At 38.5% G+C, this 61,393-nt stretch overlaps 1 protein-coding gene across 2 annotated transcripts; it reads left to right on the top strand.

Annotated features, from left to right (window-relative positions):
* Positions 1-9,608: 9,608 nt before the first annotated feature.
* Positions 9,609-34,270, top strand: Usp18 (ubiquitin specific peptidase 18). Of its 2 annotated transcripts, none has more exons than XM_047550302.1 (11): positions 9,609-9,740; positions 17,430-17,698; positions 18,780-18,876; positions 19,912-20,057; positions 24,946-25,025; positions 25,281-25,427; positions 25,916-26,011; positions 26,565-26,732; positions 31,653-31,784; positions 32,330-32,379; positions 33,774-34,270. In XM_047550302.1, exons 2-11 carry the CDS (start codon positions 17,536-17,538, stop codon positions 33,817-33,819), a joined length of 1,125 nt encoding a protein of 374 aa, XP_047406258.1. In that variant the 5' UTR covers positions 9,609-9,740; positions 17,430-17,535; the 3' UTR covers positions 33,820-34,270. The 2 variants fall into 2 exon arrangements, with proteins under 2 accessions (XP_047406258.1, XP_047406259.1); XM_047550303.1 differs by having other exon boundaries at positions 9,630-9,760.
* Positions 34,271-61,393: the final 27,123 nt, after the last annotated feature.

The raw sequence follows: 61,393 nt of genomic DNA, 5'->3' as shown, positions 1-61,393 counted from the left end.
TCCTGCTAAGGATTGCTTTAGCTATTGTGGGTTTCTTATTCTTCCAGATGAATTTCATTATCTCTTACTCTATTTCTGTAAGGTACATCATTGGGATTTTAATTGGAATTGCATTGAATCTGTATAGCCCTTTTGGTAGTATGGCCATTTTGACAATATTAGTTCTTCCTATCCAAGAACATGGGAGATCTTTCCATCTTCTAAGGTTTTCTTTAATTTCTTTCTTTAGTGTTCTGTATTCTCATTGTAGAGGTCTTTCACCTCTTTTGTTAGATTGATTCCCAAGTATTTTATTTTTTTTGAGGCTATTGTGAATGGGGTAGTTTTCCTAATTTCTCTTTCTGAAGATTCATCACTTATGTATAAAAATGCATTTGATTTATGGGCATTGATCTTATATCCTGCTACTTTACTGAATTCAATTATGAGTTCTAAAAGTTTTCTGGTGGAATTTCCTGGTTCCTCTAAATATATAATCATGTCATCAGCAAATCAGGATAGTTTGAGTTCTTCTTTTCCTATTTGTATCCCTTTAATTTATTTGGTCTGACTAATTGCTCTGGCTAGAGTTTCAAAGACAATGTTGAATAGAAAGTGGTGATGCAGCCACATCAATGTTCATAGCTGCTCAATTCACAAAAGCCAGATTGTGGAACCAACCTAGATGCCCTTCAATTGATGAATGGATAAAGAAACTGTGGTAAATATATATATATATATATATATATATATAGAATGGAATATTACTCAACCATAAAGAATAATAAAATTATGGCATTTACAGGCAAATGGATAAAATTGGAGAATATCATGCTAAGAGAGATAAGCCAATCTCAAAAAACCCAAGGAGGAATGATCTCACTGATAAGCGGATGATGACACATAATGGGGGGTGGGAGTGGGTAAGAATGGAGGAAGGAGGGACTGTTTAGAGGGAAAAGAGGCATGGGAGGAGTCGGGGGTAGGAAAAAATAACAATGAATCAAACACTATTACCCTATGTAAATGTATGATTATACAAATGGTATGCCTCTCATTCATGTACAAACAGAGAAACAAGATGTATCCCGTTTGTTTACAATAAAAATAAATTAAAAAAAAAGATTGATGAGGGTGAGAGAGTGGGTGGACTAAAAGGGATATTATTATTGAACGAATTAAATTTTGTAGTGCTTCAGCTATTCTTCTCTTATGCCACAGAATCCTCAAGGATAAAGATGAGCCCTCACTTATCCACTTTTTTTTTTCATGAATATGCAGTATGGATTCCTTAGGAAAACTTGTATACATCATGTTTGGAAATTAGAAACTAAAGTTAAAATGTAAGACTACCTGTTAGGCTATCGTCAGTCACAACATAGTCTTTCTAAGCAGGTTCCATTATCTTGCAGTGGGAGGAAATAAAAATACATAAAATGGTTACTTAAAAATGTCAATGAAAAATAATTAGTAAAATATTAGTAAGTAGAATCCATACCACATGAAAAATACAGTATGGCCAAGAGGGATTTATTACAGGAATTCAACCAGGATTCACTATTAGAAATTCCATCTATCTTAAAGTCATTATGCCAGTCAGGGAAACAGTAGAGACATCGCAGTAAGGTGAGGAATAAGTCAAGAGCGATGGTTGTCTTGAATCTCAACTACCATTTAAATTGTACTTGAAGCCCTGCGAGATGGAGCATGACTGTAATCCCAGTGGCTCAGGAGGCTGAGGCAGGAGGATCACAAGTTCAAAGCCGGGCTCAGCAAAAGTGAGGTGCTAAGCAAGTCAGTGAGACCTTGTATGTAAATAAAATAAAATGGCCGGGGATGTATCTCAGTGGTCTAGTGTCCCTGAGTCAATCCCCGGTACCCAACCCCCGCCAAATTGTACTTGAAGTATTAGCTAATGCAATTACATAAGGAAAAACTGTCAGAAGAATAAAAATTAAAAATGAAAATGAAAATTTCTGTCTTCTCTCTTTGTAGGTGATATGGCAGACCATATGGAAAATTCTATGGAATCAATGATAAGACTCAGACAAAAATTTGTAATTGTGTAAAGACAATAACCAGTAAATAGAATAGAATAGTAGAAGCTGGGTGTGGTGGTGCATATCTATAATCCCAGTGACTCCAGAGGCTGAGGCAGAAGGATCACAAGTTCAATGCTAAGTTCAGCAATTTAACGAGGTCTTAAGCATTAACAATAGCAAAATAAATTTTTTAAAATTGTATACTTAGAAATAACAACTTAGGAATGTTAGAAGACCTTACGAGAAAAACTCAGACACAAAAGCAGATGAGTACATTTAAAGCTATTTCTTATTATTAGATAGTGTCTCTCAATGAAGTACACATTATTCTAAGTTACTTAATACATATAACACAACCCCAAACCCAGTAAAACCCACAACTTTTTTGAAAAAGGAAATTTTTTTTTTGTTGTGAAATACTTATAGACCCATAAGAAGTTGCAAAGGTAGTAGAGATTGAGAGAATCCTTTACCTATTTCATCCAGTGCTTCCATTTTATGTAATATTAAAACCAAGAAAACTACGGTGACATAATGTGTGGGTGCCTCTATAACATTTTATTACATGTGTAGTTTGTGTAACCAGTGCACCAATCAGGATAAGATCTATCACCACAAAGATCTCCTTCACACTACCCTTTATACTCAGACCTACTGCTGATTTTATCAGATTAAAAAAAAACAAACCAATGCTCCTCAAACTAGTCCATGAAACAGAAAGGAAGGGAACCCTTCCACACTCATTCTACCAAGGCAGCATTACTCTGATACCAAAATCAGTTAAGAACACAGACAATAACAATGAAAAGAAGAATATAGACCAATATCCTTGATGGACATACCTACAAAAATCCCCAATAAGGGCTGGGGATATAGCTCAGTTCATAGAGTGCTTGCCTCGCAAGCACAAGGCCATGGGTTCAATCCCTAGCACTGAAAAAAAAAATCCAGTAAATACTTGCAAATGAAATTAGATAGCGTGTTTAAAAGATAATACACCATGGTCAAGTTGATTTCATTCCAGGGATACAAGGATGATTCCAGATATGCAAATCATAAACATAATAAGAGCACACAAACAGAATGAAAGCATACAAACAGAATGAAAGGTAGAACTCATAATTATCTCAATAGAAGCAGAAAAGTCCTTTGACTAAGTTCAACATCCATTATGATAAATATCCTGAAAAAGTAGATACAGAAAAGACATATCTCAACCTAAAAAAGGCTATATATGACAAACCCTACCCAACATCATGCTGAATTCCCATCAGGAATGGGGCAAGGGTGTCCACTCTTATCACTCTTATTCAATATAGTACTTAATTATAGCAAGAGTCATCAGGAAATAGAAAGAAAAAGATGCAAATAGAAAAGAAGAAAGTCATATTATCCCTGATTGTATAATATGTACTCAGAAAACCCTAATGACTTCACCAAAAGACTTTTAGAACTGATAAACAAATTCAACAAAGTAGCAGGATACAAAATCAACATATGAAAACAAGTAGCATTTCTATACACCAATAATAAACCCACAGAAAAAGAAATCAGGAAAACAATCCCATTCATACACCCCTGCCCCCAAATATCTAGGAATAAATTTAACCAAGGAAGTGGAAGACCTCTAAAATGAACATTACAAGACACTGAAGAAAGAAATTGAAGAGAACACTAGGAAATTGAAAGATCACCTGTGTTCATGGATTGGGAGAATTAATTAATATTAATAATATTAATATTAATATCTAGATTCAATGTAATCCCCATCAATATACCAATGACATTCTTCACAGAAGTAGAGAAAACGATCCTAAGATTTATGGAAGTACAAAAGATCCTAAATAGCTAACGTGATTTGAGCAATTACTCAAAAAGAATAATACAGAAAGCATCACAATACCTGACTTCAAAAGACATTACACAGACATGATCACTAATACAGAACAATACTGGCATAAAAATAGACATATAGACAAATGGACTACAATGGATGTCCCAGAAATGAACCCAAGCCTCCATAGTTATCTGATTTTCTACAAAGGTATTCAAAACATGCATTGGAGAAAAGACAGTGTCTTCAACAAAAGATGCTGAAAAAACTGGGAATCCACATGTACAAGATTGAAACTAAAACCCTATCTCTCATCTTGTACAATAATCAACTAAAAATGCATGAAAGAACTTAGAGAGATCTAAAACTTTTTTAAAAATATATTTTTAGTCAATGCACCTTAATTTAATTTATTTATTTATACATAGTGCTGAGAATGGAACCCAGGGCCTCACACATGCCAGACAAGCGTTCTACCACTGAGCCACAAGACCACAGTCCCAGCCTCAAGACCTGAAACTTTGAAATGGCTAGAGAGAAATATAGGGGAAACACCAAAAAGTGAAGAGACAATCTACAGGATTAGAGAAAATCTTTGCCAACTATCGATCTGACAGAGGATTAATATCCACAATGTATAAAGAACTCAAAAAAGTTAACAGCAAAGAACAAGCAATCCAATCAATAGATGGCCAAATGATCTGAACAAATATTTCTGAAAGAAGTACAAATGGCCAGTAAAAATATTTTTAAAATGCTCAACATTTTATTCATCAGGGAAATGCAAATCAAGTTCACTGAGAAGGGCTGGGGTTATAGCTCAGTGATTGAGTGCTTGTAGCACATGTGAGGCTCTGGGTTTGATCCTCAGCACCATAAAAATAAATAAATAAAATAAAGGTATTGTGTCCATTTACAACTAAAGAATATATTTTTTAAAAAAGAGGTTCATTCTTTAAAACAAAGTTCACTGAGATGTCATCTCAACCCAGTGTCAAATAAATAAATAAACAAAATAACAAATACTAGAGGAGATGTAAGATAAAAATGAACCTTATACACTGTTGGTGTACATTATACATCCACTGTGAATAGCGTTTCCTCAAAAAATTAAAAATAGATCTACTATACAATCCAGCTATATCACTCCTGGGTATATACCTTAAGGAAAAGAAAACATATACAAAAGAGATACCTGCACAAAAGAGATACCTATATTTTATCGCGCTCCCTCTGGCCGCAGAGAGAGACACGACAAATGTCTGAAGCTTTGGAAGTTTATTATGCACAGTCCCTCTCCTACACTTCTCTTACTCCCAGCTTCCGTGCACTCCCAGCTTCTCTTCTCTCAGCTTCTTCTTACTCCCAGCTTCCGCGCACTTCCAGCTTCTCTTCTCTCGGCTTCTTCTTACTCCCAGCTTCCGCGCACTCCCAGCTTCCAGCTCAGCTTCAGCCTTCGCCCCTCTACTCTCCCACCCACCAGGCTTATATACACTTCAACCAATCAGGGGAGAGTACACGAGGTAAACGCGGACAGCTGCAAGCATAGGATAGGTACACGAGGGGGGCATGCTCTAATCACATCGTTAACTAGCCAATCATTGGAATTCTCTGGTTGTTTACTGTATAGCTGGCTGCTTTTGGCTCAGCGTCAGGCGCCATCTTGACCATGCCCAAGGCTGGGGGTCCCGGAAACCCCGACAATATTTGTTATGGCATTAGTCACAATAGCCAAGATATGGAATTGGCCTAGATACCCATCAACAGATGAATGGATAAAAAATTTATGGTATATTTGCATAATGGAGTTTTATTCAACCATAAAGAAGAATGAAGTCATGTCATTAGCAGAAAAATGGATGTTATTATGTTATGTAAAATTAGCCAGAAATAGAAAGATAAATATTGTTTTCTCTCATATATGGAAATTGAAAAAATGATGAAAGGAAAATAGAAGGATCCTGGGGACTGGTGGGGAGAGAGAGGGAGAGGAAGAGAGAGTAGTAGAGTGGGTGGATACAAAGTATGATATAGTCATATATGGAAATGTCACAGTGGAACCCATTAATTTGTACAGTTAATATGGTTGAATAATTATAATAAAGAATAAATTATATATAATAAGTTATCATCACCATTTGTAAGAAATTGAAATCATGTGGTTCCAAATGTGATGCACAGAGAGAGACACAACATCATCTAGATAGTACTGTTGTTATGAATCCAAAATTATAGGTGATCTGATCGAATTGAGGAAATGGAGGCCATCTGAGTCTGGAAGTTGGAGGCTGCCTCTGGGAGAATGGAATGTCAATGTCTCCAGAGCCCTTTGATCACCAAGTTTCTCTGCCTTCTTCCAAAAAGGCTGCAGGTAGGGAATTGCTAATTAATGCCCCCTGGGCCCCCTACCTGCCTGAATCACTCCATTTGGCCCTTTCCCCTGCTTCTCACCTTTTTGCCATCTTTCTGGCACCTCCTTGTCCTAGTCTCATAGGCAGGAAGGAGAGAGATAAGTGGGGAGAGAGAACAAAGAAAACTTGAATGTATAAGAGGGGCAGAATGCTCTCACTTCTTGGGATACCAGAATGCCAACCATGGCCCCCTTCTCCCTCCTGAGAGAAGTCTGTGTTACTACCTTTAAATAAAACCTGCTTTAGATGCTTGCCTCAGCGTGCTTCTCTGATGTTCAAACTTCAACATCTGAGGAAGCAGAACTCCTCACCAATAACTGGTTGTATCAGTTAGGAGTGTGTAACCTGAATCAAATCATGAGGAAACAAGCCGAACCCAAATTAGGGTTCACTTTAGGAGACAACAAGGCTATATTCCTTACAAATGCCAACGTCAAAGAAATAAAAGATCAAGAATTTGTTCCAGATGGAAGGAGACAAAAGTAACATTGAAATTAAATGAATAACCTCAATGATCTACCAGAATGACTAAAATAGTAACAGTGACACCACCAAATGCTGGGGAGGATGTAGACAACTGGGTCACATATATATTGCTGGGTTTATATAAAATGGTATAGTCACACTGGAAAAAAATTTGGCACTTAAAAAAATTAAATATACAACTACATACCACCCAGCAATTCCAGGTAGGTATCTATCCCAAAATGATAAAAACTGTCCGGTAGAAAAATTACAAAAATTTAAACAGTAGTTTTATTTATAATGGACAAAACCCAGAAATAGTTCAGACCTTCTTCTTCAACAGATGAATAGTTAATAAACAATGGTACATTTATCCTAGGAATACTACTCAATAATAAAAAGGAACAAACTGTTGATAAGTATTGATAAATCTCCAGAGGATTATGCTGAGTGATTAAAAAAAAAAAGATAACCCTCAAAGATTATATACAGTGGGACTTAATTTAGATAGAAACCACACAACAAAAAGTGCTGGAAAACAAAAGGTGCTGGAAAAACTGGGAATCCACTGGGAATTCATGCATTTGAAACCACAAAATCATAGAAAGGAAGATCTGAGGAGTGGTTGTTGGGGGTTAAATAGAGAAGGGGGAAGGACATAGGTAGGAAGGACATAGGGGGAAGGACAGCCGTAAGGAGTACCAGGAAGGATTCTTGCATTGAAAGGAATGCTCTGTATTTTGACTGTGTTAATGTTAATATCATGGCTATGATGTGTACTTTAGTTTTATAAGATGTTACTACTGGGAAAACAAGGCAAGGAATTTTTACAACTACATATGAATCTACATTGATTTCAAAAATAAAACATCTAAATGAATAAGATTATGGATTGTATCCTGTATTGGAAAAAAGAAGTAGCTGTAAAGGATAGTATTGGTATAATTTGTGAAATTTAAATATTGACTGAATATTTTAGAATATTGTATTGTACCAGCATCAGATTTCCTGAATTTGAGGATAATTGCATCAGGGTTATGCAAACAAACGAATAAAACAAACCCCCCAAACAAAAGAAACTTTGATTCTAGGAGATGTACATTGATGTATTTAGGACTGAAGAATCTTGATTTCTGCACTTTGCTCTCAAGTACTCTAGCAAAAAGAAAAAAGTGCTATACAGATGTGTGGGTGTATGCATGTGAAGAAAAATAAACAAAAAAACCTGTGCCAAAATGTTAGTAATGAGTGAAAAGTATATGAGGTTATCGTAATCTTTTTCATAGTTTTCCCTATGTGTGAAATTGATTTTCCTAAATAAAGAATGTAATGGTATTTTAAAAAAGGTCCTCCATTAAGGCAACAAAGTGACAGAGGAAAGAATTACTGGAGAAGGTGACAGATGTTGTCATAGTCTGTTTTAGTTGTCCCCTGAAACCTATGCTGGGAAAGTGAAACTTAAGAAATTTATTCTCTCCTATAATTTTGGAATTAAAAATAGAGCCTCGGGCTGGGGAGATAGCTCAGTTGGTAGAGTGCTTGCCTTGTAAGCCCAAAGCCCTGGGTTCGATCCCCAGCACCACAAAAAAAAAAAAAAAAAAAATAGAGCCTCAACAGCCTGTTGCAGATAAAATTAAGTTTTTAGCTCTTAATGGAGATCCTGAAATTTAGCAGGGATCCAGTCAACGTTAGATGTAAAAGACAGATGGTAACCAATGTTAACTCTAAATTTAGAGAGCAGAAAGGTTTACTTTCTTTTCCTCTTATGAAGCCAGAATTGAGGACATGCAGTTAATGTAGAATAAGAAATCTGGTCCAATTGAGGAATGAAGGCCATCTGAGTCTGGGAAGTTGGAGACCGCCCCTGGGAGATTGGAATGTCAGTGTATCGGTACCTTTTTGATCACCAAGGTTACCTGCCTAACCACCCCTCCCAGAAAAGTTGCCGGGCACTAGGAATTGCCAATTAATGTCCCCTAAGCCCTTACCTGCCTGAATCACTTTAGCCCCTGCCCATCTGCTTCTCACCTTTTTTGCCTCCTCACTGGCAACTCCTGGGCCTAGTCACATAGGCAGTAAGGAAAAAGATAACAGACCAGAACAAAGAAGACCCTAATGTATAAAAGATGTAGGGTGAGCTCACTTCTTGGGACTCTAGAACATCAGCCATGGCCCCCTTCTCCCTCCCAGAAGTCTGTATTATTACCTTTGAATAAAACCTCCTAAATATGCTTGCCTTGGCGTGCTTCTCTAATGTTCAAACTTCAACATTTGAGGAAGCAGAACTCACCGGTAAAGAGCCGTATCACTTAGGTTCAACCATTTAATGCAAATCCTCTGCTGCTGGCTCCCAAGAGTCACGTTAACAGTAGAGTGATGACTATAGGTGTCATATTTCATAGAATCTACAAGCCATCGATGTTAAGACACACAATTTAAGAAATTATAGGAAAACAGAAAGGAAAACAGAAAGGGGGGAAATCCCCGTTGTTACATATACCATAAAATGCCAAATGGTTGTGATGTGCTCCCTAATTGATCTTGAAAATGTCAAACATCAGCGTGTATTCGTGGACCCAAGGACAAATGGTAGAGATTGAGAACATAGCATTTATAAATGCTGAAATACACCGCGCTGATGAGCTGGCTATAACAGGATTACTCCTTGGCCAGGTTGCCAAGTTTCCCAGGTAACCAGGATCCGCCCTCCGCCTGCGCCCAGGCAGTCGCTGAGTTTCATTTTCGGTTCAGTGGAAAACGAAAGCCTAAGAACTGGGCCGGGGCGGGGGGGGGGGGGGGGGGGGGGGGGGGGGGGGGGGGGGGGTGGCAGCGGCCGCTTGGAAACGCTGCGCCCAGGCGAGCGACTGCTAGAAGACAGGCTGACGCTGCGTGCATCGACGAGTGGACCTGGGAAGCTCTGCTCTCCTTGCAGCGTTGGCGCGCAAAGCTCTTCTGAGACCCGGACTTGGAATTTATCAGTGGAAGCTCCAGGCTTGCTAGGCACCTGAGGCAAGTTTGAGGCTAATTTTGTAAGTTTTCTTTCCAGGAAAGATATCCAACGGAACTCTGCTTATATGTCTCCTAGATAATTAATTTCATTTGGGCTCTGCAAGTGATAATGGATGTATTCACGACGTGCATGTATTGGGCCAATAATCCTCCCCAACTGATATATTTGTTTGAACTTTTGGCTTGACTTCTTGTTTAATTAAAAAAAGAAATGACAAAAGCGTTGCAAGCTTGTTAAAAAAAACTTCAAGTAACGCAGAAAATGTGTAAAGTAGAAACCAGGGTTTCTCAATCTTGAACCTAGTGTGTCATTTTTGTGTATATTTTATCAGTCTTTAGAATTGTTTTGTAAGTTGCTTTTTCCACTTAGTATATTATGGACATCTTTTTCTTAAAAGTCAGGCCAATGGCATATATTTTTAAACTGAAGCACTGTATGGGAAGTACATGATTTAAACAACGCATGGACATTTAGGTTGTTTCCAGTTTTTACTTATTTAGATGAGGCAGCACTGAATATAATTTTATGTGCACATTCTTGCAAATATGTGAATATATTTGTGGGAAATTCCTAGAAGTAGAATCGCTGGGTCAGTGGGTTTATATATATTGAAAAATATGATTGTCAAAACTGTACATAAGGGTCTTTTAGACTTAAGTCATTCTCCTTCTCCCCTTTTTATTTTCCTGGATAAAAGCTAAATTTAGACCTTCACACATAAAACTCTATTCTAAATACCTCTGAAAATTTGAGTTTTAAGTGTTGGGAAATTAATGCACAAGCTTTATTTTCACACTTAGCAATCGTGAAGTAGTTATACTTTGAAATCATCCAAAAACAAGGCAAATATTTAGAAACATTTTGTGTGATGTTTTCTTTTGGGCATTATATTGTGCAAAGTGAAGTAGAGAGTTAAATCTGTACATCCAGGTTGTCTGATAAGTTCACAGGAACAAAAGGGAGAAGAAAGAACACAGATATACAGCCCCATCTTGATTTATGAAGCATTAGCAAAGAACTGAACAAACTTTTGTTTTTCCTTTCTTATCACTGAAAATGTGTTGTGAATTTGGCACTTTTACACAGCGTTGGCTTACAAAGAGGGAAAATGTTTAATGGGGACATAGCCCAAAAGAAGGTAAGTCCTAATCATTTCATATTCTTTTGGGGAGAATAGCGCCAGGGTTCACAGTTATTTTGGGTTTTATCTGGAATACTTTAGTCTATGTCTAGCATATTGCCATTTCTCATGAAATGCAAACATGAACAACTCATTAAAAATGGATTCTAAGCTGGTTGGGGTGGCATCTGCCTATTGTCTCAGCTTTGGAGGTTGAGGCAGGAAAATTGCTTGCCTCCAGGAGTTTGGAACCAGCTTGGGCAGCAATAGTGAGACCCTGTCTCAAAAAAAAAAAAAAAAAAAGTCTCAATTTGTTGTTGCCCTTGGTTTTGAATGACAGTGAAGGTGCTTAAATTGTGTTGCTGACTCGCTAATTTTGTTTTAAGGCATTTAAAGTTGGGGGCAGTTGTGTAAAATTTTGCATGCTCCCCCAGCTTGGTAGTACATGAAGTTAGAGAACCAGGCAAACCAGGTTTCCTTCTATCATGCCCTTGGCTCTTTTGCTATCTCTCTGAAGACCCTGATTGTTGTTTCTGTGGCTACTATGGGGGTAAGCTTATACAAATTATTTCCATATTTCCTCCTCATTTTAAGAGTAACAATTTCAGGAAGAGTAGAGGGAATTTGGTTCAGTACTTTGGAGCTCCCACAACTATTTTTTTTTTTTTTTTGGTTAGAGGTTGCGTTTGGAGATTCAGTTTCCTTGAAATACATTCATTTTTTTTTCTCTGGTGGATGTCTGTTGCACCTGCATAGTTCTTGTGAACATCCTCTCTACCCACTCTGCCTTTCCCCATTTTCCTTAGATCTTTAAGTTTCACTTTCCTCCCCCTTGTTGCCCTACCTACTCATCTACCCTGTGATTAGTCCCAAAACGTTGCTGTACTTTTGTGTTTTCCCTTTGATTCTCCATTGCAGGATTCTGTCACTGAAAAATACAGGCTGGTCCTTTTCTAGACGATTTTATTAGATTTCTGTCAAAGATGATCCCAAGTACCTATTTCTAGCTGATGAAATTGTCTGCTCTCACCATTTCTCTTTTCAGCTTAACTCTAATAGGCCAAGCTTCATAAGGAACTACTGTTTATAACTATCTTTTAAAATAGTTAGCAAGGTGTGGTGGGACATGTTTGTACTCTTAGCGACTCTCAAGGCTGAGACAGGAGGATCACAAATTTGAGTTGAGCCTCTGCATCTTAGTAAGACCCTATCTTTTTTTCTTTTTTGGTACTGGGGATTTAACCCAGGGGTGCTTTACCACTGAACTGCATCCCCAGTATTTTTGTTTTTGTTTTTGTTTTTTAAATTTTGAGATAGGGTCTTGCTAAGTTGCTGAGACTGGCTTCGAACTAATGATCTTCCTTCCTCAGTGTCCTAAGTCACTGGGATTACAGGGGTGCGCCACCACACCTGGTTCCTTTTCATTTTTTAGAATTTTAAGATAGGGTCTTATAAAACAGGGATGGTGGCAAACGCCTGTAATCCCAGCACCTTGGGAGGCTGAGGCAGGAGGATCCCAAGTTTGAGGCCAACCTCAGCAACTTAGTGAGACCCCTAAGCAACTTAGTGAGACCCTGTCTCAAAATTAAAAATAAAAAAAACCAAGGATGTGGCTTTCAGAGGTTAAGGGTTCCTGGGTTCAATCCCCAGTACAAATTATTTAAAAAAAAAAAAAAAAAAAAGGAAAAAAAAAGGAAGGAAGAAAGAAAAGGGCTGGGGATGTAGTTCAGTGGTAGAGTTCTACTGGTTCAATCCCCAGTACTGCCAAAAAAAAAAATTGATACATTATTTGCACATACTTATATAGTACCCTGTGGCAAATACTTGTATATAATATATAGTGATCAGATCAGGGTAACTGGAATATCTACCACCTCAAACATTACTTCATTATACTAGTAACATTTAAAATCCTCTTTACTGGCTATTTTGAAATGTGCAATCAATTTATTTCCATCGTAGTTACCTTACTGTGCTAGTCCTTCTGTCTAACTGAATCCTTAATTATCCTCTCTCCATTCTCCTTTCTCATCCAACTCTTCCCAGCTTCTTGTAACTGCTATTCTGCTCTCACCTTCTGAGATCAACTTTTTTAGCTTTCACGTACAAGTGAGACATACAGTATTTGTGTTTCTGTGCCTGTCAGAAAGTCACTTGACATAATATTTTCTAGACTCATGTTGCCACAAGTAATGGGAATTGATTTTATCACTGAATAATGTTTTGTTGTATGTATATACCACATTGTCTTTATCTGTTCATCTGTTGATGGACACGGAGGTTGATTCCATCTTTGCTGTTGTGAAAAATGCTGCCATAAACACTGGCATACAGATACCTGTTTCACATTCTGGTTTCCTTTCCTTTGGAAATATACATAATAGTGGAATGACTGGATCCTCTAGTAGATCTGTTTTTAGTTTTGAGACTGCTCCTCCTTTAGTTGGTGTCTTGATTGGGACACAAAAAATCTTGGTCTTTAGTGTAGTGCTGTTGCGGGGTTGTGGAACCTTTAAAAGGTGGGCCTATTGGTAACTTTTTTTCTGGGGAGTGTGCCCTTGAAGGTGATTGTGGGACAGTTAGGTCTGATTCATTCTTCTTTTTTTATTATTTTAATTTATTTTTATTGTAAACAAATGGGATACATCTTGTTTCTGTTTGTACATGGAGTAACAGCATACCATTTGCATAATCATACATTTACATATGGTAATGATGTTTGATTCATTCTGTTATTTTTTCCTTCCCCCTACCCCTCCCACCCCTCTTTTCCCTCTACACAGTCCCTCCTTCCTCCATTCTTGCCCCCCTCCCACCCCCCCATTATGTGTCATCATCTGCTTATCAGCAAGATCATTCATCCTTTGGTTTTTTGAGATTGGCTTATCTCACTTAGCATGATATTCTCCAAATTCATCCATTTGCCTGCAAATGCCATAATTTTATTATTCTTTATAGCTGAGTAATATTTCATTGTATATATACCACAGTTTCTTTATCCATTCATCAATTGAAGGGCATCTAGGTTGGTTCCACAATCTGGCTATTGTGAATTGAGCAGCTATGAACATTGATGTGGCTGTATCTCTGTAGTATGCTGATTTTAAGTCCTTTGGGTATAGGCCAAGGAGTGGGATAGCTGGGTCAAATGGTGGTTCCATTCCAAGTTTTTTAAGGAATCTCCACACTGCTTTCCAAAGTGACTGCACTAATTTGCAGCCCCACCAGCAATGTATGAGTGTACTTTTTTCCCCACATCCTCTCCAACACCTATTGTTGCTTGTATTCTTGATAATCGCCATTCTAATTGGGGTGAGATGGAATCTTAGTGTAGTTTTAATTTGCATTTCTCTTATTACTAAAGATGGTGATCATTTTTTCATATATCTGTTGATTGCTTGTAGATCTTCTTCTGTGAAGTTTCTGTTCATATCCTTAGCCCATTTGTTGATTAGGTTATTTGCATTCTTGGTGTAGAGTTTTTTGAGTTCTTTATATATTCTGGAAATTAGTGATCTATCTGAAGTGTGAGTGGCAAAGATTTTCTCCCACTCTGTAGGCTCTCGGTTCACATTGGTATCCACTGTGTCAGTTCTGCCTTGCCTGTTGGCATTGTGCTCTGTGTGCAGGAAGCATGATTTATTCCCTTACTCCTTAGACCATTAGCCTTAACTCCAAGTTCCAATTAATTAACTAATGATATAATAAATACTTAGGAAACTCCTTCAATACCAAACTAAAATATTACAAGCAATGGCATGCTCTCTACTGTTTCATTCTCCTGCATTCCCCTTGTGGTTTTCATGATCTATTTAAAAAGTTTTATACGTATATATTGATGTATAAGCAATATAATGTTCCATTGAGCTTGAGTTTGAATTTAGAAAAAGAATTCACATTATATATGTTATCTTCTGAGAATTGCTTTTTCATATATATATATATATATATATATATATTTTTAGTTGTAGGTGGACACAATATCTTTATTTTTATGTGGTGCTAAGGATGGAACCCAGGGTCTTACGCATGCTAGGTGGGCACTCTACCACTGAGTCACAACCTCAGCCCCTGAGAATTACTTTTCTGAGTTAACATTACATTTCTAAAATTCAGCATCTTGAGATGTGCACCATGGTTATTCATATTCCATGATGAATGAGTGTATAATATCCATACATTTTGTCATACAAGCAAGCAATCCTGCTATGAATATTGTCATTGATGTCTCTGGGGACACATGTAAGAATTTTTCTTGCAGTCTGGGAGTGTTGCTCAGTGGCAGAGTATTTGCTTATTATGTCAAGGCCCTTGGTTTAATCCCCAGCACTTGAAAAAACAAACAAAACAAACAAAAACAAAAACACTTGGGATTTTGAGATTGAGACTGAGTGGATGTTTAACTTTAAATGATGATACCAAGTTGTTTTCCACTTGATTTTACCATTTTATGTCCCTCTCGTAGTTGTACATAAAAATCCTTTTTATCCATGTCCCCTACAACACTTGATCAGAATTTTTCTGTATATATGTATTTTTAATTGACACATAAAATTATATATATTCATAGATTACAATATGACATTTCAATACTTGTTTATAATGTATAATGATCAGATTCTATTAGAATTCCTTTTTGTTACCAATTGAATAGTGTAAATTGGTGTCTCATTATGGTCTTGATTTGAGTTCCCATGACTTAGTTAACCAGTTACTTTTTTATAAAATTTATATTCTGGAACACATAATTCGTTCATGTCAAGTTTGGATTTATTTATGCAAACCTGCTTATTGTCCTTTGCTTATATCCACAGCCTCTTCCCCAAACTCTGACCTTTTGTGTATCCCTGCTGTGCTTCAAGATATCAAGATATCCCTTATTTCAAACCATACCTTTTCTTCTTTAAGAAGCTTAGTTCCAGACTCATCTTTTTCATGAAATCTGCCCTTGTCAATGTCAACAGCCTTAGGTTACTTATGACTATAAGCTGGTACATGTAACTACATGTATTAATAATCTTAAAGTCAAATATTAAAGAGACTGAAAAAAAAAAAGAATCTTAAATCTTGTTTTTTTTTTTTTTTGCATTGGGTATTGAATCCAGGACTCTTAACCAGTGAGTCAGATCCCCATCCCTTTTTATTTTTTATTTTGAGTTAGGGTCTTGCTAAGTTGCTGAGGATGACCTCAACTTGCAATCCTTCTGGTTTAGCATCCTGAGTTGCTGGGATTACAGGTGTGCACCACCACACCTGTCAGAACCTTTTACACTTTTACCTGGTAATTTATTTCTAAGAATCTCTCCTGAAGGTAGCTAAAGGGTCCTAGATAAAAAAAAAAAAAACGATTTAGTGCCTAACAGTTAGGTGGGCTATAGGACTGCAGATTTATTTGCACAGGGAAAGGAGAACGAACCATTGAGGAAATCTTGTATATATGCCCTTGGGTGAACAGCAGGGGACATAGAGAATACAATATGGTTATACTGTCCAGCTTAGACCTGTGGACAAGACTAAGATTATACTGGAGGAGAGAGAAGCTGCAGGCACAAGTTGAAGCCCTTTCAGAAGGAACATGATGAAATCAAAGGCACTAGGCAGTGAGAAGAGCTGGCTTTTTCCCACTTTACATCATGCCCCCACATGGAGATGTGAGGGTATCTCCCTAGGTTGACTGCTGTGTGGCATTGACATGCTGCTACCCAGTGGACACTTGAGGGAAGTGCAAAGTGTCATGGTATCCATGGTTGTCAATTTGTTGTAAAACACATACCAACCCTCCTGGATTTGCAAGACATCCTGAATTTACAGGTGTCAACTCTGTGTTGTCAAGAGGAAGAAATAGAGGAATTTGTAGTTTATAGGTCCTCATCCATAGCTATGGTTTTGTTGTATACTCGAACCTTTGGTTTGCATGGAGAGGTGCTCGTGTGTTCTGTCAAGAACCAACACTCCTCTGGGTCTGGAGAACGTGTCTGCTGAAGGGGTAGTCTGAGTGGTGAACCACCACATCCACAAGTGGGAGATAGCTGTTCCTCACATTAGGATACAATTAACTATTTACTTGAATAGCTCTGTGCACAAAGTGCACTGGAGCATGGGCAACACCCAGACCTTCCTGAGGACCCAGCACAGGTTTCCCAGAGGATAGAACATTTTATTGGAACTTGGATGTCTGTAGGAGTATCCCAGTAAATCAGAGGTGTGGATAGCAAGGAATTTGCTGTGAGAAGCCTTAAGTGGAAGTGACAGTGGGGATGGGTGAGGAGCAAAGAGACACTCAGCTTCTCATCTGGTCCCCTTGGTGAATGTCACATCACTTACCAAAAGAGAATGGGGGCGGGGATTCTTCAGTGATAGGGTATGGCAGTGTACTCTGGGGAAGAACAAATGGAAATGAGGGTCAGGTGTATGTAGCCTAGTTGGTATTTCCAGCCTGAGCTTTATGAGTCAATCTCCCTAAGTGGTTATCTCTTCTCTAAGACTTGGCTCTTTGAAATCAGAACTGATTGCATTAATATGCTTTTCTCCTGTCTTCTCTTTATCTACCTGTTGTGTGTTTTCACAGAGGCTCCATTGCACTTGGCCCATGTGAGCTCCTCCTGGAAGTTAAGTGGTGGAGTCCTGAACATCAGCCAGGCAGCCGTGGCCTGGGGATTCTCGAGCGACCATTAATGGGCAAGGTGTTTGGGTTCCTGAGGGAAACTTGCCAGTCAATCCTGGCTGAGTCTCAGCAGTGCCCAGGAGAACCCACCGTGAAGAAGGAAAAGAACAACAACATGAAGAGGGAGAGAGAGCATCTAAGAGAACGTTTCAGTGCTTGGGACAACCCTCATGGTCATTAGATCCTCCTGTTTTTCTCTTTTTGACTTCGTAGAAATGCTTCACTTATTCACTAGGCTCTGAAGCACCAGAGCTTTTTGGTTCATGGGTCCAGATCACTTATGCCTCAGTTTCTGCATCTGTGGAATGGAGATAATGATAGTACTGAGCACAGAGGGTTGTTGGGGGATTAAGTGAGAGAATCTGTGGAAACTGCTTTCAACCGCTGCTTGTGATACAGCACACAGAATTAGTTTCTGTCTTTTTTGTTACCCTTTATAAGTCTGTGTAGAGTCAAAATGCTCCTGCTGATTTGGGAACAGAAATCTGTGATTACCTGTTACCCCTGGATTTTGATGTTTTTAATGCCCTGCCTCTTATACACCAGTGCTCTTTCACCAGGAATTCTGAGATTAGTGGTACTGCTTCCCTTTTAAATTGCTCACCTGTTGGGTCTGATGAGTCTGGTTGGGCTGGGAACATGGAGGTTGGTTGCTAGTGGAATAGAGAAATGTTTTATCTTTTGGTTTTCTCATAGTTTAGAAATTTCTTCTGGATTTTAGCCTTTGGAGGTAAATTTAGCGTGGGTGGATCTTCCCCAAAGTTATCTTCTGATTTTCTCCATTCTTGTGGTGGGGACTGGGCAGGGACCTCTCCACTGGAGTCTGACATTGACTATCTGGGCATTACTATTATCCCTGAGCCCCGTGGGCAACAATTCTGACTCAGCTGTAGAGACCAGTTTGGGAGGAACCCATGATACCCCAGTTGTGCTTTTAGTAAGTTTCTTTCCCTTTGTTTTTCCAACAACTGCTTGTGCAGAACTGCTTGTATCATTTGTCAATGAATGGTATACTATTTTGGGTGACATCTTTTTTCTAGTGGACTGTTGAAATTTGTCCTGTTATTTAACTTTTCAAATGTTCATGCTTGATATCTCCACTCAAATGTGTTTGTAAGTTCCCTAGTGAATTCTTTGTACCTCAAGTATTTCACAGGGTTTTGTGTCCTCAGTAGATGCTGGAAAAACATTTGAGTTTTGTTAAATTCTTTAACCGTGGTTTACTCTCAGTATTCTTTTCTTTTCCTTTTATAGGTCTGGTTGGTTTACACAACATTGGACAGACCTGTTGCCTTAATACCCTGATTCAGTTATTCATAATGAACGTGGATTTTACAAAGATATTGAAGAGGTAAGACTATTATTCAGGCTAATTGACATGTATACTATTTTATGTTCTTAAATACTCTGTTATTCACTGTGACTTGGACTTTAGATATCTTCTTTCAAAAGTTGTTAGAAAAAATATATGTTTTCTGCATATTCTGGACTATGCATTAGAATTGCCTAAGAAGTTTTAAAAGTACATAAAGGCTATATCCTACCTCCATTTACTCAGTTTCAGTTGGTTGGGGTTGGGGCCCAGATATTGGTACTTTTTTAAAAATATTTTTTTTTTGTTTTAGATGGACATAATACCTTTATATTATTTATTTATTTATTGTAGTGCTGAGGATGGAACCCAGGGTCTCACACATGCTAGGCAAGTGCTCTACTACTGAGCCACAACCCTAGCCAAACATTGGTGCTTTTTAAGACTCCTTCCTCAGGAGATTTTCAAGTGCAGACAGGATTGGCCAGTCATTGATTTGATTTAAAGAGATTTGAAACTAGACCAACATCAGAGAAACTGTTGGAGGAGCCACGTATGTGCATAGCTAGCACACTCACTCCTTTTTGTCGTGTGCTCTCTTCTTTTCCCTTCATGGACACGAATATTGAGAGATGCCTATCACTTAGAGAATCATTGTCAAAATACATGTCATCCCTTCATGTTGCCCTTTCTTCCCAGGTGTTAACTTAGTATTTGCCTTTTTTGTTTGAAGTGCTTCAGACTGGACATTTCACTGCTTGCCTCTCATGTGGACCCAGAACCTGGCGCACCTGCCCTTCACTCTAGCATGATTGTTGGACAGGGTGGGGGTGCTGAGGCAGCAGCTGTGTATTCTCAAAAGGGTATTCTGTTTGACCAATTCAGTAACATGGTGGTTCTTTACCTTAGTTACCCATTTAAATAATCTTGGCCCCACCCCCAGAATTGTGATTTAGTTTATGTGGGGAGAGGTCAGGACATGGAGATTTTTTAAAAGTTCCCTAAGTGATTCCAGTATGTGCCTTGCATGGACACCTAGGTGAAAGGAGGTTCCTGGCTGCTTTTATTTGGCAGGATAACTGTGCCAAGGGGAGCAGGAGAGCAAAGAAGAAGTGTTCCCTTCCAGCTTCTTTTGCTGCTGGAGAAGATGCAAGACAGCCGGCAGAAAGCAGTGCGACCCTTGGAGTTTGCCTGCTGCCTCCAGAAGTACAATGTGCCATGTAAGACAGTCCTTTCAGTTGTGGTTCCTGTTTCTGATCTAAAGAGGATGGGAGCTTGGGAGACAAGGGAGTGAGGAAAGGGGCTAATGGGCAGTGAATGAAATTAGGTCCCATGTACTTGGGGGACACCTGTAAGCCTGAAGAGCATTTGTAAGCCTGAAGCATGAGAATCCCAAGTTCCAGCTGCCCTCAGCAACTTATCAAGACCCTGTTTCAAAATAATTTAAAAAATCGCTGGGGAAATAACTCAGTGGTACAGCACCCCTGGGTTCAATCCCTAGAAACACACACACACACACACACACACACACACACACACACACACAGAGTCACCTAGAAGGTAACTGTGTGACCCTGGACCCCTTGTTTTAAAAGTATTGGTATAGAGCTGAAAAATACTTTTACTTTTAAAAGTTTATTTTAGTGTATATTTTTTATGAATATTACTAGTTTACTTTTTTTTTTTTTTTTTTTTTTTTTTGGTGATGATGCTGCTGGGGATTGAACCCAGGGCTGTGTGTGTGCAAGGCAAGCACTCTACCAACTGAACTATATCCCCATCCTAGTTTTCTTCTTGAATTGACATAACTACATGTTTATGGGGTAATTTGATACATTTATACATGTGTAATGAAAAAATGATGGTATTTAGCATTTCCCTTTTCTTAAACTCTTTCCATTTCTTTGTGTTTGGAAGTTTTGAACTCCTCTCTCCTAATTGCTTATAAAGTACATAATAAATAGTTGTCAACAACAGTCACCCTACGGTGCTCTGGAGGTTTAGGACTTAGTGCTCCTATCTAACTGTACTTTGGCACCTGCTATTCAGCATCTCCCCATCCACCCTTCTCTCTACCCTCCTATTTTCTAATGGCCACTCTTTGACTCTCTACTTCTATGAAATCAACTATTTGGTTTCCACATATAAGTGAGAATGTGTGGAACATGTCCATATATGTTTGATTCATTCCACTCTCCAGTGCCATCCATGTTCCTGCAAATGACAGGATTTCATTCTTTTTAGTAACTGACTAATATTCCTTTGTGTATGGATACCTCATTTTTTCATTCATCTATCCATTGATGAACATTTAATTTGTTTCTATATCTCGGCTACTGTGAAGAGCACTGCAGTAAATATGAGAGTCAGATGTCTGTTTATCCAATTGTGTATTTTTATGCCAGTACCACACTGGTTTGATTATTGCTTTAGAGTATGTTTTGAAGTCAGGTATTGTAATGCTTCCAGCTTTGTTCTTTTTGCTCAGGATTGCTTCAACTCTTCAGGGTCTTTTGTGGTTCCCTATGGATCTTTGTTTTTTTCCTAGTTCTGTGAAGAATGTCATTGGTATTTTGATATGAATTTCATTGAATCTGTAGATGCATTGTAGATCAATGTAGATCAATTTCTTTTATCAGTGTTTTATAATATTCATTGTAGTGTTAGGTCCATTGGGTCTACAGTATAGTTTTATTTTATTTCATTTTTTATTTTTGCAGTGCTGGGGATTGAACCCAGGGCCTCGTGCTTGCAAGGCAAGCGCTGTACCAACTGAATTATGTCCCCAGCCCGTGTGGTTTAACTCTATTGTTTGTCTGTTGATTTTTTTGTCTGGATGATTTGTCCATTGATGAAAGTGGAGTACTGAAACTCCCAAGTATTATTTTATTAGAGTACATCTCTCCTTTCAGTCTAAGAATGTTTGCTGAACTACTGTGCTGGGTGCATGTATATTTATAATTGTATCTTCTTGTTGACTTACTTCTTTATCATTCTATAGTTACCTTCTTTGTCTTTTTTATAGTATTTTCTTTATAGTCTGTTTTTTATTTTTTCTGATGTAAGTTAGCTACTTTGGCTTGGTTTTGGTTTCTGTTTGCATGTGCTATCTTTTCCTGTTCCTTAACTTTTAATCTGTGTGTATCTTTACAGTGAAGTGATTTTCTTGTAAATGCATATTTTTGAGCCTTATTTTAAAAAATTTATTCATCTAGTCTGGAACCTGAATATCGTAATTGAGGGATTTAACCCATTTATATTCAAGGTTATTATTGATAAGTGAAGACCTACTCTTGTAATTTTGTTAAAAATTTTTGGTTGTTTTATGTATTTATTGCTCCTTTATTCCTTTCTTGTCCATTCTCATTGTTAGGTGGTTTTTCTGTTTTGATAGGGTGTGATTCTCTTCTCATTTACTTTTGTGTTCCTGCTTGACTGTTGAGTTTTGTACTTTTGTGTATTTTTGTGATGGCGGTCCTCATTCTTTCTCTTCTGCAGCACTCCTAAGTCAGTCTGGTGATGAATTCCCTTAGTTATTAACTTGGGAACTCTGTTTCTTCTTCATTTCTGAAGGATATCCTCTGCTGGGTATAGTATGCTTGGTTGATAATTTTTGTTGTTTCAAGATTTCTCTCCTGCTTTAGGGAGGATCTTTTTGATCAAATTTATTAGGACTCTTTTAAGTTTCCTGAACCTGAATAGCTGTATCTGTTCCTAAGATTTAGAATGTTTTCATTGATTATTTCATTGAATAGATTTATTATGCCTTTTCCCTTTTCATTTTTTTTTAACCCCTTTGGTACTAAGGAATTGAAACCAGGGCGCTTAGCCATGGAGTCACATCCTTGAGTTCTTTTTATTTGTTTATTAAGCTTTATTTTGAGACAGGGTGTCACTAAGTTTCTTAGGGTCTTGCTAAGTTGCTGAGGCTAGCCTTGAATTGTGATCCTCCTGCCTCAGTCTCCCAAGGGAGGCTGGGATTACAGGTGTGCTTCACCACCCCTGGCTCTTTCTCATCTCTTGTAGCACCCACTGTATGAATATTAGCTTATTTATAAGTGTCCCATATATCCTATTGGCTTTTTTAGTTCTTTAAATTTTGCTTTTTCATTTCATTTCATTTCTTTTTTTTTTTCTTTTCCCCAAAGGCCTGTCTTCAAACTTGGATATTCTCTCTTTTTTTTTTTTTTTTTACGGTGCTGGGTGGATATTCTTTCTTTTGCTTGATCAGTTCTGCTATTGAGTATCTCAATTATATATGTATTTGTTGAGTTTTTAGCACTACAGATTATGAATGATTCTTTTTATTATTTCTTTGTGAAATTTCTCATTAATATCATGAATTAATATCATGAATTGTCTTTGTAGTTTTCATTGAATTGTCTGTCTGTATTCTCTTGAATCTTATAAGTTTCCTTAAAAATCATTCTTTTGAATTCTTTGTCAGGTAATTTATTGATTTCCTTTTCTTCAAGATCTGTTAACACCTGGAGAATTATTATGTTCCTTTGGAGATATTATGTTACCTTGTTTCTGCATGCTTTTCTTTCCCACATGTTGGAATTTATGCATATAGTGGGTCAGTTGTCTCTATAATAGTGAGTATCCTTGTTTCACACTTAGAGGAAAAACTCAACTTCTCCCCTTAAGTATATCAGCCCTGAGTTTTCCACACATGGTCTTTATTGAGTTTTCTTTTTTTGCCCCCTTTTTCATTGCTTTTACAGTGGAATAGATTTATGGAGGCCCTCACTTTATCATTTCAGATGTATTCTTTCCTTCCTTTAGCCTTCCATGGCAGTTTGTACACTTTAGGGACTTTTCTTTGATTTATGATTATTTAGATACCTGTCCTCCATTAGAATAGAGGCTTCTTGGTGACAGAAATTTTATTTAGCATGTCTAATGCCTTGTAATGTTAAGTATGTTGTGGTATAGGCAGGTAACTCTACATTTCTTAGATGAATGGGGACTCTTGGTTGTGGGATGACCAGATGAGGGTATATTGTCTTCAAATGGCAGCATGATCTAATTTCCTTTACATCCAGTGTCAACTCTGTGGTAGGACATACTTCTTCTGTACATAAATCCCTAGAAAGCATCAGTTTAACCCTACTAATAGATTGTTTCTCTTTAAGTTTGGGGTTCACTGCATTGGTATGTATATTAATCAATCTATTCAACTAATATGTAATGTTCACTGATTGGGTACCAGGTATTGTAGTGTTGCTATGCATAAGGAAACAAGGCTGAAAGAGCCATTGCTTCCATGAAACTTACCGTTTAGAGGCAAGACAGATCCCCAAACCAAACACAAACCAATACAAACCAAAAAATGTGAAGTACAAGTTGTGATAAGTATTATGAAAGAAAGAAAATATTGTTTGGGTGGAAGATTTTAGCTAGTTTAAAATAACCACCTTTTCTTGCAGTATCTGCATTTTGGCACTTATCCATCTTTTTATAAAATGGCCCTCAAGTGTGTTTTTCATTTTCTTTAACTTCCTAGTTCTCCTTTTAACAATACTCTTAAATTCACTTATATCTACCTTACCTTTGCTTATAAAACAGATGTAGACCTCACTGCTTGATTCCTGCTTCCTCTTATCCATCATCATCTGACCATAAGATGGTCCTTTCCTTCCTTGTCTTCCCAGGAACCTATGGGAAAACCTGGGTCAGATACAGGTATTGGGAAAGTGCTCAATTCTTAGGGGATTGAATAAGAAAACACATCAAGAGTCAGAGAAATGAAAAGGCCTTAGGAGTATAATCAGAGAATTGGCTTTGTTTAGACATAGGAGAGAGTTATTGGTTCTATCTAGCTGGGCCCCCTAGTGACAGTAGATGTAGACGGTGAAATTTTGGTCATGTAATGGTTGGACTATGGCTTAAATTTTTAGAGGATCTGTCAAAAATCAATATGAAACTTACTTTTCAATTTTTGTGCACCTAATATGTAGTGCAAACTTAGCCTTTTGGGGAGTGGGAGAAGGCTAGGAAAAGGTGAAGTGGTGACTATTCATGGGCATCTTGGTAGCTAGGACACAAGGGCATGAGTAGTCTCCAGGGATCTTGCTAATTGTGCTCTTCCTTCTTTTTGGCCAGTGTTTGTCCAGCATGATGCTGCTCAGCTGTACCTCACAGTTTGGAACCTAATTAAGGACCAAATCACTGATGTGGATTTGGTAAGATCCTGGAACGAGAGAACTCAGAGGTTTGGGATAATACTCATGTAACTCATTCAACTATGTTTATGTAAGATGGGAATAAAAGAGTTAATTCATATAAAATCCTATCACAGTTCCTAATATAATAACTCTTTTGTACCTTTATGTGTAAGAACTTTAGTGGCTACCCTTTCTGGAACTTCTGTCTTTGGGATCCAACTTCTGATAATTGGCCTGAGATGATGTAGACTGCTCTCTTCGTTCCTCTTGCAGGTAGAGAGGCTGCAGGACCTATACATGATCCGGATGAAGGAGTCCTTGATTTGTCTAGACTGTAGCAAGGAGAGTAGCAGAAACAGCAGCATGCTCACTCTCCCTCTTTCTCTTTTTGATACAGACTCAAAGCCCCTGCAAACGCTGGTGAGAAACTTGTCTTGGTGAATTTGCACACCCCAGTGTTGCCAATCTCCCGTGCTTCTTTTATCTGCCTACAGCTTTGTGTTTTATTTCTGTGGCTTTGTTTAAGTACTCCTTTGATTTGGCAGAATTAATTAATTCTCTCTTACTTCCACGTTACTCAAAATGTTTTCTTAAATGTGCCCCTCCTGGGCTGGGGATGTAGCTCAGTTGGTAGAGTGCTTGCCTTGCATGCACAAGGCCCTGGGTTCAATCCCTGCACCATACACCAAACAAACAAAAAAAATGTCCTTCCCATTTTATTTCTCCAAATAGTGGAATCTTTATTCTTTTTGAGACTCTGCTGAATATACCACACTGGGTCAGACATTCAGGGGAGCTTGGAGAAAACTGGACACAAATCTTGAATCCCCACCATAAGGGTGTGGGGGATTGGTCTCTCTATGGAAAATACCAACATTGCTTTTTCCTTGTTCTTCTGGGTGGGACAGGAAGATGCCCTACGCTGTTTCTTCCAGCCCATGGAGTTATCCAATAACAGCAAGTGCTTCTGTGAGAACTGTGGGAAAAGGACACGTAGCAAACAGGTACCTACTTCTTAAAATCAGATACTTCACTAGTCTGAGTTTGCCCCTAGTGGATTTCCTGATACCATCTTTCCAGACCCCCTGAGGGCATCTCATGCTGATTGAGGAGGAAATTTGGATTAGGCTAGTATCTGGGATCCTAGGACTTCTGATTTCCATAGCTGTGGATATGGCTTGTCAGATCACATAACTGAGAGACAGAGCCTTTTAAGGAAAATAAAAGATTCAAGAGAAGTGGGAAGGTTTTTCTCCTCAAAGTTAGAATAACTTCCTAGAGCAGACTCCATAGTTTCTCTGGTTTCAGGGACCTGTGAAGAACCATGGGACCGCTGGTGCCTTCTGTGGAAGATGTGCAGTGGTGTGGTAGTCAAGTGTCACATGACTCTTAAAGGAACTCAACAGATTTAGTGAAACGGAGCCTCTAACTCTGTGTTATATCATGCTGCATTCCTCTTTTGGGGAAGAAGAACATTCTACCAGCCTTGATATTTCTCTGAATCTTCCCATTTCAAATGCTTTAGGACTTTACTCCACAGTGATTTTGCTTTTTCAGGTCTTGAAACTGACCCATTTGCCCCAAACCTTGACCATCCACCTCATGCGATTCTCCATCAGGAATTCACGGACAAAAAAGATCTGCCACTCACTGTATTTCCCCCAGAGCTTAGATTTCAGTCAGATTCTTCTGACTGAGCAAGACCTCAGTGATGCCAAGGAACAGGTGAGATGTTTCTTTCCATTATACATCAATCTTATCAGGCACCACAGCTTTTAGATTCTGCCTCCCTGGACCCCTCAGCTGCTACAAGTCACCTACTCAGAAGTTCTTTAGTCCACATCAGTGACCAGGTGAAGGGAGCAGCTCAGTTAGTGAGGTCTGCTTTCTCTGTGTCATTCTCTTATCTGACAAATCTTGTCTTCTGCTGCCATGCTGGGATATCCAAAGGGAGGAAAACCCAACCATAGCTTAGTGTGATTCATGGAAGCATACATAGATTCAAGACACACTGATTTTTTTAAACAATACTTTAATGTGGTCTTAAGGAATCATGGTGTTTTATTATCACCTCACTGTTACTACCAGCCTTTGCTGTTGATAATGACTTTTATTTTCTTTTAAAATTAAAAAAAAACTTTCTTATTTCTAAATGTTGTGTCTGTACTTAAATGCCTCAAAGCACTGAGGGAAAGAATTCATAATTCAGTTCTTGACTTTTAATTTTACAATGCATGTGTTGATGAGCCCCACACAAATCTGTCTTGATCCCTGCATCACAGATGGTCAGATTTCATACTTTTTAAAAAATGTGATTCCATTTATGGCTCTGTAGATCTATGTGTATTCTTGGATGATGCTTGATCTCTAGTTTTCATCTGTCATAACCTCTAATAAAATTTGCATTATGTGAAAAAAAATAACGTGTGGAATAGGTACAAATGCACAAGTGCAACTAAACTTTGTTATTAAAACAGCCAAGGCCTACTTTGAGGGCAATAAAGTAATAAGCTGGTTGGACCAGATTTAATCAGAGAAAAGTTTCATTTAGTTGTCATGATTTAAGAGTTTATTTGGGAAATGCTAAGGAAAAGTGACATAAGTATCCTTTCTTCATAGGTTTGAAATACTACATTTAACAAATTTTGCATTTCCACATATATGAGTCTATTTTTAGAACATTGTTGCTTTTACATTTTCTGTTTGTCTATTCATGCTTAGGAACCATGATATTTAAAAAATTAAGACCGTAAGTCAGGTGCTGTGGCCCATACCCATAATCCAGCTTCTCAGAAGGTTGAGGCAGGAGGATCTCAAGTTTGAGGTCAGACTGGGTGATTTAGTGAGATACTGTCTCAAAAGGACCCTGGTTCAGTTCCTAGTACTGAAAAAAAAAAATTAAGGATTGAAAATATGTTATATGATTTCTTAACCTATTCAGGGTATCTGTACCTCATACCTCATTCTTTTCTCTCCTTCCAGTTTTTCTTATTTCTTCCTGCCTAGTCTGCCTGATGAATTATATATAAATTTTCTTCTGCTTAAAAAAGACTTTGTTAGCCAGGTGCCATGATGCATGCCTATAACCCCAGTGGCTCAGGAGGCTGAGGCAGGTGGATCATGAATTCAAAGCCAGTCTCAGCAACAGCAAGATGCTAAGCAACTTTAAATAAAAAATACAAAATAGGGCTGTCTTTAAATAAAAAATACAAAATAGGGCTGGGGATGTTGCTCGTGGTTGAGTGCTCCTGAGTTCAATCTCTGGTACCCCTGCACCCCACCCCCAAAAAACCACTTTGTTATTAAAAATTTCAGATACATACTAGAGAACTGAGGAATATATTCACATGTATCCATTAAACAACTTAAACCACTTCAGAAACTCATGGTTAGTCTTGATCTATCACGACCTTCATCCTCTTCTTTTACCTCGCCCTTTACTGGACCATTTTGAATCAAATCCCAGACATCATTTGCTAAATATTTATGACAATTTCATTGTCTCTCTAAAGAATAAGCTCTGTGTTTCTAAATATAGCTAACTCTATCTTATAATTCCTTAACATTTTCAAATTTCTAGCCAGTGTTCCAATTTCTTCTTTAATTTGTGTGGTTTGTTTGAATCTAGATCCAAACCAGGTCTATGTTTGCATTTGGATTCCCTTTCCTTCCTTCTTCTCTTCCTTCCTGTTAAATTTATTTTAGGTTTTTCCTGCTTTTTATTTCTTGTAATTTATTTTGTTGAATTTTTTAATTACATAATTGGCTGGTTGGTGTAATTTAACGTATTTCTCTAAACTCTACTATTTCTTGTGAACTGATCATCAAATCCAGGTACTGCTCTGAATTTCAAAAAAAGTTAAATGAAGAGTCCTTAAGTGAAAGAAGTAAAGAATAATCAGGGCCCTCCATTTTGGGTGAATTAGCCTCACTTGCTCTGCTCTCACAGGTTATGGGTGTTTAAATGATTGTGGAGAAACTAGAATGAAGTGTTCTTTTTTTTTAAGAAGTACTTTATAGAAAATGCAATTTTATTTATTTTTTAAAAATTTGAGTTAGTAATTGATTTTTGTTTTTTATATGCTACTTTAATTTTAATAAAACAATTTCATATTATGTAGAGCAAGTCCTTCTACTCATTGTTGATAAATTTTAAAAATATTTGAATTAGTTAATTGATTTTAAAATGATAAATAAAAATTGTATGTTTATGGTGTACAACATGATGTTTTCTTATATGTATACATTGTGGAATGATTAGGTTAGACTAATTAACATCTCCATCACCACATGTATTTATTTTTTTGTGATGAGAATATTTAAAATCTATTTTTAAATTTTTTTGTGTGGTACAGGGGATTTACAGAGGCATTCTACTACTGAGCTGCATCCCTTGCCATTTTTATTTTATTTTTGAGTCAGGGTCATGCTAAGTTGCCCAGGCTGCCCTTGAACTTGTGATCCTCGTTTCTCAGCCTTTCAAGTAGCTAGGATTATAAGTGTGTGCCACCATGCCCAGCCTAAAATCTATTTTTTAAAGCAAATTTGCAGTTTATAATACATTACTGTTAATTATAGTTACTATACTGTACAGTAGATTTCCAGAACTTATAAACTATAATGGAAACTTTGTACCCTGTTACCAACCTCTTCCCATTCCCCTCTCCAGCTCCTAGTAACCACTATCCTACTCTACTTCTGTGAGTTTGACTTTTTTAGATAGAAGAACATGTTGACTATTGTGGAGATACTGCTCACAATCAAAACTCTCATCAGTATTCCTTTTTTATGGAGAATTATCTCTTTTTTGATTTTCTAAGATTTTGAAGGAGTGGGATAATGGATGCTTTTGGGCTTTTTCCCTAAATCTTTCTGTGATATTCCATGTTATTGATGATATCCATAAAAAATCAACGTACCATATGTTTCTCTCATAGGGTTTCTTTCTCCATTGCTAGATTGTTTTTTGCCTGTTGGTTTAGCTGATACTAAACTGATAATAGTTTTAGTTCTATTCCTTCTTTCCATTTTTTGAAGATCAATTCATTAATTCTCATGGATTTAATAATTGTCTCAAACTGAAGGCTTCAGAGTTCATATCTTCTGTTCAGTTTTTTTCCTTGGTCTCCACACCTCCTTATTTAGTATTCTCACAGAAAAATCACAGTCCCCAAATTCATTGTCCTTAATTTCAAACAGCTCTGTTCCATACCTAACTTTATAGTATCAACATTTACTGAATTTCCAAGCCAGAAATCTGGGATTCATTCTTATAATGCCTCCCATGCCCCTACCTAATCCAATCAGTTACAAAGTACCTTTAGTTATTTGTGCCTAATTTTGCACAAATATGTCCCTTCATTTCTACCTTCACTCTTACCTTCTTTAGTATAAACTGGGTTTCAACCTGCCTCTTCTATTTATGTTTTGTCCTTGGGTAAATTATCTTCGGTCCCTGAGCTCAGATTGTACCTCTGTTAGATAGGGCATATACTAGTACCTGCCTCAGAGTGTTGTTTATTCAATGAAATAATTTATGTAAAAACTTAACTAAGTGCATACTAAATGCCAAAAGTTAGCTAATAAGGATTATTATCACTAATGACTACTGCTGATAGTAATCATTCAGGTTATCACCATTTCTTCCTTGCTTTGTTGTAGTTTTAAAATTTATTTCATTTACTTCTTATCACACTTGAACTTTCTATTCATTTTTTTCAAAGTACATTGTTTTCAGTGGTTTTCTCAAAAATAAATCTGATGATGTTGTTTCTTTCCTTAAAATGATCTGAATGTTCTTCCTCATTCATGGGATAAAGTTCTAATTCTTTTCTTAAATTTTGAGATAGGGTCTCACTAAATTTTCCAGGGTGACCTTGAATTTGAGATTGATACCTGGGATTAGAGGATAAAGTTCTAATTCCTAATTTGGCTTATGAAGACTATTCATTTTCTCAATATTCTGTACTCTGTTAAGCTGTTGAATCTTTGCAGTTTCTGGGTCTGCATTAAAAAAAATACTGCTTTCCAATAACTAGTTTGCAGATCTATCCATCTTTTAAGGTCAGTTAAAATATGTCTTCTCTAGAGAACTTTCCCTAGCCCCTTAGGCCTTCCTTAGCTGTTTATTCCTTTTCCTATTTTTTTTTTTAGGGCAAAAATTGAGTCTTCCCAAATTACCTGTATAAATATTGTTTTTTGGGGGGTGAGGTACCAGGAATTGAACTTAGGGGTACTCTACCACCGAGCCACATCTCTAGCCCTATTTTGTATTTTATTGAGAAACAGGGTCTCACTGAGTTGCTTAGTGCCTCACTTTTGCTGAGGCTGGCTTTGAACTTGAAATCCTACTGCCTCAGCCTCCTGAGCTGCTGGGATTACAGGCATATGATACTGTGCTGGGCTGTAAATATATATATATATTTATAAGACATGCCATTATAATTCTGGTTTATATACTTGTTCTTCCATTAACTGTGAGATTTTTGAGGTTAAGGACTTTTTCCTAGTACCTTTGAAGTACCATTGCCTGACACAGAGCAGGTACTGAATAAATGTATGATGACATAATATTTCCTCTCTGAAGACTGGGGTTAGAAAAAGAGAGGTGGTAGGTGAATTATTTTATACTTTGTCTTCTTCCAGTCTGAAGGACAGTTTGAACTCTTTGCTGTGATTGCCCACGTGGGGATGGCTGACTTTGGTCATTACTGTGCCTATATCCGGAATTCTGTGGATGGAAAATGGTTCTGCTTCAATGACTCCCATGTTTCTTGGGTGAGAAACAGCACCGAAAATTGTCTCTTACCCTGAATTAGCCACCTGTAGTAATTTCTGAGGATCTACCTGGATCCTCACGGTTAAGACATAGTATGGTATTGTATGGTATTGTTCTTTGAGTGTGTGTGTGTTGGGAGGAGGTGTGATTGGGGGGTTATGAAGTTCAAAACCCTTTTCTGCATGAAATCCCTATCTGATTTATAGCTTTGCAAGTCTCTGTAAGAGACCACTACCTCAATGTCTAGGTTTCTGGTGCTGTAGGCTCCTTGCTCTGTAGCTTCTTGCTCTGTGGGAAACTTCTGTAAAGCAAGAACAGTTACAAATATGTAAGTTAGAACTCTGGGGTAAGCATGACCAAGTTCAAGCAGAGGGATGAGGCTATTAAAAAAGACTTCATTATGCATGGCATCCTATCATTAGATGCTCCAGGCTCTTGGGGGTCACTAGGGGTGGGTTTGTCTAGAGGAGTGAAAGAGGGAAAAATTGCAGCGTTCTGTGGATTTTAGTCAGCCAGTAGCTGACTTCTGTTTATGTACTTCTAGGTGTCCTGGGAAGACATTCAGTGTACCTATGGAAATCATAACTATCGCTGGTAAGAGAAGTATCTGGGTGATGGAAACCTGATGAACTTAGAACACTGGGTTTTTGGAGATGTATGAGACTTGTGAACTCACCTGCTGCTTATGTTCTGATGACTCTCCAGGGACTAACCATTCAGCCTCATCTTTCACCACCCATCATCTCTCTACACCAAGGTGTTCTCACAATTTAGACTCCAGTAATATTCAAATATAAGTGACTATGTCTGCCATCTTCACCTTCTAACTACACATATACAGTTTCTGGCATGCATTTCCCTCTCCTGATTTACCATCTGGGCAAACTCCCCCTCATGTTTCAACACTCATGTCTTTTTCTGCTCTTCAAAGTCTTTACAGATTGACCTGAGTAAATTTGTAGGGGCTTCTTGTATGCTCTCATTGTATCTTGAGCATACCTCCATCATAGCAGGAATCACACTGGTTTTAAATTGTTTCAATACATAACTTTCTTTCACATTAGACCATGTACTCTTTGTGGGGGAGAAAGATAACTTTTTTCATATTTATTTGTCTTGTATAGTGCCTTGCATTTAATAAGTCTCAATTAATACTTTTTAAATTGATAACTATGGCAAGAAGGGAAGCTTTTATTTTATCGAGTTAAAACAGAGAGACTATAAGTTTTTCCAGCTGAGTTTCTGGATTAAGAGTGACAATGTTGGGGCTGGGGAGATAGCTCAGTCGGTAGAATGGTTGCTTTGCGTGCACGAAGCCCTGGGTTTGATCCCCAGCACTGCAAAAAAAAAAAAAAAAAAAAGAGTAACAGTGTATACCAGATATGACATTGGAGATGATTTTCAGTTGCACAGATAGGTTCTGTTGTTTGAAAATAACAAATTCAGGTTCAATTTGTTTGAAAGCCTCTTTCAACCTTCTACTTTTCATCTTTCTCTTCTACGCTATCTTTCTTACATGTCCAGTCTTTGTCAATTTTTTTGTTGTTATTGATTGATCCATGATTTAGATTAAGGATTGTCAAACTTACTCTGTAAAGGAACAAAGAGAAAATATTTAGGCTTTATGGGCCATAGTTACTGTTTCAGCTACTTAACTCTGCCCTTGTAGCACAAAAGAGGCCACAGACAGTATGAGTGAATGAATTTAATTGACTGTGCTCCGCTTACATTTATTTGCAAAAACCGGGTTGGATTTGACTCATGGTTCCATAATTTGTCAACATCTGATTTAGATATTAATTAATAGCAAATTAGTGGTTATTTCCCATCAGGTCACTCTTTTGTTCCTCTCTGAGAAGATGGATAGATGAAGGTTTGATTCAACAGCCTAAAAAATTTACTGATGCTTGTCTTATCTATGCAGTAATAACATCATTTTACTATCAACATTTATTTTGCTACTCTGATGCATTTTCTCTTCTTTCTAGGCAGGAAACAGCATATCTTCTGGTTTACATGAAGACTGAGGCCTAATAGATATATTCAATATCTTCAGAGATTGACAGACAATTATTTTCCTTTCCTATTCTTGAATCTGTTGACTCTCCTAAGAGATTTTGTAATGAAAAGAAGCATCACTTTCAGACTGTATAGTTACTTATTATTTATAATTGGTGACAGGGGACAGGTTATTGCTATGATTTGGATGTGGTTTGTCTCTCAAAGGTTCTTGTACTGGAGGACTGGTCCCTTATATGGCAGTGTTGAAGTGGTGGAAACTTTTTAAGGGTAGGGACCCTAAGGGTAGTAGTTCCCTCCATTCTCCCCTTCTGTATGCTGATCGTTCCCTTTCACTTCTCCACCATGTTCTGATGCAGCCAGGGGTTTATTGCCAGCTTGCTGGCACCATGCTGATTAGACCTTCCAGTCACCCAAATGTGAGCCAAATAAATGTCTTTACAAAGTATTCAGTCTCATGTATTTTGTTATAGCAACAGGAAACATACTAGCACAATTATCATAATATTTAACAGCGAAACTGCACAGGTCAGAATCAGTCAGAATGTGTACTTTTTACCTGTAGATCCTGGCCACATCACTAGGTAAGGATTATCAGTGTTCCCTGCTTTTAAAGGGATTAACCCTTTAGTTGAGGGATTGTGGGGAGTCCAAATATTCCCATGAAGGAAAACACTGGTAGTGGGTGGTAGTTGGATGGCAAGGGGCAGTGGTAGGGAAGTATTTCAATATTTTACAACTGATGGGAACATATTGGTTTGTACTGACTGAATATCAATTCCATTTACAATTTGTTACTCATTTAATTTTCAAATATGTATTGATCACCTGTTCTCCATAAGATAATGTACCAGACACAATAAAGTTCTTCCCCTCAAAAGGAGTTTGCAGCTTAATTGGGGATAAGGATACTGAAAGTTTGTGTTACAGGAATTCAAAGGAAAGTTAATTCACTTCTTTGTGGAGATGTGGGAGAAGACTTCATACTAGAAAGAGGTTAGGTTGAAGAATAATCCATTTATAGGGAAAGCATACTCAAGGCATTGTTGAATAAAAGGCCATACTCAAGGTTTGAAAAAATCCGCAAACCTGGATTCCCTACACAAAGGAAAAAGTTGTGATAGGAAGGTAGGTGAAGCTAAGAATGTGGGGCACTCAAACTAGCTAATAAATTTGTTTCAAATTTGATAGGAAATGAAGAATTGAAGTGGCTAAAAAGAGTAATCATTAGTTGTGTTCTGGTAATATCTCATTTTTAGGGGGGCTAGCGATATGGATGAAAGGTGTGGTAGTGGGAATGGAAAGACATTCATAGTCCCTAGAGCCATTTTGGAGGAAAAATGGATGTGGGAGGTGGGAGGATTCTAGAGTCTAATACCAACCTAGAAGGGGAGCAGGGTGGGTGTTAATATACTCATTTTATTGATGAATCAGTTGAAATGTTCACATGCTTAATGATTTGTTCAAGATTCATACAGTGGCAGTGGCAGACCTGACACTTAAACATAAAACATGGGTAATTTTTAAAAAATGTATATATTTTTTAGTTGCTGATGGACCTTTATTTATTCATATGCAGTGCTGAGAACCAAACCCAGTGTCTTACACATGCTAGGCAAGTGCTGTACCACTGAACCACAATCCCAGCCCAAATATGGGTGATTTTTAAAATCATTTTTATTTTTATTGCCTAAAAAAGATTAGTCATGCCAGCATGAATTTTCATTGTAAAGTCTTCAATGAATCCCCTCCTCAGAACTAAGCAGTGTTAATCAGGTGAGTATTAGTTTCTTAGGGTGGTCCTAACAAATTACCATGAACTGGGTTGCTGAAAACAATGGAAATTTATGGACTCATAGTTCAGGAGGTTAGAATCTCAAAGTATCCACAGGATTGACCCCTTGAGGCTCAGAAGGAGAATCTGTTCTATGCCTCCTTCCTAGTTTCTGGTGGTATAACTTACTCTAACTAGTATCCCATTCTTGTGGTTGTACACAACGTAGAGTTTTACTGGTGGAGTATTCATGTATGAACATAGGAAAGTTAGGTCCAATTAATTCTGGCTTTCCTATTCCCATGCTCTCTTCCTTCTTTTTGTCGAATCCACTAAACTTATGTTCTTCCCCCTTAAATGGTGTTTTCATACCCCAGGTAAGCCATTTATAGGTGAGAAATCTTGTTGGGCCCTCACATGAATATCTTTGGTTGTGTTTCTGTGTGTGTGTTTTTGTTTCAGATTCTGAAGTCCTGTGGCATTTTACATAGAAGTGTTTTTTTAAAATTTCACACTGATGTTAATATATATCTATCAGGAGAAGGAGTGTGAAAGGGGAGACACATACAAACATATACTTAGGGAAATATATAGGGAAGTTTTGAGAAAGGAGAGAAAGGGGGAGAGGGATCCACTTTTTTTTTCTTTTTTTTTTGTGAGAATCACCATACATTTTGGACATGGGCTACATTGTTTCAGGGAGCTATGGTGATGAGTTGTTCTGAGGAACTGGGGCCTATCTTGCCTTGCTCACTCTGTGTAAAGTAAGACTGGACCATCAGAGTGTAGTGTGACTGGAAAGGTTGATATTTAATTTGGAGAAGGAAGATTTATATTACATTGTTCAGGAGGTAACTTGCAGTCTGAACTGGATGCTGGTACCTGGGAATGTGGTGTGCCCAAAGTGGTTACCATATTGTAAGGATTTTGTAGCCATTTTCTCTTCAGTTGGGGTGCCATGGACTGTGGTATTATCACCTCAGTCATTGTAATGTTCATATATGGGCTTCCGGGACTCCTTGCTTGGAAATAATCACTGTATATGCAACTTAGCCAATGGCCATGGCAGAGTGATGGGACTGTGTATCTTTCAGGGATGTTTAAGATGAAGGAGTTCTTTGGAAGGAGGTCCTTTTTACTGAAAAGAGTTCATAAGGGTGATTGGATGATTCTGGGCCAAAAGTTTTTCCTAAATCCCACTTGTTCCTGTACTTTCAGGGCATCTCCAATTTCTCTCTTCCAGGCTTCTCTCACATGAGCATCCAAGATCAGAGAAGATGGAGCAGAATAGATTGTTCTCATCAGAGGCTTCCAGACACTATTTATTCTTACATATTGGCTTCCAGGGTATTTCTTAACCTCATGGTTTACACATGCGCAGTGCACACATTTATTCCTTTGAATGCCTGCTTCTGGTCCCTATGTTTCCAGTTCAAAGCTTAGTAAAGTACACAAGGAGAAATACTGATATCCTGCCAGATTCAATGACATTCAGCTCATGGTGTCCTGTTTGTACTTCAGTGTCCTGTGCCAATAACTGGGCACTTGAGAACTCCATGTCACCCATACTTTTGAGAGGCCATTACATGATATGTTCCTTGCCTTCAGACCAATTACTCAGGCCACATTTTTGTTTGGTTAAAAAAAATAGCCATGTCTCCCTTGGAGCCTGTTTTCCTCTTTGGGAAATCTCATTTTCTACTAAAGCAGGAACAACAGACAGTTGTCTGGGCCCCTTCTGTTATTAGAAAGGAACTCTGTCTGAGGGAAAGGCTGGGGTCAGGAGATTAACTTGCTTACCACTCTTCTATAGCACTTCGGTTATGAACGTGTTGGTGCCACCCTTATTCTGGCAGTCAGTCAGCCTAGTAGATCCCACCAGTTGCTTTGAACTACTCTTTCTTTCATTCTTTTTATGGTACTGGGAATTGAAACCAGAGCCTTTCACATGCTAGGCAAGTGCTCTACCACTAAGCTTTATGTGGTGTTTTCCTGACCTGTGCTGTGGGTTACAAATCTGTGGGTTAGAAATACCACTGGGTCCTCCAGTGAATTTAGTTTTTTGTTTTTTGTTTTTTGTTTTTACAAGAGTGTTGTGTGTAGGAATCTGACATTTTGTGAGATTTTCAAGATAGATATGAGAGATGCATATGTAGTTAAACATGTTTGTGTGTGTATAAATCTGTACACAGTGTAAGAAACACACAAATATGTATATGTAGAGAAAAATTTAAGATATGAGAAAAAAGAGAATCTTTTTTTATCTTCCTTTGGGAAACTCGCTTTGTTTGTTTCAAACACTTTTTGCTGAAAGTGTGCTGATGAACTAGCCAGAATACCTGGTAACATACTTACCTTGATCATTCCTGTCATGATAAGATACTAGACTATCAGAGTATAATGTTACTGCAAATATCATTTTTTCCTGTCGACAACTGTCATTTGAATGGAAGAAAAAAGGTATAAACCAGACTCAGTTTCATGTTTCTAGGAGAGCTTTGAATAGGATTCACAGATACCTTGGTTCTCAAAATCCTCATGGAATTGTTAGCTTGTTTAAGTGTTCATTTCCTTGGGAAACACTGGGGAGAAAGCATCTCCAAGAACCAAGCTAAACTGGGGCTATAACTCAGTGGTAGAGTGCATGCCTAGCATATTTGAGCGCTGGGGTATAATCCCCAGTACCACACACAACATGTATTAAGAAAGAAGCTGAGATGTATGTTTTATCAGGGTTTGTTTATACCACATATCAAGGACCTATATGCAAAATTCAACATAGGGTTGTCAAGCACTATAGAAAAAGCATTCCTTGCATAGTTGACAATATGGTGTGATGGTGAATTCACAGAAGAAGCTCAGAGAAGATTAAATCTTTTTTTAAAATTTATTTTTATTGTAAACAAATGGGATACATCTTGTTTCTCGGTACATGAAGTAGAGGCATACAATTTGTGTAATCATACATTTATATAGAGTAATAGTTTTTGATTCATTCAGTTATTTTTTCCTTCCCCCTACCCCTCCCACCCCTATGTTCCCTCTATACAGTCCCTCCTTCCTCCATTCTTGCCCACCCTCCCATCCCCCATTATGTGTCATAATCCACTTATCAGCGAGATCATTTGTCCTTTAGTTTTCTGAGATTGGCTTATCTCACTTAGCATGATATTCTCCAATTTCATCCATTTGCCTGCAAATGCCATAATTTTATCATTCTTTATGGCTGAGTAATATTCCATTGTATATATATACCACAGTTTCTTTATCCATTCATCAATTGAAGGGCATCTAGGTTGGTTCCACAATCTGGCTATTGTGAATTGAGCAGCTATGAACATTGATGTGGCTGAATCTCTGTAGTATGCTGATTTTAAGTCCTTTGGGTATAGGCCAAGGAGTGGGATAGCTGGGTCAAATGGTGGTTCCATTCCAAGCTTTCTGAGCAATCTCCATACTGATTTCCAGAGTGGCTGCACTAATTTGCTGCCCCACCAGCAATGTATGAGTGTACCTTTCTCCCCACATCCTCTTCCACACCTATTGTTGCTTGTATTCTTGCTAATCGCCATTCTAATTGGGGTGAGATAGACTCTTACAGTAGTTTTGATTTGCATTACTCATTACTAGAGATGTTGAACATTTTTTCATATATTGTTGATTGCTTGTAGATCTTCTTCTGTGAAGTGTCTGTTCATTTCCTTAGCCCATTTGTCGATTGGATTATTTGTATTCTTGGTGTAGAGTTTTTTGAGTTCTTTATATATTCTGGAAATTAGTGATCTATCCGAAGTATGAGTGGCAAAGATTTTCTCCCACTCTGTAGGTTCTCTCTTCAAATTGCTGATAGTGTCCTTTGCTGAGAGAAGCTTTCTAGTTTGAATCTATCCCAGTTATTGATTCTTGCTTTTATTTCTTGTGCTATGGGAGTCCTGTTAAGGAAGTCTGATCCTAAGTCGACATGTTGAAGATTTACCTACTTTTTCTTCTAAAAGATGCAGGGTCTCTGGTCTGATTCCAAGGTCCTTGATCCATTTTGAGTTGATTTTTGTTCAGGGTGAGAGATAGAGATTTAGTTTCATTCTGCTGCATATGGATTTCCAGTTTTCCCAGCACCATTTGTTGAAGAGGCTATCTTTTCTCCATTGCATATTTTTGACACCTTTGTCTTGTATGAGAAAATTGTTTTCATTTGGGTTTGTGTCTGTGTCCTCTATTGTGTACCATTGATCTACCTGTATATTTTGGTGCCAATACCATGCCGTTTTTGTTACTATTGCTTTGTAGTAGAGTTAAAGATCTGGTATTGCGATATCCCCTGCTTCACTCTTCCTGCTAAGAATTGCTTTAGCTATTCTTGGTTTCTTATTCTTCCAGATGAATTTCATGATTGCTTGCTCTATTTCTGTGAGGTACATATTGGGATTTCAATTGGAATTGCATTGAATCTGTATAGCACTTTAGGTAGTATGGCCATTTTGACAATATTAGTTCTGCCTATCCAAGAACTTGGGAGATCTTTCCATCTTCCAAGGTTTTCTTTAATTTCTTTCTTTAGTGTTCTGTATTCTCATTGTAGTGGTCTTTCACCTCATTTGTTAGATTGATTCCCAGGTATTTTATTTTTTTCAAAACTATTGTGAATGAAGTAGTTTTCCTAACTTCTCTTTCTGAAGATTCATCACTTATGTATTGGATTTATGTGCATTGATCTTATATCCTGCTACTTTACTGAATTCACTTATGAGTTCTAAAAGTTTTCTGGTGGAATTTTCTGGTTCTTCTAAATATATAATCATGTCATCAGCAAATAGGGATAGTTTGAGTTCTTCTTTCCTATTCGTATCCCTTTAATTTTTTTGGTCTGTCTAATTGCTCTGGCTAGAGTTTTGAGCACAATGTTGAATAGAAGTGGTGAAAGAGGGCATCCCTGCCTTGTTCCAGTTTGTAGGGGGAATGCTTTCAGTTTTTCACCATTTAGAATGAAATTGGCAATGGGCTTAGCATAGATGGCCTTTACAATGTTAAGGAATGTTCCCACTATCCCTATTTTTTCTCGTGTTTGAGCAAAGGGATGCTGTATTTTATCAAATGCTTTTTCTGCATCTATTGCAATAATCATGTGATTCTTTTTTTTTTCAATTTAGGAAATATTTATTTATTTATTTTTTTCTTTTTTTTATTGTAAACAAATGAGATACATGTTGTTTCTCTGTTTGTACATGGAGTAAAGGCATACCATTTGTGTAATCATACATTTACATAGGTTAATGTTGTTTGATTCGTTCTGTTATTTTTTCCATTCCCCCCACCCATCCCACCCCTCTTTTCCCTCTACACAGTCCTTCTTTCCTCCATTCTTGCCCCCCTCCCTAACCCTAACTCTAACCCTAACAATAACCCCTCCCACCCCCATTATGTGTCATCATCCACTTATCAGCGAGATCATTCGCCTTTGGTTGTTTGAGATTGGCTTATCTCACTTAGCATGATATTCTCCAATTTAATCCATTTGCCTGCAAATGCCATAATTTTATCAATCTTTATGGCTGAGTAATATTCCATTGTATATATATATATATATATATATATATATATATATATATATACATATATATACCACAGTTTCGTTATCCATTCATCAATTGAAGGGCATCTAGGTTGGTTCCACAATCTGGCTATTGTGAATTGAGCAGATATGACATTGATGTGGCTGAATCTCTGTAGTATGCTGATTTTAAGTCCTTTGGGTATAGGCCAAGGAGTGGGATAGCTGGGTCAAATGGTGGTTCCATTCCAAGTTTTCTAAGGAATCTCCACACTGCTTTCCAGAGTGGCTCCACTAATTTGCAACCCCACCAGCAATGTATGAGTGTACCTTTCTCCCCACATCCTCTTCCACACCTATTGTTGCTTGTATTCTTGCTAATCGCCATTCTAATTGGGGTGAGATGGAATCTTAGGGTGGTTTTGATTTGCATTTCTCTTATTACTAGAGATGTTGAACATTTTTCCATATGTTTGTTGATTGCTTGTAGATCTTCTTCTGTGAAGTGTCTGTTCATTTCCTTAGTCCATTTGTCGATTGGGTTATTTCCATTCTTGGTGTAGAGTTTCTTGAGTTCTTTATAGATTCTGGAGATTAGTGCTCTATCTGAAGTATGATTGGCAAAGATTGTCTCCCACTCTGTAGGCTCTTTCTTTGCATTGCTGATAGTTTCCTTTGCTGAGAGGAAGTTTTTAGTTTGAATCTATCCCAGTTATTGATTCTTGCTTTTATTTCTTGTGCTATGGGAGTCCTGTTGAGGAAGACTGGTCCTAAGCCTACATGTTGAAGATCTGGACCTACTTTTTCTTCTATAATCTGCAGTGTCTCTGGTCTGATTCTGAGGTCCTTGATCCATTTTGAGTTTAGTTTTGTGCACGGTGAGAGATATGGGTTTAGTTTCATTCTGTTGCATATGGATTTCCAATTCTCCCAGCACCATTTGTTGAAGAGGCTATCTTTTCTCCATTGCATATTTTTGGCCCCTTTGTCTAGTATGAGAAAATTGTATTTATTTGGGTTTGTGTCCGTGTCCTCTATTCTGTACCATTGATCCACCTTTCTATTTTGGTACCAATACCATGTCGTTTTTGTTACTATTGCTTTGTAGTAGAGTTGAAGATCTGGTATTGTGATACCCTCAGCTTCGCTCTTTCTGCTGAGGATTGCTTTAGCTATTGTGGGTTTCTTATTGTTCCACATGAATTTCATAATTGCTTGCTCTATTTCTGTAAGGTACGTCATTGGGATTTTCATTGGAATTGCATTGAATCTGTATAGCACTTTTGGTAGTATGGCCATTTTGACAATATTAATTCTTCCTATCCAAGAATATGGGAGACCTTTCCATCTTCTAAGGTTTTCTTGAATTTCTTTCTTAAGTGTTCTGTATTCTCATTGTAGAGGTCTTTCACCTCTTTTGTGAGATTGATTCCCAAGTATTTTATTTTTTTCGATGCTATTGTGAATGGGGTAGTTTTCCTAATTATTCTTTCCAAAGATTCATCACTTATGTATAAAAATGCATTAGATTTATGTGCATTGATCTTATATCCCGCTACTTTACTGAATTCACTTATGAGATCTAAAAGTTTTCTGGTGGAATTTCCTGGTTCCTCTAAGTATATAATCATATCATCAGCAAATAGGGCTAGTTTGAGTTCTTCTTTTCCTATTCGTATCCCTTTAATTTCTTTGGTCTGTCTAATTGCTCTGGCTAGAGTTTCAAGGATGATATTGAAAAGAAGTGGTGAAAGAGGGCATCCCTGCCTTGTTCCAGTTTTTAGGGGGAATGCTTTCAGTTTTTCACCATTTAGGATGTTATTAGCCATGGGCTTAGCATAGATGGCCTTTACAATGTTAAGGAATGTTCCCACTATCCCTATTTTTTCTAGTGTTTTGAGCATGAAGGGGTGCTGTATTTTATCAAATGCTTTTTCTGCATCTATTGAAATAATCATGTGATTCTTAACTTTAAGTCTATTTTTTTTTATTGTAAACAAATGGGATACATGTTGTTTCTCTGTCTGTACATGGCGTAAGGCATACCATTTGTGTAATCATAAATTTACATAGGGTAATGTTGTTTGATTCATTCTGCCATTTTTCCCTTCCCCCCATCCCCTCCCCCCTTCCCCTCCATCTATACAGTCCTTCCTTCCTCCATTCCTGCCCCCCTCCCTAAACCCAACTCCAACCCCAACACTAACCCTTCCCACCCCCCATTATGTGTCATCATCCACTTTTTAGCGATATCATTCTTCCTTTGGTTTTTTGAGATTGGCTTATCTCACTTAGCATTATATTCTCCAGTTTCATCCATTTGCCTGCAAATGCCATAATTTTATCATTCTTTATGGATGAGTAATATTCCATTGTATATATATACCACATTTTCTTTATCCATTCATCAATTGAAGGACATCTAGGTTGGTTCCACAATCTGGCTATTGTGAACTGAGCAGCTATGAACATTGATGTGGCTGTATTTCTGTAATATGCTGATTTTAAGTCCTTTGGGTATAGGCCAAGGAGTGGGATAGCTGGGTCAAATGGTGGTTCCATTCCAAGTTTTCTAAGGAATGTCCACACTGCTTTCCAGAGTGGCTGCACTAATTTGCAGCCCCACCAGCAATGTAAGAGTGTCCCTTTCTCCCCACATCCTCGCCAACACCTGTTGTTGCTTGTATTCTTGATAATTGCCATTCTAATTGGGGTGAGATGGAATCTTAGGGTGGTTTTGATTTGCATTTCTCTTATTACTAGAGATGTTGAACATTTTTCCATATGTTTGTTGATTGCTTGTAGATCTTCTTCTGTGAAGTGTCTGTTCATTTCCTTAGCCCATTTGTCAGTTGGATTATTTGCATTCTTGGTGTAGAGTTTTTTGAGTTCTTTATAGATTCTGGAGATTAGCGCTCTATCTGAAGTATGATTGGCAAAGATGTTCTCCAACTCTGTAGGCTCTTTCTTCGCATTGCTGATAGTTTCCTTTGCTGAGAGAAAGCTTTTTAGTTTGAATCTATCCCAGTTATTAATTCTTGCTTTTATTTCTTGTGCTATGGGAGTCCTGTTGAGGAAGTCTGGTCCTAAGCCGACATGTTGAAGCTCTGGACCTACTTTTTCTTCTATAAGATGCACGGTCTCTGGTCTGATTCCGATATCCTTAATCCATTTTGAGTTTAGTTTTGTGCATGGTGAGAGATATGGGTTTAGTTTCATTCTGTTGCATATGGATTTCCAATTCTCCCAGCACCATTTGTTGAAGAGACTATCTTTTCTCCATTGTATATTTTTGGCCCCTTCGTCTAGTATGAGAAAATTGTATTTATTTGGGTTTGTGTCCGTGTCCTCTATTCTGTACCATTGATCCACCTTTCTATTTTGGTACCAATACCATGCCGTTTTTGTTACTATTGCTTTGTAGTAGAGTTGAAGATCAGGTATTGCGATACCCCCTGCTTCACTCTTTCTGCCAAGGATTGCTTTAGCTATTCTTGGTTTCTTATTCTTCCAGATGAATTTCATGATTGCTTGCTCTATTTCTGTAAGGTACATCATTGGGATTTTAATTGGAATTGCATTGAATCTGTATAGCACTTTTGGTAGTATGGCCATTTTGACAATATTAATTCTTCCTATCCAAGAACATGGGAGATCTTTCCATCTTCTAAGGTTTTCTTGAATTTGTTTCTTTAGTGTTCTGTAGTTCTCACTGTTGAGGTCTTTCACCTCTTTTGTGAGATTGATTCCCAAGTATTTTATTTTTTTCGAAGCTATTGTGAATGGGATAGTTTTCCTAATTTCTCTTTCTGAAGATTCATCGCTTATGTATAAAAATGCATTCGATTTATGTGCATTGATCTTATATCCCGCTACTTTACTGAATTCACTTATGAGATCTAAAAGTTGTCTGGTGGAATTTCCTGGTTCCTCTAAGTATACCATCATATCATCAGCAAATAGGGATAGTTTGAGTTCTTCTTTTCCTATTCGTATCCCTTTAATTTCTTTGGTCTGTCTAATTGCTCTGGCTAGAGTTTCAAGGATGATATTGAATAGAAGTGGTGAAAGAGGGCATCCCTGCCTTGTTCCAGTTTTTAGAGGGAATGCTTTCAGTTTTTGACCATTTAGAATGATATTAGCCATGGGTTTAGCGTAGATGGCCTTTACAATGTTAAGGAATGTTCCCACTATCCCTATTTTTTCTAGTGTTTTGAGCATGAAGGGGTGTTGTATTTTATCAAATGCTTTTTCTGCATCTATCGAAATAATCATGTGATTCTTGACTTTAAGTCTATTGATATGGTGAATTACATTTATTGATTTCCTGATGTTGAACCAACCTTGCATCCCTGGGATGAAACCCACTTGATCATGGTGCACTATCTTTTTAATATGTTTTTGTATGCAATTTGCTAAAATTTTGTTGAGAATTTTTGCGTCGATGTTCATTAAGGATATTGGTTTGAAATTTTCTTTCCTCGATGTGTCTCTGTCTGGTTTAGGAATCAGGGTAATATTGGCTTCATAGAATGAGTTTGGGAGAGTTCCCTCCTCTTCTATTTTATGGAATACTTTGAGAAGTATTGAAATGAGCTCTTCTTTAAAAGTTTTGTAGAACTCGACTGAGAACCCATCTGGTCCTGGACTTTTCTTTGTTGGAAGGCTTTTGATGACTTCTTCTATTTCATTACTTGAAATTGGTCTATTTAAATTGTGTATGTCCTCCTCGTTCAGTTTAGGCAATTCATATGTCTCTAGAAACCTGTTGATGTCTTCGAAATTTTCTATTTTGTTGGAGTATAGATTTTCAAAATAGCTTCTAATTATGTTTTGTATTTCAGTCGTGTATGTTGTGATATTTCCTTGTTCATTCTGAATTTTAGTGATTTGGGTTTTCTCTCGTCTTCTCTTTGTTAGTGTGGCTAAAGGTTTATCAATTTTGTTTATTTTTTCGAAGAACCAACTATTTATTTTGTCAATTTTTTTGTATTGTTTCTTTCGTTTCAATTTCGTTGATTTCAGCTCTCAGTTTAACTATTTCCTGTCTTCTACTACTTTTGGTGTAGGTCTGTTCTTCTTTTTCTAGGGCTTTGAGCTGTAGTGTTAGGTCATTTATTTTTTGAGTTTTACTTCTTTTATTAAATGCGCTCCATGAAATAAATCTTCCTCTAAGTACTGCTTTCATAGTGTCCCAGAGATTTTGATATGATGTTTCTTTGTTCTCGTTTACCTCTAAGAATTTTTTAATTTCCTTCCTAATATCTTCTGTTATTCATTCATCATATAATAGCATATTGTTTAATCTCCAGGTGTTGGAGTAGTTTCTGTTTTTTACTCTTTCATTTATTTCTAACTTCAATCCATTATGATCTGATAGAATACAAGGTAGTGTCTCTATCTTCTTGTATTTGCTGACATTAGCTTTGTGGCATAATATATGGTCTATTTTAGAGAAGGATCCATGTGCTGCTGAGAAGAAAGTGTATTCGCTCTTGGTTGGCTGGTATATTCTATAAATGTATGTTAAGTCTAAATTATTGATTGTGTTATTGAGATCTATGGTTTCTTTGTTCAATTTTTGTTTGGAAGATCTGTCCAGTGGTGAGAGAGGCATGTTAAAATTACCTAGTATTATTGTGTTATGGTCTATTTGGTTTCTAAAATTGAGAAGGATTTGTTTAACATATATGGATGAGCCCCTGTTTGGGGCATAGATGTTTATGATTGTTATATCTTGCTGATTTATGCTTCCCTTAAGCAGTATGAAATGTCCTTCTTTATCCCTTCTAAGTAACATTGGCTTGAAGTCCACATTATCTGAAATGAGGATGGATACTCCAGCTTTTTTGCTGAGTCCATGTGCATGGTATGTTTTTCCCCATCCTTTCACCTTTAGTCTATGGGTATCTCTTTCTATGAGGTGAGTCTCTTGCAGGCAACATATTGTTGGATCTTTCTTTTTAATCCAATCTGCCAGTCTATGTCTTTTTATTGATGAATTCAGGCCATTGACATTCAGGGTTATTATTGAGATATGATTTGTATTCCCAGTCATTTGGTTCATATTTAAAATTTTTGACACATCTTGGTTCCTCCTTTATTTGACAGTTCCTTTAGGATAATTCCTCCCTTTGCTGATTTGCTTCTTTGTTTTTTATCTCTTCCTCATGAAATATTTTGCTGAGAATGTTCTGTAATGCTGGCTTTCTTTTTGTAAATTCTTTTAGCTTTTGTTTATCATGGAATGATCTTATTTCATCGTCAAATTTGAAGGTAAGTTTTGCTGGGTATAAGATTCTTGGTTGGCATCCATTTTCTTTCAGAGCTTGAAAAATGTTGTTCCAGGCCCTTCTAGCTTTAAGGGTCTGGATTGAAAAATCTGCTGATATCCGTATTGGCTTCCCCCTGAATGTAATTTGGTTCTTTTCTCTCACAGCCTTTAAAATTCTGTCTTTATTTTTATGTTAGGTATTTTCATTATAATGTGCCTTGGTGTGGGTCTGTTGTAATTTTGTGTATTTGGAGTCCTATAAGCCTCTTGGACTTGATTTTCCATTTCATTCTTCAGATTTGGGAAATTTTCTGTTATTATTTCTTCAAATAGATTGTTCATTCCTTTGGTTTGTTTCTCTAAGCCTTTCTCAATCCCAATAATTCGCAAATTTGGCCTTTTCATGATATCCCATAGTTCTTGGAGATTCTGTTCATGATTTCTCACCATCTTCTCTGTTTGTTCAACTTTGTTTTCGAGGTTAAATATGTTGTCTTCAATATCTGAAGTTCTGTCTTCCAGGTGTTCTATCCTATTGGTTATGCTTTCTATGGAGTTCTTAATTTGGTTTATTGTTTCCTTCATTTCAAGGATTTCTGTTTGGTTTTTTTTCAATATCTCTAACTCTTTATTGAAATGATCTTTTGCTTCCTGAATTTGCTTTGTTAAGTGTCGATTGGTGCGATCGATCAATGCCTGCATTTGCTCTTTCATCTCATCGTTTGCTTCCCTAATCATTTTAATTATGTACATTCTGAACTCCCTTTCTGTCATTTCTTCTGCCATGCTGTCATTGGATTTTATTGATGTAACACCTAGATTTGTTTGGGGCATTTTCTTCCCTTGTTTTCTCATATTGTTCATGAATCAGTGGGTCATTAAGATATTGCAGATTTCCTCTATCGACTTATAATGTCCCTGAAGATTGCTAGTATATCCCCTCTTATCCTTCAGTAGCCTGAAATCTTGGAGGAAGTTGATAATGCGGAGCTCCACGAAGAAGCTACCTCTCTAGGGGTGGTAACCCTCAGGTGGTGTATATTCCCTGCTAGTGGGCAGAGGTGCCTCCACTTGTTGACCAATGGTCATCCAATGGGGAACTACACTGCGGGCTGAGGCAAGGCCTGTTTGTGCCTGTGTCTCTGGTTTTACCGTCCCTGTGAGAAAACCTTCCCCGGCCAGGAAGAGTCACTCGGTGGGGACGTCTCGCTGGTCAGTTGCCCTCCTAGAGGTTCCCCTCAATCTACAACTACCGCCTGGGCTGGGCTGTCTTCCTCTGCAACGATCCCAGGGGCCCGGACCTACCTCCTGGGCCTGGGAGCCTCACTCTTTGCAGGCGAGTCTCCTTAGGCTGCCTCTCCCAGAGAATCTGCCCGCTGCCCTGGAAACTTCGCTCCACCCCTAGGCGTGTCTCTGTGCGGCTCTTCCAGCAAGAAGCCACCTAGCTCCTGGGACCCTGCTCTGCACCAATCGCCTGGCTATGCAGCCCCTCCCCTGAGCCACCACCTGGAGCCCCGTACAATAGCTCCGAGACCCAGAGACCCGCCACACACCTCCTCCTCCGGACAGCCGCCGGTTTCCTACGCAGTCACTAGGAGTCCAAACAACTCACTTCGGGTCTCCTCCTCCCGTTAACCACCTGTAGCCCTAGGCAGTCACTGCAAGTCCAAGTGACCCACTCTGTTCCTCCTCCTCCTCCTCGGGGTAGCCCCCCGGGTGTTCAGGAGCGTTGGCTCCGAGACCAAGTGACTCACCATGCTCCTCCTCCAGGCAGGCCACCGGTGTTCAGGAGCGGTTGCTTTTAGTCCAATCAACTCACCTCTCGCCTCCTCCTCTGGCAACCGCCTGTGGTTCTGATGCAGTCACTCCCAGACCAAGTGTCCCACCGCTCTCCTCCTCCAGGCTGACCACCAGTGTTCTGGAGCAGTTGTTCTGAGTTCAAACAGCTCGCCACGCAGCTCCTCCTCTGGCAACTGCCTGTGGCTCTGATGCAGTCACTCCTAGGTCAAGCAACCCGCCGCGCTCCTCCTCTTCCTCCGGGCAACCTTCCGGTGTTCAGGAGCGCTCACTGTGAGTTCAAACAGCTCACCACGCAGCTCCTCCTCTGGCAACCGCCTGTGGCTCTGATGCAGTCACTCCTAGACCAAGCGACCCGCTGCGCTTCTCCTCTTCCTCCGGGCAACCCCCCCGGTGTTCAGAAGCGGTCGTTCTGGGTCTAAACAGCTCGCCACGCAGCTCCTCCTCAGGCAGCCGCCCAGAGCCCCAGTGGTTGCTCGAGTCCAAGCGCTGTGCTGAGCTGCCTCCTCTACGATGATCCCAGTTGTCCGTGTTTACCGCTTCAGCGGGGGGAGGGGCGTCTCGCTGAGCAACTCCACTTCACAAATTCCCTGCCTTCTGGGGCTATCGCCCCATCCGGGACGCCTCCCCAACAGGAGAGACTCACCCGGCAGCTTTGAGTTTGTCCCAAGTCTCTCACTATCTCCTCTTTTGAATCTTGCGTCCTGGAGCAACGTGAAATGCAGCCGCCCTCTAGTCCGCCATCTTGGCCCGCCTCACTTTAAGTCTATTGATATGGTGAATTACATTTATTGATTTCCTGATGTTGAACCAACTTTGCATCCCTGGAATGAAACCCACTTGATCATGGTGCACTATCTTTTTAATATGTTTTCGTATGCGATTTGCTAAAATTTTGTTGCGGATTTTTGCGTCGATGTTCATTAAGGATGTTTGTCTGAAATTTTCTTTCCTCGATCGTCTCTGTCTGGTTTAGGTATCAGGGTGATATTGGCTTCATAGAATGAGTTTGGGAGGGTTCCCTCCTCTTCTATTTTATGGAATACTTTGAGAAGTATTGGAATGAGCTTTTTTTTAATGGTTTTGTAGAACTCTGTTGAGAACCCATCTGGTCCTGGACTTTTCTTTGTTGGTAGGCTTTTGATGATTTCTTCTATTTCATTACTTGAAATTGGTCTATTTAAATTGTGTATGTCCTCCTCGTTCAGTTTAGGCAATTCATATGTCCCTAGAATCCTGTTGATGTCTTCGAAATTTTCTATTTTGTTGGAGTATAGATTTTCAAAATAGCTTCTAATTATGTTTTGTATTTCAGTCGTGTATGTTGTGATATTTCCTTGTTCATTCTGAATTTTAGTGATTTGGGTTTTCTCTCGTCTTCTCTTTGTTAGTGTGGCTAAAGGTTTATCAATTTTGTTTATTTTTTCGAAGAACCAACTATTTATTTTGTTGATTGTTTCTTTTGTTTCAATTTCATTGATTTCAGCTCTCAGTTTAACTATTTCTGGTCTTGTACTACTTTTGGTGTTGGTCTGTTCTTCTTTTTCTAGGGATTTGAGCTGTAGTGTTAGGTCGTTTATTTTTTGAGTTTTACTTCTTTTATTAAATGCGCTCCATGAAATAAATCTTCCTCTAAGTACTGCTTTCATAGTGTCCCAGAGATTTTGATATGATGTTTCTTTGTTCTCGTTTACCTCTAAGAATTTTTTAATTTCCTTCCTAATATCTTCTGTTATCCATTCATCATATAATAGCATATTGTTTAATCTCCAGGTGTTGGAGTAGTATCTATTTTTTACTCTTTCATTTATTTCTAACTTCAATCCATTATTATCTGATAGAATACAAGGTATTATCTCTATCTTCTTGTCTTTTCTAACATTAGCTTTGTGGCATAATATATGGTCTATTTTAGAGAAGGACCCACATGCTGCTGAGAAGAAAGTGTATTCGCTCTTTGTTGGATGATATATTCTATAAATGTCCATTAAGTCTAAATTATTGATTGTGTTATTGAGATCTATGGTTTCTTTGTTCAATTTTTGTTTGGAAGATCTGTCCAGTGGTGAGAGAGGTGTGTTAAAATCACCTAGTATTATTGTGTTATCGTCTATTTGGTATCTGAAATTGAGAAGGATTTGTTTGACATACATGGATGAGCCATTGTTTGGGGCATAGATGTTTGCAATTGTTATATCTTGCTGATTTATGCTTCCCTTAAGCAGTATAAATGTCCTTCTTTATCCCTTCTGACTAACTTTGGCTTGAAGCCCACATTATCTGAAATGAGGATGGATACTCCAGCTTTTTTGCTGAGTCCATGTGCATGGTATGTTTTTCCCCATCCTTTCATCTTTAGTCTATGGGTATCTCTTTCTATGAGGTGAGTCTCTTGCAGGCAACATATTGTTGGATCTTTCTTTTTAATCCAATCTGCCAGTCTATGTCTTTTTATTGATGAATTCAGGCCATTGACATTCAGGGTTATTATTGAGATATGATTTGTATTCCCGGTCATTTGGTTCATTTTTTAAAAATTTTATTTTATTTATTTTTTTTGACATGACTTGGTTCTTCCTTTATTTGACAGCTCCTTTAGGATAATTCCTCCCTTTGCTGATTTGCTTCTTTGTTTTTCATCTCTTCCTCATGGAATATTTTGCTGAGAATGTTCTGTAATGCTGGCTTTCTTTTTGTAAATTCTTTTAGCTTTTGTTTATCATGGAAGGATTTTATTTCATTGTCAAATTTGAAGGTAAGTTTTACTGGGTATAAGATTCTTGGTTGGCATCCATTTTCTTTCAGAGCTTGAAAAATGTTGTTCCAGGCCCTTCTAGCTTTAAGGGTCTGGATTAAAAAAATCTCCTGATATTTGTATTGGTTTCCCCCTGAATGTAATTTGGTTCTTTTCTCTCACAGCCTTTAAAATTCTCTCTTATTTTGTATGTTAGGTATTTTCATTATAATGTGCCTTGGTGTGGGTCTGTTGTAATTTTGTGTATTTGGAGTCCTATAAGCCTTTTGGACTTGATTTTCCATTTCATTCTTCAGATTTGGGAAATTTTCTGATATTATTTCATTGACTAGATTGTTCATTCCTTTGTTTTGTTTCTCTAAGCCTTTCTCAATCCCAATAATTCTCAAATTTGGCCTTTTCATGATATCCCATAGTTCTTGGAGATTCTGTTCATGATTTCTTACCATCTTCTCTGTTTGTTCAACTTTGTTTTCTCAAGGTTAAATATTTTGTCTTCTATATCTGAGGTTCTGTCTTCCAGGTGTTCTATCGTATTGGTTATGCTTTCTATGGAGTTCTTAATTTGGTTTATTGTTTCCTTCATTTCAAGGATTTCTGTCTGGTTTTTTTTTCAATATTTCTAACTCTTTATTGAAATGATCTTTTGCTTCCCACATTTGCTCTTTTAACTGTTGGGAGGTGTGATCATTCAAACCCTGCATTTGCTCTTTCATCTCCTTGTTTGCTTCTCTGATCATTTTAATTATGTACATCTGAACTCCCTTTGTGTCATTTCTTCTGCCATGCTGTCATTGGATTTTATTGCTGTACCATCTAGGTTTGTTTGGGACATTTTCTTCCCTTGTTTTCTCATATTGCTGAGGTATCTACACCTCTAGTAGTGAAACTCTGAGATATTGCAGATTTCCTCTATTGACTAATATTGTCTCTGTAGATTTCTTATAACTCACCTCTTAGCCTTCAGTAGCCTGAAGTCTTGGAGGAACTTGATAATGTGGTTTTCCACAAGGAAACTCCCCCTCTAGGGGTGTTGGCCTTCAGGTGGGGTATATTCCCTGTCAGTGGGCAGAGGTGCTCCCCTTGTTGACTAAGGGTCAGCCAAAGGGGGACTAGACTGCAGACTGGGACATGTCTGATCTGGTCCTATGTCTCTGGTTCTACTGCCTTGGTGGGAAAGCCTTGCCCAGCAGGGAAGACTCATCCAGTGGGGAAGTTTTGCTGGGCAGCTCTCCTCCAAGAAGTTCCATTCAGTCCAGAACTACCACCTGGACTGGGCAGCCCTCCTCTGCGACGTTCCCTGGGGTCCTGACCTACCACCTGGGCTGGGGAGCCTAGCGCTGTGAGGGATTCCCTGGCTGAGCGGCCCTCCTCTGCTCCGTTCCCTGGGGACCAGAGCTACCATCTGGCTTCGGACCCTCACTCTGCGTCAAATCCTCTCGCTGTGTGGCCCTCCTCTGCAATGCTCCCGGTTGACTGGGTTCACAGCTCCAGTGGGGGAGTCTCACTGGGACACTGTACTCCACGAAGTTCCCTGTGTTTTGGGACTACTGCCCCATCCGGGGAGATTGCCCAGTGGGAGAGACTCACCTGGTGGCTCTGAGTTGGTCCCAAGTCTCTCAATACCTCCTCTTCTTGACTCCTGGGTCCTGTCAAAGGTCCTCTAGTCTCCTGTATGTGTGTCAGGAAGGGAGCTGCCCTTCCAATGATGATGGCCATGCCCTTAGGAATAATTCAAAATACCTGCACCAGCCTATAAAGAAACTGGGGAGTCCCAGGGAGGATGTGCTGAGTCAGCACAGAGGCAATTGCAGTGTCCCTCAGCAGTAGCGGGGGCAGGCAGGCAGGCAGGCTCAGCAATGGCACTCGACCTCGGTGTTGGGGGGTCAGGTGGGCTGGCTCACCCTCTGACTAGCTCCGATGCAGGCAGGCTGGCTCGTCTGCCCGCTTGCTCTGCGATGGCGACCGACCTGGGTGTGGGCAGATTAAATCTTTGAGAAAGAATGATCTAGTACAGATTTCTAAGTGCTCATACTACATTGCCTCTCATGTATTGGTAGAAAGGATTTTGAATTACCCTGAAGAAAGTCAGAATTATCAAGCTGACAGTCTTAATGAAGAGCTTAACTGACTGTGAAAGCACTGCTAAAATGCATCTTTGAGGAATCATGCTCTCATCCTTTCCCCCCAAATTTGTCTTTGTCTTACAAGGCTGTATTTGAGCCAGGATGAATAACTTAAATCACATTCAAATAAGACTTTCTTTCAGTTTCATCTGAAATTGTTGAATCACTGGATAAATTGTCATGGTGCAGCTTCTTAAAGAAGTACACTCTGATTCCTGTTCTAGGAGCTCTTTTTACTGTGCTTCTCAGGGGATCATATGTGCAATTCTTTAACATACCATAGAGGAAGATTTCTTTTGTTAATGGGCGCATACTAATTATGCAGAATGATGGATTTCACTGTGGAATATTCATATATAACAAACATAATTTGGTCAATTTCACTCCCCAATATCTCTTCCACTCTCTGCTCCTCCCTGGCCCCTGGAGGAACAGTGCTTTACATAGTGTCCACTTTGGTAAAGAGATCAGAAAAATATAGGGCAGAATGTAACTTTACAAATGGGCACTAGAACTTCTATTTCCACAAGAAGTCTTCATATTGTTTTCCAGTTGCCTGTATGAACCAATCTCAGAAATGGTCTGAAAGCACCATGGAGGACAATTTCTCCATACCATTTTACTGAAAAAGTTAGAGCTAATAAGGACACTGCAATTCCTGATTTCAAGATATCTCTGTACACTGCTTATTAAAAGCCTTTATGTGTAAGGTTCTCAGAATTATTGATAATGCAGTAGGGAAGAAAATTTTTTTCATAGAATTTGTAGTTTAGTAATATATTCTATTCATGGGGAAAACACAGGACAAAATGCATCATTTAAGATGCATGTTGTGATTTATGCTTACATGAGCCCCCTCTATCTTCCTCTCAAGGGTTTATTTGCACACATCTCAGAAATGCAGAAATTCTTCTAAAGCATCATGGATGAAGAGTTCCTTATTTGCCAATTTAGTAATCTGTTCAGTATACTGGGAAAATTGACAGGAGAATGAATGTTTTAAGAACCAAGCTTAGGGTTTTTCAAGATGGCGGACTAGAGGGTGGCTGCATTTCACGTTGCTCCAGGATGCAAGATTCAAAAGAGGAGATAGTGAGAGACTTGGGACCAACTCAAAGCCACCGGGTGAGTCTCTCCCGTTGGGGAGGCATCCCGGATGGGGCGGTAGCCCTGGAACGCACGGCCGGAACTTTGTGAAGTAGAGTTGCTCGGCAAGACGCCCCTACCCCCGCTGGAGCGGTAAACATGGACAACTGGGATCATCGTAGAGGAGGCGGCTCAGCACAGCGATTGGACTCAGAGCAACCACTGGGGCTCCGGGCAGCTGCCTGAGGAGGAGCTGCGTGGCGAGCTGTTTGGACTCAGAGCTATCGTTTCTGAACACCGGGGAGGCTGCCCGGAGGAAGAGGAGGAGCGCAGTGGGTCACTTGGCCTAGGAGTGACTGTATCAGAGCCACAGGCAGTTGCCAGAGGAGGAGCTGCGTGGTGAGCTGTTTGGACTCAGAATGACCACTTCTGAACACTGGGGGGTTGCCTGGAGGAAGAGGAGAAGCGCAGCGGGTTGCTTGGTCTAGGAGTGACTGCATCAGAGCTACAGGCGGTTGCCAGAGGAGGAGGCGAGAGGTGAGTTGATTGGACTAAAAGCAACCACTCCTGAACACCGGTGGCCTGCCTGGAGGAGGAGCGCGGTGGGTCACTTGATCTCGGAGCCACCGCTCCTGAACACCCGGGGGGCTACCCCGAGGAGGAGGAGGAGGAACAGAGTGGGTCACTTGGACTTGCAGTGACTGCCTAGGGCTACGGGCAGTTGGCAGGAGGAGGAGACCCGAAGTGAGTTGTTTGGACTCCTAGTGACTGCGTAGGAAACCGGCGGCTGTCCGGAGGAGGAGGTGTGTGGCGGGTCTCTGGGTCTCGGAGCTATTGTACGGGGCTCCAGGTGGTGGCTCAGGGGAGGGGCTGCATAGCCAGGCGATTGGTGCAGAGCAGGGTCCCAGGAGCTAGGTGGCTTCTTGCTGGAAGAGCCGCACAGAGACACGCCTAGGGGTGGAGTGAAGTTTCCAGGGCAGCGGGCAGATTCTCTGGGAGAGGCAGCCTAAGGAGACTCGCCTGCAAAGGGTGAGGCTCCCAGGCCCAGGAGGTAGGTCTGGGCCCCTGGGATCGTTGCAGAGGAAGACAGCCCAGGCCAGGTGGTAGTTGTAGATTGAGGGGAACCTCTAGGAGGGCAACTGACCAGCGAGACGTCCCCACCGAGTGACTCTTCCTGGCCGGGGAAGGTTTTCCCACAGGGATGGTAAAACCAGAGACACAGGCACAAACAGGCCTTGCCTCAGCCCGCAGTGTAGTTCCCCATTGGATGACCATTGGTCAACAAGTGGAGGCACCTCTGCCCACTAGCAGGGAATATACGCCACCTGAGGGTTACCACCCCTAGAGAGGTAGCTTCTTCGTGGAGCTCCGCATTATCAACTTCCTCCAAGATTTCAGGCTACTGAAGGATAAGAGGGGATATACTAGCAATCTTCAGGGACATTATAAGTCGATAGAGGAAATCTGCAATATCTTAATGACCCACTGATTCATGAACAATATGAGAAAACAAGGGAAGAAAATGCCCCAAACAAATCTAGATGTTACATCAATAAAATCCAATGACAGCATGGCAGAAGAAATGACAGAAAGGGAGTTCAGAATGTACATAATTAAAATGATTAGGGAAGCAAATGAGGAGATGAAAGAGCAAATGCAGGCATTGAATGACGAGATGAAAGAGCAAATGCAGGCATTGAATGATAGCACCAATTGACAGCTAAAAGAGCAAATACAGGAAGCAAAAGATCATTTCAATAAAGAGTTAGAGATATTGAAAAAAAAAACCAAACAGAAATCCTTGAAATGAAGGAAACAATAAACCAAATTAAGAACTCCATAGAAAGCATAACCAATAGGATAGAACACCTGGAAGACAGAACTTCAGATATTGAAGACAAAATATTTAACCTCGAAAACAAAGTTGAACAAACAGAGAAGATGGTAAGAAATCATGAACAGAATCTCCAAGAACTATGGGATATCATGAAAAGGCCAAATTTGAGAATTATTGGGATTGAGAAAGGCTTAGAGAAACAAACCAAAGGAATGAACAATCTAGTCAATGAAATAATATCAGAAAATTTCCCAAATCTGAAGAATGAAATGGAAAATCAAGTCCAAAAGGCTTATAGGACTCCAAATACACAAAATTACAACAGAACCACAACAAGGCGCATTATAATGAAAATATCTAACATACAAAATAAAGACAGAATTTTAAAGGCTGTGAGAGAAAAGAACCAAACATTCAGGGGAATCCAATACAGATATCAGCAGATTTTTCAATCCAGACCCTTAAAGCTAGAAGGGCCTGGAACAACATTTTTCAAGCTCTGAAAGAAAATGGATGCCAACCAAGAATCTTATACCCAGTAAAACTTACCTTCAAATTTGATGTTGAAATAAAATCATTCCATGATAAACAAAAGCTAAAAGAATTTACAGAAAGAAAGCCAGCATTACAGAACATTCTCAGCAAAATATTTCATGAGGAAGAAATAAAAAACAAAGAAGCAAATCAGCAAAGGGAGGAATTATCCTAAAGGAGCTGTCAAATAAAGGAGGAACCAAGATGTGTCAAAAAATAAATAAATAAATAAATAAAATTTTAAATATGAACCAAATGACCGGGAATACAAATCATATCTCAATAATAACCCTGAATGTTAATGGCCTGAACTCATCAATAAAAAGACATAGACTGGCAGATTGGATTAAAAAGAAAGATCCAACAATATGTTGCCTGCAAGAGACTCACCTCATAGAAAGAGATACCCATAGACTAAAGGTGAAAGGATGGGGAAAAACATACCATGCACATGGACTCAGCAAAAAAGCTGGAGTATCCATCCTCATTTCAGATAATGTGGACTTCAAGCCAATGTTACTTAGAAGGGATAAAGAAGGACATTTCATACTGCTTAAGGGAAGCATAAATCAGGAAGATATAATAATCATAAACATCTATGCCCCAAACAGTGGCTCATCCATGTATGTTAAACAAATCCTTCTCAATTTTAGAAACCAAATAGACCATAACACAATAATACTAGGTAATTTTAACATGCCTCTCTCACCACTGGACAGATCTTCCAAACAAAAATTGAACAAAGAAACCATAGATCTCAATAACACAATCAATAATTTAGACTTAACAGACATTTATAGAATATACCATCCAACAAGAGCGAATACACTTTCTTCTCAGCAGCACATGGATCCTTCTCTAAAATAGACCATATATTATGCCATAAAGCTAATGTCAGAAAATACAAGAAGATAGAGACACTACCTTGTATTCTATCAGATCATAATGGATTGAAGTTAGAAATAAATGAAAGAGTAAAAAACAGAAACTACTCCAGTACCTGGAGATTAAACAATATGCTATTATATGATGAATGAATAACAGAAGATATTAGGAAGGAAATTAAAAAATTCTTAGAGGTAAACGAGAACAAAGAAACATCATATCAAAATCTCTGGGACACTATGAAAGCAGTACTTAGAGGAAGATTTATTTCATGGAGCGCATTTAATAAAAGAAGTAAAACTCAACAAATAAACGACCTAACACTACAGCTCAAAGCCCTAGAAAAAGAAGAACAGACCAACACCAAAAGTAGTAGAAGACAGGAAATAGTTAAACTCAGAGCTGAAATCAACGAAATTGAAACAAAAGAAACAATACAAAAAAATTGACAAAATAAATAGTTGGTTCTTCAAAAAAATAAACAAAATTGATAAACCTTTAGCCACACTAACAAAGAGAAGACGAGAGAAAACCCAAATCACTGAAATTCGGAATGAACAAGGAAATATCACAACATACACGACTGAAATACAAAACATAATTAGAAGCTATTTTGAAAATCTATACTCCAACAAAATAGAAAATTTCGAAGACATCAACAGGTTTCTAGGGACATATGAATTGCCTAAACTGAACGAGGAGGACATACACAATATAAATAGACCAATTTCAAGTAATGAAATAGAAGAAGTCATGAAAAGCCTACCAACAAAGAAAAGTCCAGGACCAGATGGGTTCTCAACCGAGTTCTACAAAACCTTTAAAGAAGAGCTCATTCCAATACTTCTCAAAGTATATCATAAAATAGAAGAGGAGGGAACCCTCCCAAACTCATTCTATGAAGCGAATATTACCCTGATACCTAAACCAGACAGAGACACATCGAGGAAAGAAAATTTCAAACCAATATCCTTAATGAACATCGACGCAAAAATTCTCAACAAAATTTTAGCAAATCGCATACAAAAACATATTAAAAAGATAGTGCACCATGATCAAGTGGGTTTCATCCCAGGGATGCAAGGTTGGTTCAACATCAGGAAATCAGTAAATGTAATTCACCATATCAATAGACTTAAAGTCAAGAATCACATGATTATTTCGATAGATGCAGAAAAAGCATTTGATAAAATACAGCACCCCTTCATGCTCAAAACACTAGAAAAAATAGGGATAGTGGGAACATTCCTTAACATTGTAAAGGCCATCTACGCTAAACCCAGGGCTAATATCATTCTAAATGGTGAAAAACTGAAAGCATTCCCTCTAAAAACTGGAACAAGGCAGGGATGCCCTCTTTCACCACTTCTATTCAATATCATCCTTGAAACTCTAGCCAGAGCAATTAGACAGACCAAAGAAATTAAAGGGATACGAATAGGAAAAGAAGAACTCAAACTATCCCTATTTGCTGATGATATGATTGTATACTTAGAGGAACCAGGAAATTCCACCAGAAAACTTTTAGATCTCATAAGTGAATTCAGTAAAGTAGCGGGATATAAGATCAATGCACATAAATCGAATGCATTTTTATACATAAGCGATGAATCTTCAGAAAGAGAAATTAGGAAAACTACCCCATTCACAATAGCTTTGAAAAAAATAAAACACTTGGGAATCAATCTCACAAAAGAGGTGAAAGGCCTCTACAATGAGAATACAGAACACTAAAGAAAGAAATTAAAGAAAACCTTAGAAGATGGAAAGATCTCCCATGTTCTTGGATAGGAAGAATTAATATTGTCAAAATGGCCATACTACCAAAAGTGCTATACAGATTCAATGCAATTCCAATTAAAATCCCAATGATGTACCTTACAGAAATAGAGCAAGAAATTATGAAATACATCTGGAAGAATAAGAAACCCAGAATAGCTAAAGCAATCCTTAGCAGAAAGAGCGAAGCAGGGGGTATCGCAATACCAGATCTTCAACTCTACTACAAAGCAATAGTAACAAAAACGGCATGGTGTTGGTACCAAAATAGAAAGGTGGATCAATGGTACAGAATAGAGGACACGGACACAAACCCAAATAAATACAATTTTCTCATACTAGACAAAGGGGCCAAAAATATGCAATGGAGAAAAGATAGCCTCTTCAACAAATGGTGCTGGGAGAATTGGAAATCCATATGCAACAGAATGAAACTAAACCCATATCTCTCACCATGCACGAAACTAAACTCAAAATGGATTAAGGATCTCGGAATCAGACTAGAGACCTTGCAGCTTATAGAAGAAAAAGTAGGTCCAGAGCTTCAACATGTCGGCTTAGGACCAGACTTCCTCAACAGGATTCCCATAGCACAAGAAATAAAAGCAAGAATCAATAACTGGGATAGATTCAAACTAAATAGCTTTCTCTCAGCAAAGGAAACTATCAGCAATGCGAAGAAAGAGCCTACAGAGTGGGAGAAAATCTTTGCCAATCATACTTCAGATAGAGCGCTAATCTCCAGAATCTATAAAGAACTCAAAAAACTCTACACCAAGAATGCAAATAATCCAATCGACAAATGGGCTAAGGAAATGAATAGACACTTCACAGAAGAGGATCTACAAGCAATCAACAAACTTATGGAAAAATGTTCAACATCTCTAGTAATAAGAGAAATGCAAATCAAAACCACCCTACGATTCCATCTCACCCCAATTAGAATGGCAATTATCAAGAATACAAGCAACAACAGGTGTTGGTGAGGATGTGGGGAGGAAGGTACACTCATACATTGCTGGTGGAGCTGCAAATTAGTGGAGCCACTCTGGAAAGCAGTGTGGACATTCCTTAGAAAACTTGGAATGGAACCACCATTGACCCAGCTATCCCACTCCTTGGCCTATACCCAAAGGACTTAAAATCAGCATATTACAGAGATACAGCCACATCAATGTTCATAGCTGCTCAGTT

The sequence above is a fragment of the Sciurus carolinensis genome, chromosome 4 (genome assembly GCF_902686445.1).
Source record: "Sciurus carolinensis chromosome 4, mSciCar1.2, whole genome shotgun sequence".
Taxonomy (NCBI): domain Eukaryota; kingdom Metazoa; phylum Chordata; class Mammalia; order Rodentia; family Sciuridae; genus Sciurus; species Sciurus carolinensis.
The sequence above is the reverse complement of the archived record's forward strand: the minus strand, read 5'-3'. Positions and strand labels throughout refer to the sequence as shown.

Coding starts and splice junctions, on each gene's coding strand:
- Usp18 (XM_047550302.1), top strand. CDS start 17,536: ATGGGCAAGGTGTTTGGGTTCCTGAGGGAAACTTGCCAGTCAATCCTG. Junction 17,699..18,779: donor TGCTTGGGACAACCCTCATG/GTCATTAGATCC, acceptor TTCCTTTTATAG/GTCTGGTTGGTTTACACAAC. Junction 18,877..19,911: donor TTTACAAAGATATTGAAGAG/GTAAGACTATTA, acceptor TTTATTTGGCAG/GATAACTGTGCCAAGGGGAG.